Genomic DNA, 70350 nt, shown 5'->3' with positions numbered 1-70350 from the left:
CAAACACAAAACCACTCCATGCTACACGATGGCAAGTTGTAAAAGTGGAGTAATTCAGTCATATGTGTTCAAACCGGAAACCAGTTCTGAAAAAGAATAATGATACAGAACTCGTCACCCGACAAAATGACAGGACTGGTTTCTTCGGTTTGTTTTGTATGAAACCCCAGAAGTCTGCAGTTTCAAAGTGGAAACGATAATCCATGTGATCGACCGTTTATTTTGCATCTCCAAGCATATAAAAAACATCATATGGGCACATTGATAAGGTGAAGTCTTTAAGATTTCACAAACAAACTCCTGTGGCGTCAATAAAAATCAGGTTTACCGTCACCAGGGGCAACATAAAGTGATTCATACATTAACGGATCAATAATTATAATCCACCAACATAATGTACTTCCTTCTGAAACGGGCAATTCTGCAAAATAAATACTATTATTTACAGTTTTTTAGGTACATTTTAATGCTTAATAAAGAGCTTCTACATTCTGGTATTGTTGCTTTTACTGAAGTACAAGATCTGAGTACTTCCACTGGTCTGCTAACCCTTTTTAATGTTAAAATTCTATTTTAATATTGGCTATTTTTCCTTGCCAGGTCTTGTCTGAAATCAGCTTTGCACCTATTTGCCTCACTTGTCTTCTTACAAAAGCTCCTGAGATCCTCTGCCAAGGTTTAATTCTTTACCACTTGTCTTTCTGTCTTTATCACTTTTCTAGTACTCGGCAGAGCTTCTCACGCTTATCCTTCATCTGGATCTTTCACCACTGGCGCTGTCTTTCCATGGGTTCGTCATCTAATCTTTCCCACAACTTGGTCTGCAGCTGCTGGCTGTTGCACTCGTATAGATCCAAAACAGTGGTTGCGATGCTCTGACACACACTTGACACAAATGTCAAATCGCCCTCTTTGTGCCAAACAGCACTTGAGGTTTTCTAAAATGCTCTTTGGCTGCTTTCTTTTTCCAGTGATTCACTCTTGCTACTGAGTGGCAGGTGAGAACGAGATGGGTGTTCAGGGCGTCCTTTGAAAAGACAAACACTCCCAGACGAGACATAACAACTCATTCCACACGAGCTTGTGGCTCTATGTCGTATTATATCGCTACACACTCAAACAGGCTTTTGCTTTCGCGCTAATATCTCCCAAGAATTTAGTGCAGAAGCTCCATCTATGTTGGCATTCAGAAGAAAACTAAAGGAGAAGCTGATTTGACGATTTTGCTTCAGTACTTCTTTCGCATGAAGAAACAGCTGCGGATTTCATTGCGCTTTATTTTCCACATAAACAAATGATTTACCAAACCGATCGACCAGCCCACTGCAACCAAACATGTGGTCTGTCCAATTCCTCCAGTGACTCAGTGGTTGTGCATCACACTGTCTCGCCAGCAGCTCAGCACCAGCTGAGAGTGAAGCCCGTGACCACACTTTGGCATCCCAGACTCCCAGCTGACAATTTTGTGTTCCCATAACACCCTGCAACAGCTGGAAGAGATGATTTCCAAAAAGGAACATGCTAACTCGCTATGCGTTAATTCTTCTCTTCGATGCCATCCGTTGTTGCACAATGCACTTCATGCCCTGCTCCCACTTCGATGGAAAAAGTTTTTCAGTGCAACAGTTTGCAGTGACTCATGTTGGTCTTTCTGTAGTGAGCAATTTAAAAAAAAAAAAAAAAAGGACTGATGAGGCTCTATTCACGGAGCAGAGTGACACTGGAGGAGAATAACACGGTCAGCTTTAAAGTAGAGTGGGCAGTTTGGGTGGGTTGAGAGGTCAAGGCAGAATAGAGAACAAGTGCAGAGCGGTGCAAGAGCATGTTTATCTGGCCATGTTATCCCTCTGAAGTACTGAAGGGAGGAGAGCGAGGAGCCCCCTTTGTTCCTCAAGAGCCTGCAGATGGCTGTAATCCCTTCCAAAATGCACACTGAAAATCAATCAAGACAGGGTGGACATGGTGTATGAGTGTGGAGGCGGGCGACACTTTTCTCAGGGAGGGGGTCCCGCAAAGAAACACAAGTTGGGTCAGGCAAGCGTCTTTGGTGCTTTCCCGCCAAAAAAAAACGTATTGTAAGGAAAGATAGAGGGAATGAATTGCAACCCCCTCCAATAAAGGCCCGCTTGCTAACCCACTGTTTGAGCCGAACACAGCTGCCACCTCCTCGCCGTATCCGGGGCTGACATCGCCTGCGGGGGGCACAACCACAAAAACCTCCAAACACTGACATCATACTCTAATAATGCTACTTAAGAGACATTTACTGCTGCAGGATGAGGGGATGGATGGATGGATGGATGGATGGATGGATGGATGGATGGATGGATGGATGGATGGATGGATGGATGGAGAGTTTTGGAAGAATTTAGTCATAAGTATCATCACTTGGTGACGGCTCTATATGAGAAATGAGTGGACATGTGAACCCATATACTGTGTATAAAGCATTAAAGATGGACGTAGTAATTGTGATGTCAACCACTGGGGGTTTGTGTTTTGAAACCTTGAGTCTGGAATTTGGTCGTCGCTATCTTGGTCTGACGGAAAAAACTCAAGGTAACTAAGTTCAACAATAAGATACCTAAGTGCCAATCACAAGGTATCCCCATCATAAAACAAACCTTGGTTTGTTGTTTCATTTTCATCTAAATAGGACCATAGTTTACTCAATTGAATAGATTGTGTGTTCAAAAATTCTCCAAAGTAGTAAATAAGACCATAAGCTTATTAAAAAAAAAAAGTTTACTAAGATAACGGATCAAGGAAGAAGTAGGGTTAACTTCTCATAGACGTCTATACAAGTAAACTACGTTATGGAACCACAAGGAGTCGCCCCCTGCTGGACATTACAAACAATGTAGATTTAAGACACTCCTGCATTGGTTTCACCTTTCAGACCTGGAGGCTACCTCCATCTTCTATCTTTAATCTAAAGTTAAACCCTTTTTTATTAACTGTAGATGTCTCATCAGTTGCCTAAAGCTTTCCTTTTTTTTCTTGTGTCAAGATTTTTTTTACTACAGAGATGTTTCTGTTTTAGTCTCACAGCTGGATATTTGCAGTCGCACCCTATCATTACTGCGTACATCGATACATTCCTCCAACATGACCTCACTAATCACTAACTAGCAAAACCCTATAGTTCCATGAATCTGCATGCCATTTTGTTAATGTGGCAGCATGCAATTCAGATAAATGTTTTATGGTCTGATCTGGTAAAGTAGTGGTGTCAACTTTTCTGGAAAAGTAACTTGGGTTCTCATTTAGATTCAGATGCCATCAGATTAATGGAAAGGTGTTCGAATAGGAAGTTTAGGGAATTAGTTAGCCTGAGAGGAACATATCTTGTCAACTTTGAGGTGGTAAAAAAAGAAAAGAAAAGAAAAGAACACAGGGTCACTAATAATATTCCGATTTTTCCCATATTAGTTCGTACCAACATTTCTGCCAATTTAAACCTGTGAGTGGCAAAAAATAAAAAATCTCAGTTCAACAAAGTTAAAAGGATTCATTCACTCAGAGAGGTATAGATACCAATACAAAAAATGTATAGCAATCCATCCAATACCTGTCGAGATATTTAACTGATAGAGAACATTTTTGGCACAAGAGCAAACAGCAGCTAACCAGTAGGTTCCTCCTCTGGAGACTATGAATGTCCAGAATTCTCACCAGAATTCAAATCACAATCCATTAAATAGGTGTTGAGGTCCACACTGCTCTCTGTAGAGCAAAGCTGCCAGTGTGGTAAATGATCAAAATGTTCACCAAGGCCCATTTTAAAATATCAGCAGTCGTCATATGATAGCTCTTTCATCGTTACTTTCTCTTCCCCACAGCTTGCTTTTGCCCTGAAATCCTCACCTCTGAGCAGAATTCTTTGTTCTACAATGACACTTCAATTCTCTGTCTTGCTTCCTCAAAACAGCTGACGTCAGCCCTCTGGACACTAAACCCCAGACTGAGAGTCTCCTCACTGCAGGGAAACACACCTGTTTTCTTTGGGCTTTTTTTTTTTTTCTTCCTGGGCCTTCAGAATTAACCACATGGATTACAGTTTTCTGACAAAACCTTTCTGATTGTCAACACAAAAGGGAGAAACTTCCCTGGCAGATTAGCTCTCCCACTGCCCGCCACCCACTCTCTGTTTATCCCATTTAATCTCACAAACTTGCAGCGCTGCCTGCCTCAACTTTTGCACCCATTTTCTCGTCAGAGAAGTCGTCTTGGGTTACCTCCTCAGAGACGTGTCGGACTGCGCCTATTGTTCGGCTTGTTTATTGAGGAAAGAGGTAGGCAGGAGCGAAACTGCCTTTCACTGTGGTTTTGTCATGTTACTAGTATCTCCTTGCAATTTTCTCCAGCAAAACACAACTTCGGGGCAAGATTTGTCAACAGATACGCCCGGCGCACAGAGCTGAAAAATAAGGGAAAACAGGATATTTAATAACGCTCGCATTATGAAACATATGCTGCTTTCATTTGTTTCTATTACGGAAAAAACATATCACATGATAAAAACATTGCGTTAGATAACATCAGCTGGAAGCTTATGAAGGTTTGTTTAAGGTATTTGTTTCTCTTAAGCCTCTCTAACGTCTACATTATGATTTCCTGCGTTCTCCAAAATGAATCTGAACAATCAGCAAAGAACAGCTCTGACTTTATTACTTATTACCAAGCAAAGCTCTATATGTTAATCAGTGCTAATCATGTGTTGTAGCTTCATTTCAAGTCGGTCTATTTGTTCTGGGTGGAGACAAGGATCCCTCCATCTTTGGATTTTTCCATTGTTGTTGTTGAAATGTTTTTTTTCAAGAATAGAAACTTTTGTATTTGACTTAGAAGAGACCTGAGCCAAAACCTGATGCTCAGTTGTGGTTTAAGAAACAGTTTCCAATGTCCTTAAAACTGCTCTTTACAAGATGCCACATCCGCTCAAAGTAGAACCAGACATTCAGAACCAAATTCCATGGAGAGATTGCAGATTGTCCAGAGTAAAAGTCAGTTCATGCTCGAAAAGAACCAATCTGGACTTAGATAGCTGTTCATAGGCGTTGAGGGCAGCATCCCTTGAAGGCAGGGTGAAGCCAGCCATCACATGAGAGGGGGACGGCACAGAGAACATTTCAAAACAGGCGTGATGTGCACAATCTCAGGCAGCATCTAATGGAAAGTATTCATGTTTCAATGCCGCTTTTGTTTGTTCAAAGCTTTAGAGAGAAACGCTGCTTGTTTCCTCACCTCCTTCGTCGGCCGTGGTGTGAAGTGGGGTGTGAATGCCAGCTCGCCAGTTTTGAAAAGTTACAGAAACGAACAGATGAAGCTCCCCCCCCCGAATCCTTTTGTCAGAAAGGTGTGGGTGGAAAAACCAGGGAGACTGTTGGCCTGATGGAAATAATAAATCATAAACAGACAGGGGAACAAAGCCTCAAAGTGGGGTAATATCCACAGATCCTCCAAATGCTACATACATCTGAACCCTGAGAAAACTTTAAAAAACCAGGATGAGTGTGTGGGTGGACTTTGTATTCCGTCCATAGTGGATGATTGTAAAGCACATGTGAATTGGAAACGAGACGCCTCAGAAATTGTTGTTGCCATTAATAACACAAGGGGAGAAGAAGGTCCTGATGGGCTGCCAGAAGATATCTATAAGATATTCAAAGATAAACCGCTTGAACCTTTCTTAGCCGTGTACAAAGAGGCCTTTCAATGCGGTTGTCTGCCAGATTCCCTGAGGAGTGCGCTGATTGCACTTATTCTGAAACCCAATAAGTCTCCCGGTGATTGTGCATCACACAGTCCAACTTCACATCAATCCAAAAACTATCGCTACGATCATGGTTAGAAGATTGGAACCCTGATCAGAATGGTTTTGGTGAGAAAGGTGTGGGCGGACGGGTTCCAGATACTGTCTGACCATCCAACAAGCGCTTAGGTTGGGGTAAACTGGTTACTCGACTCAATGCCCCAAATGTGTTGCAGCTGTGTTGCATTCTGGTGTCTTGAGTCAGCAATTGTTAAAAAGTGGTTTCTCAGCATCTGGATTTCTCCTGGACTACTATTAAAGCAAAGAAAAAAGCTCTGACATTCTGATCTCGTCTAGATCTGGAGGTCTACCATGAAATGTAGTTTTAACTTTTGGCTTTAAAGGTCGCATTTAGTGAAAATCTACTCTGATTGTGTTTTGTGGTTGTTTTAAACTTGGAGGTGGAAAATAAAAGCTGTTCATAGATAACAAGAAGTTTTATTCGCTCATTACTCAAGCTCACGCATTTACAGTGAGCAGGTGCCTCACAGTCCACCAGGTCTGTTGACTTCTGGAGCTGCTTTTTATAACTAAAATGTCTCAGCCACGAGCAAAACAGGGCAAATGTTCTGCTGTTGGCTGCAAGAGTGAACACAAGAGTCTTCATGCACTCCCAGCATCTGATGAAATTAGGGTCCAGTGGATTACTTTTATTCTTTATTTCAATGTCAGAGGGGCACAATGTTGGATCTATAAATGATTCAAACAGTCGTACACTCAAACTGCATTGTAACATTATTAATATGAGGTCTTCGCTATGTTGAACCAGTTAGAAATAAGAAAACTGATGCCACTCCTAGAGCATAGTTTCTTCTCAGTAACATACTTTCTTTCCTGTCCCTGGTGGAGTGCACTGTGCAGATATTTTGGCTGAGCTTTAAAAAGTTCTGCTGCAACCCCAATACAAAGGAGAAAAGTGGAATTTAAGTGCTGTCTTGAGACTATTAGAAAAAATGTAATACCAAAAACATCCCACTCAATCTACAGACATATCAAAAGGTTTTAATAGCAACATGTATGGGTAAAATGCCATCATCAAGGCTTTTGGCGCCTTAAACTTAATTTAATTCACCAGTTTTCTTCTGGATATCACCAAACAGCATTAAATCCTGGCACACAGGCCTGAAAGTGCTCATGGCTGGCTAACACTAGAGCTAAGGGAATAACATTTCTTTCTAAAACTTGGGTAAATCAAACCTTGTGAAATTCTTGAGGGAACTATTTGTCCTTTTCATAAAAGGAAACTTTTAACTTACATACTTCTCACATGCTGGAATGCGGCTAAGCAATGCTAAGTGGCTGCTAAGAACACTTCTCCCGTTGGATCGAGTGAAAGGAAAAACGAAACAGAGTAACTCGCGAAGCCATTTATGCATCAGATGTGCTGACAGTCCGGCGGCGTGTTTATACTCCGACAAAGTGCACTGGCACATTGTGCATCAGGCCAGCCGCCCGGGCCTGTCTGATGTGCGAGGAGCTGCCGAGCTTTCCTCTCCCTTCGCTCTACACTCATTCCAGTGGAACATGTGCGCTGGAATTCTCCCCCAATTAAGACAGGGATTAGCCGGGTCCACTGTGGGAACCCGCCGAGTGTGGGAAAGCAGAGGGTCTGTCCCTCTGTGCTTCCCTCGCCGACACTCAGCCTCATTCTCACTCGCTCCTGTTCATCAAGCTGCCTCCCTCCCGTCTTTCTCACTGTAACTGTTCCTCCTCTCTTTTGTCTCTTTCTTCTCTTTCTTCCACACGCTGCATTTTCATCACATTTTACCACTTGGCTCTTTGCAGCTCATCCTGCTTAAGCTTTAAAAAAAAAAAATCATTTTTTATTGTTTTCCCTCTCATCCTTATAATTATGCACATATTTTTTTTCTTTCTCTCCTCTCTCCTAGCCACCCACAATCTCCATAGCTTTCAGTCCTAATTCTTCAAGGTTTTCTGAAGTGCACGGTTCTTCTGTGCTCCCCTTCCCCTCCTCCCTCTTAATGCCTCTCCAGCCTTCAGACTGAAAGCTTGTCTGGAGGGAAGCTGAGGACTGCTGCATGAATAGTCTCACACTGTCAGATTGAAAGAGGGGGTGAAAAGACAGCTCATCAGAAAAGGCAGGTGTCCCAGAAAAGTTTATTTTGCCATCAGTTGTACTGTATATAACTCATAATGCACGATAAAGCCAATAATATGTGAGCATGCACTGGCTGAACTTCCACGAGAGCATCCTGGTTTAACTCTAAGGCCATCTTTTCATTGTCTTTTTTTTTCCTCATGATCTTGCAATACTCTCACTATCACAGCAGATTCCTCTCCCACTGCCTCCACATTCCTCGCTCTCATTGTCACCTTCTCTTCCCACTCGGCCTCTCCTTTTCCTTGCGTTCCCATAAATCCCTTCCCCGTACACTCCTCCACACAAGGCTTGTCCGTTCCAATTATGGCCGGGCCGTCCAGCCCCCCGGCTCACACACTCTGCACACACAGCTCGCTCTCATTAAGCCTGTATCAATTAGGCATTAACCTCCTAAAACAAAGGGCCTCTTGACGAGCGGCCCATCGCGAGCCATGTGAGGTACTTCCTCTGCATCGCTACACCCCGCTTCCCATCCTCAGAACGACACATTCATCCAACCTTTTTTCCAACTTTCCCACCACCAAAACAAATCTGTGCGCGGAGCAACATCAACAAAACAGAAGAGAGTCGAGAACGAGCGTCGAATGTTTACGTGCGGTTGTGATGTTGATTAGGTCGGGGCCCTGCAGTGGAACGGCTTCACCTAAACAAGACTGTTATCTGTGTTCTTGGTCAAACTAGAGCTGAACAGTTGATTGGAATATTATCAAAATGGCAGTGCAATATCCAAATAGCAAGAGCTGCAATTCTTTTTTTTTGATCAAATTGTGGTTAAAATGTGTGGAAAACTATTTAAGATGAAGCGCTGTGGTGCTACAGATCTGCCTTGGCTGATAAATCAAGTTCTCCAGATGTAAGGGAACATGCATGTGTGCTACACAGTGCAGATAACATCACTTCATCATTTCTTTCAGTGGAAGATGAAGCAAAAATTATCATTCACACTAAAATGTTCACCCAAATTACGATAGGAAAACCTGTCAAAATGATGGCAAGAGCTTATTTTTTTGCGAACCGTTCAGCCCCACTTCAAACTTTTTTACAAATTCTATTCTTTTAACCTTCTGCCTGATGTTTTGCTGGATTCACACAATAGTATATTTTGAACGTTTTTTGAAAAATCATGCAGCATGTCTCATCATGTCTAAGCAGTCTGAGAGACTGACTGAAAACTGCTCAGAAATGTGGTGCTGGATTGTGTTTAAGACAAACACAACACTGTATTGTGTTACTAGTGGTTGTGTTACACCTGGATGAATTGCATAAAACACATTTAGATATTAGATTTTAATAACTAAATGTGTTTTATTGTGATAGTTTAAAAGGACAAAAAGAATCTCAAACATTTTTGCTGCAGTAAGAGCATGAACAACGAGCACAAAGTCTTTTTTCTTTTCTTTTTTTTTGCAATTATGAAAGAGTGCAGTGGATGACATGCATGAACTGTAATCATTTAAACAGGCCAAATATGACAGAACAGATTGCAATACACCTAAAACTAAAACCATTACATGGAAACTTAGAGTTTTATCCTCAATGCAACACAAACAAGTTCATTCAATTTGATTGTTCTTTTTGTGGTTAAAGCCTAAAATGTAGTCACTGCATTGAAGAACTTGTTAGAACTTGTCCTGCACTTTTTTGCATGAAGGGATCAGTGATAATATTTCAGAAAAATATTAGTTCAGTCTTTAAACTCAAACTGCATTGAGATTTGGAGGCCTTATTAACAATAGAGCTGAGTAAGAAACTAAAGACGTTGGCACACAAATGAGACAACTGGTCTAAGAATGACAAGAAGAAAAATAAAAGGCTAATTAGTGAAATCATAAAACCATTAAGAATGAATAAAGCATTTAAATATGAATTGGTTGGATTGAAAAGACGGACCACCAGTGGCTTGTTACACTAATTACATGAAGAGTTGTTGCATTTAACACTTAGTTCTGCTCCCAGTTAGCTGACATCCACCACATGGACATTTAATATCTCATCACTCAGTTATTGCTTCAGATCAACTGGTTTACTGCATGGAGTGTAGGGGATGAAATGGCATTTTAAGGATACAAGTATCTGGATCTCCCAACTAGTCAGTCAGAACTGATGAAGCGTCTTGGATGAGAAGTGAAACGTCTTCAAGGAACTCAAGCAAGTCCAGTTGCTACGATTAAACTACCAGAATAACCACGACCTGGATGACTGAGAATCTTCACACACACAGGAAGCACATTTTATGCCCATTTTGGTTGAGAAAAGTCAACTCCTTGCTATCATTAAGATTTCTAAATAACTCAGATTTTGTGATAAACCACCATCTTTAACTTCACTGCAGTCAGCCTGCTGGTTGCTCCATCGTAAAGTCACTGCAGATGTTATCGCCAGCTGCTGCTTTTTGTGGAACCTCTTTTTTTCAAACTATTTTAAACAATATCATGGTGGAAAACCATTATTTAACATCCAGCTGAGTCCAATCTAACACTTGTCATGCTCAGTATTTACAATATAATAGCATAGCGGCCACATAAACGCGAGACAAATAGCTGTTCACATACCAACAAGTCAACTTTTCCAAAAAAACTCGGGGAAGAAAAGTTGGCACTTTGCCTCGGGGGCACCAGCTGTGGTGCACCGCACTACTGCGCTTTTAGAACGTTCCAGTTTCCACTGCATTTTATTTACTTAATTTTATTCGCGCAGAGGCCTCCGCGAGACACGTCGCCGCTGTGTGTTTGGTGACCGAGCAGCGCACAACAACCTGGTTTTGGATTTTTCCCACAGATCCTCCGGTGAGAGGAGTGGTCCCCCTGCAGCAGCACCCAGCCTTTTTGGCACAGTGACTATGTTGGCACCGACCCAAGCCGAACACCCCCCCACCCACCTCCTACCCCTTTTCCCAGGGCCCTGGGAGTGTAATACATTACTAACAAAATCCCACTTCCCATTCCTCTCAAACTTTCACACCCCGACCTCCCCCCCTCCTCCCTCCCTCGGCTGGCATGCCCCATGAAAAGGGAATTGGGGTGACATGCGTATGACTCTTTCTATTTTTCCCATCATTCCCCAGAGCACCTCAGCTACAATATTTTCTCTTTTTCCAACATTATCTGACCACATTCCTGCTGAACCCTCTTTCTAATGTCAAAGTTCAGTCGGCTGCACACTATTGCACGAAGCCCAGCCACCACACACACAAGCAGAAGAAGGAAAAAAATGCAGACCCTTTCACTGTTAAAGGGATTTAAAGGGAATAGTTGCCTATTCATGCCATCACCGAGGTTATAAATATGAACCCTTCCATCCTGGAAAAAGCCCGGTTTGTTTGCCCTCGCCGTTCTCAGCGCTGCATTGAAGGGGGAAAGTATTCACGGGCGTGTACGTGTCTGGGTAACATGTAATGACATTATTCTCACCAGGGTGACCCCTCATTGTCACATCGCTTTCTTCTCCCGGGCTCGTGAAATTGACATAAGCTTTACAAACATTCCAGGCATTTTTTTCTCAAGGCCAGATTTCTTTGGGGGGCCTTTCATGGAGGAAACCATCAGCATGAGCAGCACCACCTACTGATGGTGGAACAGAAGTGGTCGCATGTGGGTTTAAATGCCTAAAATGGGGAGTTCAGCTGGATTTATGTGAAGAAAAAAAATTGCTCATCAGCTAAAGTATCATTTTTACGCTTTCTGTTTATTCCTAGTCCGCATATGTGTGGATTTTACAACTCCAAGCTGTGTGCATGAGCAGCTTTCTGATTTCTCTGCTAGTTTTCTCAATGGAGAGATGAATGGGCACTCCGGGAATGCCCAGCATCCTCCATCCCATGCAGTCTGCGGAGATGCGTGATCTCCTGTTTATACCTGCAGGAAGTAAGCAAAGCTCAATATACTTCTGAGGGTGAGCATCGTACGACTTCAAGCGTCCTCCTCACCTGACCAGGTGGTCGTCAACGTAATCCTGCAACTCCAGCACTTGCGCTTCGGCAACTGTTGCCCTGGTGACCAGAAGGGCACGTTCCTTCTCAAAGCCCACCTGTTGGAAGAAAAAAAAAAAACTGAAATCGCCTCAATCACAGAAAACTGGATTAATCTTCATTTTAATCAGACAATATAAAAGTTAAGCACAGAGGAGATTTGTTTACCAGCGTAGAGTCTGTGATCTGCCTCAGCTGTTTCTTTACGTCCAGCCAGGATTCCTCACATATCTGCCCCGGATGCCTGATAAAGTTACATTTTTCAGAAATTTCTTGGGCAACAATGCACAGCTGAGCACATTAATCATTCGGTCAAATAAAAAAAAAAAAATACTCACTCCTGATGGCTTAAACTTTTCGCAGGCATTTGGGAAACAGCCATCTGAAAACACAAAAAAGTCAAGATAGAGATCTAGAATTACTATATGTTGGACAGAAACGTATGTAAAATAATACGGCAATATAAATGGAGGTTTGGAGAGGGTGATATAAACACAATTTAATCTGTTCCTTAAAAGTGAGAAAAAAAAGTTGTTATATTTGAAGATCAATTTGATTTTATGAACTTTACTCACACAGTTAAGTCAGAAAATGTCAAAGGAGTCGTGTGACACTTTGGGAAATCAGTTTATTTACATTCTTACTGAGAGTTTGATAAAGAAGAAAATAAGGAAAAAGATCCTGTTATGGTCTTAAAGTAATATAATTCATTACCAGCAAATCTAAAGCTCAATAATTAACCATTTCTGTCTTGCTTGTTCTGTAAATGGAATGAAAACTAACTTTTTTCAGTGTCACTGCTCTACTTTGCATATTTCCCAAAAAGACAATTGATCTAAAAAAGTATCTAAAATAAATTTTAAAATGCTTTCACTGCTTCAACTGTCACCATGTCGGCAACCAGATAGATTCACAGCAGCAAATCGATCTACAGTCCACCTCTGCTGTTTTTTTGTAGCCGTAGGAGACAAACTTTTGAAGTCATTTTTCCATATCACCACTCACAGAACAAATATTCTTTGTCTTTGTACTGGAAACATGAACACAAAGCAGAATTCCCCGCAGACTAAATGCAAGCTTTCAGTAGACAAAACAAAAGCAGCTCAATCCACTTCAAAGCAGCCATCTTTCTTTTGTGCTACCTGCAGCTGACCCTCCAGCCTCGCCTTGTCCTGGCGAAGCCGCTGGAGCTCCTTCTCGGCTTCGTCTCTCAGCTCAGCGGGCTCCGGGCTGAAGTGGGCTTCTGGAGGCCCGGGGTCCACACCGCTCTCTGGGTTCGCCAAAATCTGGTCCCTCTGAACGCTAAAGACAATGATGATGTAGCAAGATAATCAGTATATAGTAGATCAGGGGTTTCCAACTCCGGTCCTCGTGAGCTACTGTCCTGCAGGTTTCCATACTGCAACACACCTGACTCAGATGAATGGATCTCTAACAGCTTGTTGTCAAGTTCTACACAAGTCTGTTGTTGATCCATTAATCTGAGTCAGGTGGGTTGCAGTGTCACCTCAGTTGTATTTCTCCAGTGGCCTCCGGTACTCCACAGTGACGGGTCACAGGTGCAAAAAGTTCTGAACAACTGGTGTCACAAGTTCCAGCATTGTGTTAGCAGAACATATACTAAACATCAGCACATAAACAAACAGCACAGCGTCACCTGTATGTAATAAGCAGAGCATGATGAGTTCTGGTGATCTTCTGCAGCCTCTTCTTATAGGATCGAGCAGCGGAGGCGAGCTGCTCCTCTCTGGCCCTGTAGGACGAACGGACATCCTGCAGCATGCTGTCCACAAATGTCCTCATCCTGCTCTGCTCTGAGGGACTTTGACTCTCTTTAACCCCATCGATGTAGCCCTGGAGGTACACAGAGATGGAATGATGTTGTGCATGTATTATCTAGATTATCATCTTACTTTAAAATATCAAGGTAAGGTATGTAGCACATTTGAAACAACAGACAATGAGCCACAGAAACAATGCATTTAATGAAGTGGTGGTAACAAACTTTCTAGAGTGCAAGAATAAATATTAGGGATTGGACTTTTTTCAAAATTCAGGATAATTCTCTCAAAACTCACATAGAAAATCCAACAAATCCGACGATTCCCTCTGAAATCTATTTGTCAAAGTGCTCTGTGTGCTCAGCTACTCACAGCTAAGTCCTGTAAATAACAAACCAGCCTCGCACGATATTCCTCATTCAGCTCTTTGACCTGCAGCTGCAGCTTCGAGTTCTCTTCTTCCACCTCCTTCATTTGGCTCTGAGAGCACATCAGGGCCTCAAAGGGGAAACAGCACAAACATTATTTCAGTTTAAACACACCATTTTTAACCATCTGACATTACTATAGAGCAATTCAGAGGCTGCAAACAAGTGTTAGCGCTCCAGTAATTTGAGGAATGTTGTGTAAATCAGTAACTGAGGACCGTTCGGGCTCACCGCACTCTGCTCCGACAGTTTCTGCTGACTAACATGCATGGCTCTGTTGTTCTGCTGCTGCTCTTTACCCATCGCCACCCTGATGACCAAACACAGGCCCGACCACAAGAGAGCGGTGACCAGAAATCCACAGCCGGCCACATCACAGGGAGGAAGCAAAGAGACCACATCACACGCACGGCAAATGAGGCCACAGCTTAGAACAGAAATCAAAAGACGCCACCACGAAGCAGATGCGTGTGGGACATGCATCCTGAGACGGCTTTTGGTTGTTTGATGACTGGAAATGGAAAGATAATCATGTTTTATCTTGATTAAGCTCGCACACGAGTAAATGACAAACATTCAACCGGCCCTCACACTTTCTCCTCCAGTTTCTTCTGCCGCTCCTCGTAGCTGTTCCTCATTTTTTCCAGCATCTCTTTGATCTCATGTTGGTTTCCAAGCAGCTATGTGAAAGCAAAGGAATAAAAAGCCATAAGAAGTGGGCAGCAACTTAAAATTGTAGCTCACCGATGCCTGTAAGACACATGTGTTGGCCACCGTCTCTAGTAATGAGATGTATGTTGCACAGAAATACTCACAGATTTTTCCATAGTTTTTTGCTCCTTGTCCAGTGCTGCTAGATCCTCAGGCTGTTAATACAATTACAGTATTTTTATTACATGTTAAATAACTAGTAAATTACAAACAGACATTTTTATTTCACTCAAAATGAAGACCTTTCTACAGCGTAATGAATGTTTTGTGGCATTAAATTTAGTGCGAAGGACGCTTTGTCTTTAGCAGGAAACCATTCACCCAAAGGTACATCATTTTGAGCTGGTTGCATAAACAGACATGTAAGCAACATGTTCTGCTTAAAGCTCTTGAGTCCCAGTGGTTTTCAAACAAAACCAAGCTGGGTGATTTCAGGAGAAATTGCAAGTGTGATTGCAGGGAGCTGCTTGTATGGTTCAACAGAAGGAAGCTGGTACCGAACTTGCAACCTGACATTTAGAAGAAACCCTTTCTAAAGCAGAGCTACAACCACGGGGAGCTCATCGTGTTTTATCACATGTTGCTTTCATGTTTTGTATTCTTCTGCTGCTGTGAAGGTGAAATACCAGTAGAGGGCCACAAACAAATGCCATGGCACTTTCATATCCCGTAACCTAGCCTGATCTGTCTTAATCATTTGAAACTGACTAATTGGAGGGATGGTTTGCAAAAATGTCACCAACCTGAATGATAGTGTGAGGACAACAACAGTGTGATTCTATTGTAATCACAACAACAATAATTCTCTTGAAGGCACCCTTTAACCAGGATCAACACGACCACCAGTCTCACCTTGACCCTGTTTTGTGACATTCGGCTGATTAAGGCCCGCACCCTGTCCAGCTCCCCGTGAAGGCCCTGGGTGGTGGTCTCCACACTCTGCTGCTGTTCCTCCAGCTGCCTGCGGAGGGCGTCCTGGGCCTGGGCCAACGCCAGCAGCTCTGCACTGAGCTCATCACTCTGAGCCAGCTCTTTATCATGGGCCTCAGTCAGAAGCAGGTAGCTGTTCTTCAGCGTGGCGTACTCTGAAGTCAGCTCCTGGCTGCTCTCCTCCTTCACTTTCAGACAAGCTTCAGCCGACTGGAGCTCCTGGAACAACTTGTCTCGCTGCATTTCGAGCTCGGTTATCACGCCGTCTTGGTTTAATATCTGACAAGAGGAGAAAAGTGCAGCACAGACTAGGGCTCGACTGATTTTTTATTTTTATTTTTTCAAAGCCGATGCCAATTATTGGCCATCAAAGGGCTGATAACCAACATGACAGTAAAAGTGATGGTGTGGAAATGTAGAATAACAAATTGCAACACAAAACTTAGTTGGATAATTAAAAAAGAACTTCTCAGCATTTATCTTTTAGTTCTGATAAATTTTTACTAGTGGGGTGTAACCAATCAGATGCTGGGAGCAGGAGACTGTTGAGACCACAGAGTGACTGCAGATAAAGAACAGTGGCTGCATCACAGTCAAAGTTGCACATCTTTAAATTCTTTTTTGTTTTATTGAGAATCAGGTATCAAACACAACATTATCAGTAATCGAGAAATATTGAATCCAAACACACAGGCATCCTCAGTGGTCCAGTATAAGACTGTGAGTAGGGATGTTGTGGAAGGGAACCAATGAGAAAGTCCCTTTAAATCACCTCTAGGACGATTTTATTTATGAAAACACATTTTTAAAGCGAGAACAGAAGATATTCATACTGGTGGACTGACATCTTCTTATTCAGCATAGCAGCTGATATTATTTCCAACTGGTTTAAGGAGGCCAAATATTACTCACATTTTATTTACCACTACATCACGTACTTCTGGAGAAGCCTCACCTTGTTTTTCAACTCAAATGTCTCTTCTTCATATCGCTCTCTCATCTTGTTCGTCTGAATTTTCTCCTCCACAAGCTCCTTAGATGTCTGAAAAATTAGACAAGTTATTTCTTTCCCACTGCTACTTGGCTACAGTTAGTTCAAAATGCTGCAGCAAAGTTATTCATGCTGCTCACATTTCCACACAGTTCTGAAATTAAAACTTCAGTTCAAGATTGTTGTGGGTGAAGAGTTGAATAATCTTGCTTCAGGAGAGCCCGCGGCATTATCAGAGATCCCTCACACCCCGGCCACCACCTCCTCAAACTTCTACCCTCAGGAAGGCGTTTTAGGGCAATAAAGACAAGGACAAAGGGACTAAAGAACAGTTTTTACCCAAGAGCTGTCGTTGCCCTGAACGCCACAAATTCCCATTAATCACTCTTCTTAAATGCAATATCCCAGGTGTTTTTATATTTCTTTATTTTATATTCAGATTTTTTATTCAATATTCTTTTATTTTCTTTCATTCTATATTCTTCCCACCCCCCATGTCTTGTGCACTTTTTGTTTCCTGATGTTTTGCACTGCCCACAAGAGCTGCTAACTCCAATTTCGTTGTGCTTTCTTGCACAATGACAATAAAGAGATTCTGATTCTTCTGACATCAGTGAACCACTAAAGCCTTATATATCCTGTTCTGGCCCTTTGAGCAAAGCCTGCAAGTGGTACTTACATACTACTCAATATAGATGAAAGTTATAAATGTTTGACACAGCTCTGGAGCTTCAGCTACCTTCAGTCTTTCCTCTTCGCTCTGGACCAGCCTGCAGGACAGGTCTGTGCTGGAGCTGGCCAGGTGGCCCAGTCTGCTCTCCAGGTAGCCCACTTTGGTGAAAAGACGCTTGTTTTTGTCAAACAAGTGCAACTAAGGTGGGGTGAAAAGAAACACAGAGGTAGATTAGGTGACACAGTTAGGAACGTTAACCTGCTTAAAGTCTACATGAGGAAGGGCTTTTATTTATATGTAGGCACAGATGATTTATGAATAGATCTAAATGTCCTTGTCTGTTTGTTTTCCAAAAGTAAGAATAATAAAAAATAACCCATCTATCATACCAATCATGCACCAAAGAGGTTGAAAATACTACATAGTAGATCAAAAACACTGGAGTATTATTTTACTGTATGTAAAGTCTGATCTGATGATGAAAGTCAAACTACTTTTCAGTCACATCAAGTGTAGTTTTAAGAGATTTTGTGGTTTGTTTCACAGTCTCACAGCAGCAGATCTAGAGAAGTGTGTTTGCTTAACGACAAACAGAATATGGCAGCAGGTCGGACACATGAGGAGCTTCTCTGATACACAGTAATCAGAGATGGACTCTGTTTAAGGGAGACAATGGTACCAGAAGTGCTACATGGCTTCTGAATCAGGTCTGGCCTGATGAAACAGGAGTAAAGTTAAGTATTGATTTTGTTAAATCTCTGCACTAAAGAACACAACTGAGCAAAATTCAGCTAATTCAGAGAACGGACTGACTTTAGGCTACTGATCAAATGATGCAGAGTGAAAATCCTGTCCTGCCTCCTATAAAAGCTTAATAGCTGCCAGTTCAGCTGTTAAAGCCACAAGAAAGACAACAGGTTTAATATGCCAGTGTTTTAAACTATTCATGCAATTAATTTGAATGAAACTGTTAAGAAAACATTGGAATAATTTTAAAACATAAGGAGAGCGTGAAACATTATCTGGGTTTTATATCAAGCGCTGAAGTGTTATCACTAAACAGCACCAGAGAAAGGCAGCATCACAGGGTGGCTCATTTATCTTTAGCATTAGAATATACAGCATTAACAGATTATATAGAGTCTCAAACACATTACTGACTGAATGTGTGTATTTGTGCACTTTTTCTCCCTCTAGGGCAGCTACAGATTTCTTCTTCAGAGTTAAGCTATCCACATCAATAACTCCCATGTCAGCAGTGAAAAGCGAGAGCACTACTTGTGGGTTCTAGAGTGTTATCAGGACTGTATATTTGACTCACATTTTCTTGTGTCAGAGCTTGAACTTGATCCTGAAGTTGATTTAAAGTTGGCTGCTGGTCCTGAGCGTCCATCTTGATTCACTGTCAACAGCTGCTTGTATCCACCAACACTGTGTTGCCATGACTCCACAACACAAAACTGTACACTTTCTTTTTGTTCACGTCTCATTTGATACTGAAGTATTTAATTAGTCATCCAAAGAAATGAACCAAAAACCACACTGTTAAACTGAGGAAGATTCCAGCCACCCAGTGGTGTTTTTAACTATCACCACTGTTAGTTTGCCGGCTTCATCCTGTTGAGCATAAATATACACAGTTTACAGTATTTGTGTCGTAAAATATAGACCGTATGGAAGACCTTTAGCAACTTTATGTATTATTTAGCTATTAATTTACATGTTTATTCCATCTTCTGTCTAGTAAAATTAGATTGGAGCCACTATCAGAGGAGAGATAGTTGAATTTCACTGACAACAGCGCCCCCTGGTGATCGCAGCTGTGAAGTGTATTCTACTATATTCCCGATTTCCATCAGTTTGTTTGATCGATTACGATTTATTACAGGCCTATGAGCGTCACTACTGATATAAAAACATTACAACCCGATTTAATTTTAAACCTGTTTTATTGTAAGAACTTTACATTGTATTGTAACATTAGAATTCACAGTCTAAGATACTCGTGGAAGTGCGGCCTCACAGGCTATCAAAAATAGTTGCAAAATATTATACAGAGATATAAACTTTGACACTGAGAGGATATTCTCATGTAATATATGTAAATATCCGATCATCTTTTCTTCAATCTGAACCATTCTGCAAAAACAAAAAAAAAACTGCAGTACAAACAGTTAAACCAAATATTAAATAGAACCAAACAGCCTCGATATAATCAGAATTTTAAGTACCTTATGCATGTGAAACACATTGAGGATTAATTATATTGAACATTTTAAAATGTTGCGACCCACCGTATGTTCATGAGCTCCATTAACATTATATTAGAATGTGTAGTGTTGATTTTCCAGGTCGTGTGTTTTGCAGGTCAAACCAGTTCTCTGAGGTAACAGACATCTTCTTAAGTCAGTTACCCTCATGAGTTTGGAAGTTGAAGGTACCATGATGTGGCCTTTGTATAGCGTCTTTCCCTTCAGTTTTTTTGTCAATGTTTCACAGTAGTCACATGGTGACAGTGAAGTTCCTATTATTGCAAAAATTGCTGTTCTTTTTTTCTTCCCTTTTCTTGTTTTTTTTTTTTTTTCCAAATGTCATAGTTAAGACACATTTAAGTCCTCCTCCACTTCATCCTCCTCCTTCACACTGTGCCTGCCGTCATCGTGACCCAGTGATAAACCCATCTTCTCTTGCAGGGCCTCTAGGCTGGCCTGGCTAATGTAGTACCTAACATTCTGTGATGGCACCATCTTCTGGAGCTCCTCCAGCTTACGGTAGGCCTGGAGAAGGATTAGAGGTGTTTATTCTTAGAAATCTGGCAAAATGTGAGATTATTCTGGAGTTAACATCATTTTCAGAAGTGTGCTTTTACATATTAAAAAGGCTAGAAAAAAAAAGATGACAGTCACCACTTGAAAGCTGCCTTGTTGACAATGGTGCTCGATGAGGAAACCAAACGCGTCTCCGATCCTGACAGCGGGGTCCAGCTCCGGCTCCTCCAGCAGGGCTTCACATAGCTGGGCCGCCTCACGAGGATCCTCAGCGTACAACCTGCAGACAGACGGGGAAAGCTTCAAGCATCATGTGAAGATCAGAGAAAAGAGAAAAAATCTGTTCTGCAAGGAAAAAGGAGGAATTTATTATGAAGAAGAAGAACTATGAGTTACACTTGCATGAAAAAGGACGTATGGAAATTGATGAGGTTTTATTTTTTTACATACTTTGACAAGCAAACACTTTCACTCTGTGAAGCAGCGTCTACAGATAAATACTGAATAATCAAACAAACAGCACATAAAATTGACATTTTGCTGTAATTTTCATGATTTAAATACATTAAAAAAAAAACAGATTAGTCACAGGAACCAAGCGGTACGCCCCTACATTCATCACACCTCCACAGGTGGAACCAGCCTCATTTAAACCTCTGACATCTAGAGTCTGGTGTTCTCTTTGCTGTTGATGTGTGTGGTGTCATCGTGCCAAGATTTAAAGAGCTTTTCTAATGACTTTACAGAAGAGGTTGTGGATGCCTGGAAGTCTGGGGAAGAATTCAAAAAGATCTCCAAACTATTTGAAATAAATCATTCTACTGTGATGAAAATCATCAACAAGTCGCACAGACGACCAGTTTGTCCAGAACAGACCCTTTCAGCAAATTCAGGCCAAGAGCAGAATGTTTGATGCAAAAAAAAACTTTCCAAGAGCCCCAAAATTTCATCACAGAATCAGCAGGTAACTATTTTAACAAAGCAACATTTTTTATGGAACATGTTAGCATAAGCTACTCTTTCACATGACTGCATATTCATACCTGCGTATGTGGACAAACTTCTTGATCAGTGTGATCCTGTGCTGCAGGTCAGCCAGTCTGGCTTCATGTTGTCCAGTTGAAGCCTCCTTTGATTTTGAGAGACACTTGGAAGCCTCCGTCAGTGCATCCAGAGCCTTTTCATAGTTCTGGTAATCATCAATCTCCACCTTAACCATGGAAAAAAGAAAAAAAAATTAGTATAACTTTCAGCTCAAAAACATTTTCTCAGATTTTTTATACTTTTTAAAAGTTAAATTACAAGCAAAAACTGTACATTTTGGCTGTACTAAAAGCTTTTTGTCTTTGTTTAACAATGACTGTAACAAAATAAAACCACAGCTAACACACGTATTTAGGAACCATACTTTAGTCTGAAGATTATTATTGCTATTTAGTCATTTAATAAAACAATAATAACGGGTAAGAGAGGCTCATTTAAGACCCCTGAAATGAAAAAACGTATATTTTAAAGTTTTCATTCTTAATTCATAATCAGTTCATGATAACTGTCAAGAACTTAACTGATATTTTGATAGTGAGTGTTTGTGAGTGTTGCCCCACCTGAGCACAAGCTTCATAGAAGCCAGCCAGCAGGTCTGGTGCTCTGCCTTTAGTGTAGAAACCGATGATTGTCTTTAAGATTTCGACATTTTTCCGCCAGTCCAGAGACTGAAGATAGTTGGCAGCCATGATGAAAAGCTCTTTCTGACGGCAAACGTTGGCAAAGAATATTATTTTCTCTGTGTCGCCTGACTTAAGGAGCGCCCTCATGGCCTGTCAAACAGAAAAACAACAAAACCTTTAAAGCTTTCAGGATCATATTTGTTAGTAGAACACCTGGCATCAGGCTGACAGACCAGAGAGTTTGTCCCTTGTCATATCACCCAAATACATACAGGATGTTCTGAGCTTTCAGAGACTCCATCAAGGGTTTACCACACGGCACATGTTTACCTTGAGTTTGCTGCCTGCCTGTGTGTATTTCTTGGTGGCCAGGTGGTAATTGCCCTGACGCATGCAGCAGTCAGCGATCTTCTCCAGCAGCTCCTTGCGAGCCTCTTCAGACAAGTCAGTTGCATCTGTGACAGTCATTCTCTCAGCCAGGTCCTCTGTGATAGTCAGGTTCTGGGCCAAACACAGCTCCAGGGCTTGATGGTACTGGGTATACATACACACAGAAGTGTCAAATACTAAATACTTAGAAGAAATTCAAAGATTTGTTGAATGGTGTGACGACAGGTACCCAGTGTTAAACACAAGCAAAACAAAAGAAACTGTGTTTGACCCCCGGGGGATTGGTGACCACAGGCCAGTGGTCATCCATGATCAAACTATTGCTCAGGTGAACACTTACACTTATCTAGGGCTGTCTATTGATAACACGTTACTGGAAGAAGGCTCAGAGCCCCACGCTGCCGATCGAACAGGTTTAAAAATTCATTTGTTCCAGCATCGATCAGGTTAATTAATAAGTAAAATAGTTGTAATTGTTTTTTGTCTTTTGTTTTTTCTTAAAAGTGCCATGTCTTTGGACTCACTAAATTAGACCAGGATATTCATTTTATTCTGTTTTTATTTGATTTATTTATTCTTTCTATTAACTGTATTTTCCCTGTTTGTGTATGCTTGTGTTGGCTGCAGCATGGGAGAAAAAGCCCAAGACAAATTTCCCACACCTGGGACAATAAAGTTAATCTTGAATCAAGACATACCAATATAAGTAAGCACATGCGAATAGATCCCTGGGAAAGCAGGTCATAATGTTTCATACCTTCTTGGCTGCTACCAGTAAATCCACAGACTTCTCAAACTGGGAATGTGTGATGAAGAAGTCAGAGCAGCGAGCGAGTAGGGCTGGGTCAGAGTTCTCGTTCAGATCCTCTGCAATCAGCTGAAGGGCAGAGAACTGTTGGGTGGCAAAGGCCAGCTCGAGAGCTTTGGAGACATAACCAGCCTACAAGAGAGAAATTATTGTAAACATAGTGCTGATTGGATAGGGTTTAGGTTTTTTTTTCCTTGTTGATAAGTTTTAATGCATGTTGCAATGCTGCCCCCTTGTGGAGAGATTCAGAATGCATCAACCCAAACACAGAGTGAAAATGGTGACCGACCTTGTGATAAAGCGCCACAGCTCGGTCCATATGAGTGCCTTTCTCCTCGTAGTAACAGGCGGCCTCCATCATGTCCTCTGGATTACTGAGCAGAGCCAAGTTCATCAGCTGGTCATCCAGGCCGTTCTCCTGCTTAGACACAGACAGCTCAGTACACCACTCAGACTACGAGTCAGCAATAAAAAGTCTTAATTCATAAATATCCGCATCTTGGATCTGCACAGAGATTTGTAACTGAGCTGCTGATGGGTAGAACGGTGCTGCTTTACCTTACAAAGCCGTATGGCGTTGTTGTAGGCCTGGGCTCGTGTGTAGAAGTGGACCGCTTGTTTGATATCATCGTGGCCCTCATAATGTCGGGCCAGGCGGTATGATGCTGCTCGGTCGCCTGTGTCATTGGCTATCTCAGATGCCTGATAAATAAACAAGCACATCATCACGTGTGAAGTCTTTAGTTAGGGATCATTGTTGCAGTAAAACCTGGGCATTGTTGCTGGGAATCGAACAAACAATACACATATGTATTTTTCCTATTTCTAAGAAAACTCATGTCTGAAGTGCAATACTTATTTTAAAATAAGTACAATGGTGTCCTCAAAATATCAACCTTTTCAATAAGACACTGTTACATGATTCGTGTAGTGCAAACTGAGTGACCTTCTGAATGTTCCCCATGTAGCAGTGGACTCGAACAAGAGAGAGGTAGTCCTGAGCGAGCTCATAGAAACGTAGCGCTGCATCCATGTCCGACTGGCTCTCCAGGTACTGGGCCCACCACTTATAGATGTTTCTGGGTTGATATGACGATAGGAGCCATGTTTAAATGTAACACAGTATATGCACACAGTGTCAGGTGATATTCTCTGCAGACGACAAGCTTCAGTCTGGACTTACTTGTCTTTCATTTTGTGGACATAAATCTCTAGAGATGAGATGTCATCCTGGAGCATTCTGGGCACCTCAACCCTGTGTGTGTCCGATTTCTCATAACTGTAACAAAAAGGATAATAATCATACTTTGCTTCCAGTGGTAAATGTGCACAGAAAGTCACAAATGCTGGTTCCAAACTACAGACATAAAACCACGGGTTCTGTCTTACTAAGCAATGGCCAGCGGCTTGTCGCCCATGGACTCCAGGTATTTGGCATAACTGTAGTAGGTGGTGCGCAGATGGATGCGGTCGTGAGTTTCAGCTGTGTCCAAAGCCTGTTGCCACTGGCCAGAAGCCTGGTAGAAATTGTTCAGCAGGTCATAGCGTTGACAGCTCTTGTACAGTTTCTCTGCATCTTCCTGTTGGAAGACAGGAAAAGATGATGGAAAGATAATTGAGTTTTGGTCTGGAAAGTCCCCTGGTCTGTGTGCGGTGAAATGCTGGGACCTAAAAAGAGAATGTGTTATTTGTAGCCAAAGGATGTGACATTACTGTACGCAGCAGTGGAAAGTAACTCCATTTACTCAGGGATTGTACTTAAGTACAATTTGAGATGCTTGAATTTTATTTGAGTATTTCCATTTTATGCTACTTTATTCTTCTACTCTGATACATTTAAGAGAGAAATACTGCACGTTCTACTCTAGGACAATTAGACGAAAGTTTAAAATGAAGATTTTACACAATAGATAATATAACAAGCTTTTAAAATACAACGCAGTTTTAAAGATTAAACCAGTGGTTTTCAAACTTTTTGGCCTCAGGCTTCGTACAAAAAGCAGTGTGTTATCAAGGTCCCATTTCAGATGTCTATGAGTTGTTATCAGCTCCACCAAATAGAGATTTTTTCCCCACTAAACTTCTCACTTGGTTTCATTTCAGTGATCGTTCAGATGGTCCTGTATCAACCAAAAATCCAAAATTAGAGAAAAAGTCCAAAAACTGAAAACAAACTTATGTGTCAGACCTTTGGTTTTTCTCTCCCACTATTCACCTCATGACTCCTGAGATGTATCTGCTGTTTCTGTATATAAAGCTGAATAACAGCAAATACAACTGTAACATGCTGATGACACACTGATGCTTCAGGATTAACATTCTAACAATCCAACAAATACAATAAAATATCACTCAAAGTGACCAGACCAGTACTTTTACTTTATTACTTTAGCTGTATTTTGCTGTTAATATTTAAGTACTTTGCTAAAGTAGGATTTCACAAACAGGAGTTGTACACTGGTGTATTGATACACAGTTAAGTAAAGATCTGAATACTTCTTCCACACCTGACTCTATGTCAAACAACAGGTTATTTATGAAAAATTTTTTATAAAAATAAAAAATCCTCTAAATTGATTTTAACTGGAGCCAGCGTATTTCTTGCTATCTTATCTTTTTTCAACAAAAGTCAGTCTAATGTCCTTTCTCTGCTTTTGAATGTATGATGCTTTTACACATCCCATCTCCGTCGTTTGTTCCAAATTTAAAAGATATCATGTGATAGGAAAGGTTAACTTGAACCCTAAATAAAACTTTTATGCTTTTTCTCTGAAGTAATTAATTAACAATAGTGGAGACACAAACTTGACTGAGTCAGGCATGTCTTATTAGTCATTCACACTCTACCAGTCAGCTATCTTACCAGCATGCCGAGCTGAATGGCCAACATGGCCACTTGGGCCTCTGGTTCAGGCTCAGCCTCCGCCTCCTTCAGCGCTTTTGCTGCCCTGGCATTTCCCATATTCCCAAGGCACACGCGTGCCACATCCAGCCGGCGGGTTTTCACACACATCCGGGCCATGTTTTCCCATACCGCTTTACTACAGAGAAAAGAGAAATGGCTTGTTTGCAAAGGTGATGTGTGGTTCACTGCACTGGTATTTTATTATTCAAAAACAAAAACAGTTGCACACATGCATGTACATCTGATAAGAGATTTCCTGTTGGAGAAAATACAATGTTGGTGCACGGTGGAATTACTTTCCAGTTATTTTAGGGTCAGTTTAAGTTTATATTTTAGACCCAGAGATGGATGTTAATGGGGAAATGATGACAAACCTGTAGACTTAAATAGGCACATAACCGAACAAATGAGTAAATTATAAGACTGAGTGTAGGACTTTAAACTCAAAGCAAGAGGCGTGCTTTTCATTATGTCTTCCTTTTTTTTCCTTTTGTCTTGCTGACGCAAATCGGCCCGTCATCCCCTTTGCTTCAGCTTCCATTCCAAATTTAAGATTCCACAGCCATCTGGTCTGTATTCGCATCCCCTCCCTCCTCCTCGCTTTAGCTGATACAGATGTGGGCTGTTTATTAAAGTTAGGCAACAGGAAATACCCCAAATCTTTAGGGGCCCTGCTATAAGTGGGACGCCAAGTGAAATAAAAAGAAAGTCGGGGTAGTAAGTGTGGTCAAAATCATACTTTATATGGACACAGAAAACCAAGCCTCAAGTCAAAAAGTGAGATATTTAAAACTGCCGTGAACAGTCGAGCTCACTGCACACGGAGCGGCAAGATCTAGAGATCCAGAAAAGGAAAGACAAGAGAAGAAACGGGTCTACATTTGGCCCCTCTTCCCATCCCCTTTTCCTCTCAGGAAACACATCCTGTTGCTGGCTGACTGTGGCGGCCAATGTGTTTGTTGCACACGAGAGAGAGGACTTTAGCGAACGCCCCCTGCTCTCCAGACAAAAGAATACACCAAACAGTGACGTCTAAGAGGGGGCCTTTTGGACATTCTCTCACACAAACACACCGACACACACACATATTTAAAGTGAACATGAAGGAGGGAGCTGTCTGTTTAAAGCTCGCTGCAGTTGCGAACTGATGTCTCGGACTATGATGAACAGTAACTCCCCCACGTTTAAACTCTGACCTCCAGCATTTGCAGAGAAGAGAGAGAGAGAGAGGGAAAGACAGAAAGAAGCAGAGGGAGGTGGGCTTGAGGACTTCTTGTTCCAGTCAAACAGCGGGGGGCTCTTCAAGTCGAGAGACAGTCCTGGGAAGTCTGAGCAGAGTCACCAACGAGTCAGCTCCTAGCAACACTGTATGAAGAATCTATGCTGTTTTTTTTCATCTGTACTCCTCTGAGAGAAATGTGGCATTGCTGAAAAGGGGAAAAAAAGAAGAAAAACAATCTTCTGCCTACACAGAGAAACCAGCTGCACACACAGGAGTCAGAAGAGTGCAAAGAGCAAAAGCACAGAAGAAAGGAAAAGGAGAAGAGACTAAATCAAGCAAGAATCCAAGAGTCAAGCTGCAGCCAGCCGAAGCCAGTGGAATGGACCAAGGTGCCAGTTGGATTAATCCCCACGTGCCCACATTGCTGTCTGAGGAGGAGGGCTGAGGATCTGCTGCAACGTCAACCAACTCCTGAATGAGGATGAATGGAGATGTTCTTTAGCTAAGCTTTAAAACATCACTCTTGACAATTTCACCTCTGTGCGAGCTGGAACAACACTAGCGAACAGCTGGAAGAAGTGGAGGAGGTGGAGAGGAGTCAGGGGGCCCAGAGCACTGCTGGTGCTACTGGCCCGGAGGAGAGGCCGGGGAGCGGGCAGCACGCTGAGGAGGAGCAGGAGCCTGAGGAGGGACGCGACGGAGGGGGAGAGGTGGCGGGCGTCGGGCGTCGCATGGCCGTGCAGAGGCTGGTGGCGGCAGCGGTGGTGGTGGCCCTGCTGTCCCTGGTCCTAAACAACGTTGCAGCCTTCACACCCAGCTGGGTCCTGCAGGCTCTGGAGGATGGACGTAAGAGGAGCGTGGGACTATGGAGGATGTGCCCCACAGGTGGTGAAAAGGGCCGCGATGACCTCCAGGCTGGGAGAAGGGCGCAAGGGACACAGAGACAGTGCGAAGGCCTCGGATGGGGCTCTGAGTATGCAGGCTACCAAGAATCCCGCAGCACTGTCAAATGTAAGTTTTTACTTTGAAATGTACGTTTAAGTCTAGTTTCAAAAAAGCAAAAAAAAAAGGAAATATTACCAAAAACATCTCTTTCTCATTAAACATGTCAACTGATTGATTGGTGCTAGTAGTTCTCAACAGAGACAAAGCAGTGGTATGTCTCTGCATGGGGTCATGTGGTTGTCCTTTTTTTTTGTTGTTGTTCTCTTTTATTTGAAAAAAACGCTGCAAAAGAATTTCATTGTCACTGGCACCAACTTGATTTGCACACTCATAAAATAAATCTAAGGAAACATTAGCCCAGGGCAGCCAGCCAAGAATTTAGGGTATGTACTACTAATTCTTTATGTTGCTGCCAACTGGGTTTGAGTAGCTGGATAAACATTCAGGCAAAGTCAGCACTGTGATGGATTTATATGCTTCTTGCTAAATTAAGCTCCATTGAGAAATTGCCATTCAAAAACAAGACTGGCAACTGCTGAACTTCCATTGGTCAGCTTTACTGGGCACAATGGGCAGCGCTGCCTACTAATGTTAGACAAAGAAGCGGGGCACCATTCATGAAATAATCCTGCCACCGTGCTACGAATGCAAACGTTTTACATGGCTTCAGTACCTCTAAGTTAGGCTTTTCTAGCTTGACATCTGTATACAACTATTACATTCACTGTGCAAGAAAACTGACACAACTTTTCTTCTGGTCCCTCAAGTGCAGTTTAACATGATGCGAGCGTGTAACCTGATGGCGACAGTGGCCCTGACAGCCGGTCAGCTTATCTTCCTTCTAGGCCTGATGGAGCTGCCCTTCATCACACAGGAATCCCAGTGGTGGGAGGAGGCCATCGCTGCACTCTTCCAGCTAGCCAGTGAGTACCAGCGTTCCTACAGTTTGTTTGTTTAAAGCGCCTTGCATCTGAAAGGGTCTATCCGACAACCTACGCACATTTTATTTTGGCACAGAAACATAGAAATCCAGATGCTGCAGAGCAAAGTTCACATGTTTCTGGCTGAGTGCCATAAAATAGGGCTAAAATCACAGGGAGGGGGGGAGGGAGGTAGATTGGCTGACTTTTAAATACTAAAGATCAGCTTCAAATGCTGCAGGAAGTCACTGTGAAAACTTCCAGACACGAGTAAAAGGCAGGACACCTCTTGCCTTGTGTTCAGCCAGTAGGAGTTCAACCTTGCCTTGCCTCTGAACATGCCTGGTAGACAATAGTTTTACAAAATGCAAATTTACACCTATGATAAATGTAGAGAATGTAAAAAAAACAAAAAGTGATAAACGGTGACAAAATAGTGGAGACAAAACAAAGGATTTAACTTCTACGTTTCTTAAACATGGTTTGCTGAAAGAACGGTGTTTTGGATTTTAGTGCAAAGAGAGACAAAGGTAACAAACTAAAAGGAATATAGGAGAAACAGAACAATCTTTAGGGTTAATTAGAAGCAGACAGTGCAATCACTGAAACAAAACCTCCCCTTAACAACTAGCACCCATCCCTCTATCAGTCAATCTGCTGTGCGACACTCAGAGTTGGCTGCCACGGCCTGTCCCAGTGTCCCTGCTGAGGAAGTGTGTTGTGCGCAGTGGTCGCTCAGCTGCTTGGTATCAGAGCAGCATGAAGGGGGTCTGCTCTGAGTCTAAATTTAGTCCTAGTCCAGAATCCATGGGCCAGAGCTGCAGCGAGCCAGGGAGCGACTGTCGGGCGCCAGGATATCCCTGCTCAGGACGAGGAAATGTCTGTGACTACCTGTTATGCAAACCCCTGAGCTGAAGAAGGAAAAAGAGGGGAGGGGGAATGGACGGGAAAGACAGCGTTCGACAGGGACTGTATGTTTGTGTGTGCACTGGCAGGAGGGATTATGCGCATACGTGTTTGTGTACGCTGCTGTGTGCATTGTGTTTATAACATGCTTGGGTAGAGACATGTCCCGTGGTACACATGACAGCAGGGTGGGAATGGCCTCCGTCTAGATAAGCTCGCCTGGCTTTTATGTCTGTGTTTACAAAATGTCCAAGAGCAGCAGCAAATAAAGAATCTCCTCTTTATCATGACTGCCTTCAGCACATTGCAGCAGGGATGACAGCTTTTATCTACAGACTTTGGCAAGAGGATTGAGACCCACCCAGTGCTACTGTACTTTTCCAGTATGAGACAATACCAGCAGCCAAACCTCAGTGACCAAGAACTCGTTTCATCAAAACATGTTTAAGAAAGACAATCGTAAAATAGACGTGTTTCCTGGTGTAAAAAGAAATAAATAGCTACTTCCCTGACATCTAAAAATAATAAAGCTCCCTGGAAAAATGTCATCTTTCAGCTTGACTCTCTAACCATATATAGTCAACAAAGCTGCCGAGTATCAAGATGACATTTTCAGCGGATGGGATGTTCCCCAACCGAGCTGTAAAACGACTATGATTTACATTAAGCCTTACACAGGCAATCTGAGATACGCAGGGGAAAACGTGTCTGTTACTCTACAAATGTTGTTGATTTCTAGATCTTAAAATAGCTCATCTGTTGTGTATTTTAAAAAAAATATAGAATTAAATAGGAACAATCAAAGCTACTAGTTATTTACAGAACTGTAAGTCTATTGCACGTCACACACCAGTTACTGGAGTTTGCTCAGTTGTCTTGGAGACAGTTAAGTATCAGAGTTTATTCTTGGCCACATACTGTATATAAAAGATGGGTGTAGCGACTGTGATGGCGCTCATTGGTTTGTGGACTACTGCTTTGATGGCTCGGGTTTGGTGTTTGGCCATCGGCATCTTGGTCTTTTGAAACCAGACGTGACGAGCGTGCGGTAGATCTGACTGAGAACTTGAGGATGCTAACCCACAGGGTAGCAACCTATCAAACTCGCATTGAGTAGCACTGAAGCATACTCAGCTTTATTGTCAATGTTCTTCTAATAGAAAAACAGTTTACAAAATGAACACCATGCTGTATTCAGAAAGTCTTGTAACCTGGGATTCAGACCTAACACTTGATAGAAAAATGTTTATTTAGTGAGAAGTAGGGTCATTTTCTAAAAGACTATTAGACAATCAGACTTAGTTTTGCAACAAGAGAAGTTGCCTCCTGCAGATCATTAAAAAATGCAGGTTTAAGGTACTATAATGTTGACGTCCCGTTGTAGACTACATGTATAGTATTTACTGTCTATGTTCTTGACCTTAGAATTAGTAGCATATCAGTTTATAAAAGTCTAGTAATACTGATGCTTGATCCTTTGGCCAGCACATAACCATATAGATACACAGATAAAGCTAATTCCAACTGTTTCTCATATTAAGGACCTCTTAGGCACAGTGGGCTTTGGAGTTAATTTCTAATGTCAGCACACAAACACACACACAATAATGTTACCATGATCATCCACTGTATTTAACATCTTAGCTTAGCATCACAACATGCAAAAATTTGCTAAGTAGCACCAAACAAAACACAGCTGAGGATATGTAGCCAGAGGAATTGATATATTTTGAGTTGTTAAGCTTCTTCTCTTGAGATACTTTGTAGATAAATGAAAGCTTTGATTTCCTGGTTGTGGTTGATATAAAATCAGGATTCACTCTTAGGATTGGTATCTGTTCCAAATTTTACAGGAATCTATCCAATACTTGTTGGGATATATCCATCTAGGGCAATGTGAATCAACACTGCCATCCCTAGAGTCACATCACTAACATGGAAGATAAAAGCGCCTTTTTTCTAAGGTTTTGTATTGTTAGTTGGACAAAACATGCAACAAAACATTTTCATCCAAACCCTAAAAAATGATGTGGACATTAACTATGATTTAAACAAGTCACTTATTAATTGAATAATCACCACAATCATCAACAATGTAAATAATAGAGGACTGTAGCCCTAATTCCTCATCAAAAGGATGCAAAATACACAAGTGGTGGCCTCGTTTTAGCAAATTAAAAGGGTCTAATCTTCTTAATACAGATAGCTGTTTAGGCCTCTACCATTCAGCAGTTCAGTCCCCATTCCTGCTTTAGCCCTCCCCCACTGAGTCAGTGAATAGGCTTCAGTTATGAATGAATGGAGATATTTTTACCCATCGCTCTCTTTCTCTGGAATGTTTTCATTTTCAGACGTGCCAAAATGCTCCACAATTGCAAGGAGAGTGTGAGAGTGTGGAATAACAATATTAAACTCCATAGACTGATATCTCAGCAGCGTTAGCGGGTCCACACTACAAGCACAATACCCGGCCGTTTCACCCCTGGAGACGTCTCTGGAATGTGTTTTCTGAATGGGCCGGGCTCCAAAGTGTCAGCTGTCAGCACGTCAGATCGTACACCTCTAAGATGAAGCTCATTGTTGGTTTTAGTTCCGAGGAACTTCAGAGGAATTCATATGAATCCGTGCTCAATCATTTTTCCCTAGAAGTCTATGTGCTCAATAGATCCCAGACTAAAGTTTGACTAAGACATCAAGCATGCGAGTAATTCTGTTCCTGTTAAGAATAAACCAAAACGGCAACTGGAAGGAAATTTCCAAGAACTACCCTTAACAAAGGTTTACTTTGATTTTCTCCATGACAGATAATGTCAAATGTCCAGCGACTGTAATATATTACCCTTGAAGCTCAGGGTGTGGTGAGGAGGGAAGGAAGGAAGGATGGAAAGAGGAAGAAGGGGAAGGAAGCTTAAGAGATAAGTCTGTGCCAAAAAAGAAGGTTCACACAGCCCACCCTGGCTGGAACCTGAACAGGATCTTATTCATTTTCTTGGATAAGGAGCCAGACAGGTTAAACATGAACAGAATGAGCAAACTGTTGCATTCTTAAGTGTACACACGGTGGCTGACACGCAATGATACACAGACACAATTATCCACATCCTCACTTAAAACAATGACAGCCATCTTATTGCAGTGGTACAGAAATCTATGAACTCCCCCCATTGGTGCCGCTGACTGCTTCAGGAAACTGACTGATTCATATCCTAAAGCACTAACATCCCTATTTCCACTGATTATTTTTGGTTCCTATATTTATACCACTGTGGATGGGGCAGGTTTTTCGGACACGTATTACTGTTGAACTATTGAATGGCTCCGGACCACTCTTGAATGCACTGAACGTGATCGCGCCTGGGGATACTTCAGAAGCATTGCTTTCATATATGGTTCTAAAGGTAAAGAATGAGGAAAGGTGTGGGCTATGGAGACATTAAATAATGCTGATAATGTTCGATAAAACAAAGCAAGGATCAAAGAAACAGCATGGAACCGAAGGCTGTGGCTTTCTACCTTCACATCCAAACAGGAGTTCCTCATTTAAACTGCAGCGAATCAAAGAAATCAGGAGATAAAACATCTCAAAGGCGTTTCCGACCTTATATTCAGGCTCTGATATTTTTGCACTATTGAGAACTTTAATCTGGAGATCTCAGCCATTCTTCCTAAGAGGAAACAGATTTCCCAAAATCAAAGACCTCACACAGAGATCCAGCTGAACAGTGAGATACAGGGCTGCAGGGATGGATGTCTTATTGTCAGCATGAGGGATTTCAAGACACATTCGGCAATGCAGCCTTCTACATTACCTGAGCTTTAGACTTCAGTTTTCTGAACTAGAAAAACACATGCATACATGGTGATAGGATAGAGAAGGAAGCATTTTTCAGATTGCTTTGCTCAGAGAAAACTGGGGGAGAAAAAACTTTTTTTTTCTTTTCTGTAACCAGTTTTTAGTACAGTACTGGATTTTTGCTGATGCCTGATATGCACATATTTTCCAACTCAATTAGGCCAATTGCTGATATTGTTTTATGCACATATCTATTTCGTCTTGTAGTAGAGAAAATCCCATCTCTCGTGTAGTGGAATTAACATATTACTGTATTGACTCTTATCTTAGCTATTTTATTTTAGTTACCATTTTCAAACAAAACTTTGAATTTTTACACTGACAGAAACAATCTTCCTAAAGTGGTTAATTTTGGGGCCAATGCAGACATCATAGTGCAGACCTAGTATGTAGTCGTGTTAGTGGTGTCGCTCCATGGATCACTCTCAGCCCAACCAGTCAAGGCAGACGGCCGCCTTCTCTGAGCCTGGTTCTGTCACAGGTTTTTTTTTTTCTCTCCATTAAAGGGGTGGGTTTTTTTTTTGCTTTTTTTGGTTTCATCCCACTTCCCAAATCATAAGGTCTTGTTGTGAATTGGCGTGATATAAATGAAATTTAATGGAACTGAAGTGAATAGATGACAATGTGGATCTGTCGGTCTCTTTGGCATAATATTGCCCTGGAAATATCACAAAACACAACTATGGATTACTATGAAATGTGCACAGGTATTCCTGATCTACAGAGAATGAATTCTATTGGTTTTGGTCATCCTTGAAATTCTCAACTTCCACTACAAGGTAGTTTTTTCTGACATTTGAATGAAATGTCTTGGATCTTCACGTCACCCTCCAGGATGAACTGTAATGACTTAGACTTTGATTGTTTTACTAGTGCCACAATTAGGTTAAAATTTTAATTAGTCAAATATTTCAATTTATTACCAGATATAAAGGTAATTGGTTTATATTTGTTTTTTTAAACAGCACAGAATCCATAAAAATTCTTAGTTTGCCGAGGCCTGAAAAGTACATATTTTAACTGAGATGTTGGTAAATGTATTTCCACTGATGAGATCTTTTCTCTCTGTGCAGGTTTTGTGCTGGTGATTGGACTGGTGACCTTCTACAGGATCGGACCCTACACACACCTGTCCTACTCCTGCTACTTGGACATAGCTGCTTGCTTGCTGGCCACATTGGCTGCAGCCATGCTCATCTGGAACATTTTACACCGCCGCGATGACTGCCTCGCACCTCCGGTCATAATCATCAGTCGCTCACTGGCATCACCTTTCCACCCACGTCTAGACAACGACTACGTCGAGTCGCCTTGTTGAGACACAGCACTTCACAAACCAAGCCGATAAGGACTAACGGACGACAGTGACAAGACTGTGCTCTCAGCTACTCCTGTTTTATTCCAGCAGGGTGTCTGCGATGTGACTCTCTAGAGAAGAAGACACTCCTGTGGTGCTACAGCAGCTGGACTAACATGTACATGCATTTGTATTCAATTTCTCCCACTTCTTCCACTATAAATAAAAATATCTGAATTATTTTTGCTGCTTAGTGCACAGAAGTCACATATTTAACTACAGTTAATGTATAAAGCAGCTCTGAAGTTCCAGACATATTCAAACATTGTATGATGTTCCATGTATTCATGCTTGGGTGAGCTAATGATGGAATTTGGACGAGGACTGTCTTCTATAAAACATCCTGATGAAAAGATCAAGCTGGAACTTGACCTATTTTGTTAAATGCACACTTATTAAATTGTCTCCTGCATAATTATAAATTGGAAATAATGAAAGATGTTAAAATGATAATACCAGAATACCTCATATTTGTCTCCGTCCGTACAAAGCTCATTACAACTTTATTACATATTGATATTAACGGTATACTTCGCAAGTACGTAGGTAACTAACAAGGTAAAAGCAGAAGAGTCAGTCAGCAAACTTTTTAGTTGTGCTTTTCCAAATCAGTGAGGATATTGAATTTTAAAACAGCCACTGCACGGTGACAGTTTGATCAAAGAAGATATGAGGGTATTTTGTCACTTATGAGGTTTTGCCACATTTTTTCTCTTGAAACAGAAAATAAAAAAGACAAATGACCTGCCAATTATTACATGTGAATTTATTTGGGGTTGTTTTTTTAAAAGCATTTTTTGTTAAACTGATGATACCAACTATTTTGCCTGCTATTGGAAATGACATTTCATTACTAAAGTTTATTGTTTATGATGCTTTCCATATGAATCTCTGCTCGCTTGTGGTACATATTGTATACTTAAATTAATATAATATTAAAGGATAGAATAGTGTTATCATTAGTAGTAGTATTGTCGTGACCATATCATATTTCAGCAAAGAACTCGGGGCTACGTGTGGGTATTTCACATTGCCGAGCATAGGGGCACAGTCAAATAATAATATACCATGTAAATTCAATAAATTTATTGGTAAATATTCAAACACACTGGTGGCTGTTGTTACTACTGCTTGGTGTCCAACACCACACCTGACATATTGAACATCTTTAAAAATGTCAGATAAGAAATAGGACAGAAAGCTATTTAAAACATTGAGGAACAAGTTTAAACTTTAGCAACTGACTCAAGACTAATTCTCTGATATTCTACATTCAAAGGACATTTACTAACTTTTTCAGAAGCTTTTAACCATAAATCACAGCACACAGTCAACCTAAGTTTCTTCAGGTGTCATTACGTGACCTCTGAGAACAGAAAATCACAATATTTTATCACAGATTCCAAAGAATGACCCTCATTGTCCAACTTTAAAAACTGTTATGAGTTTGATATTTGTTAAGAGTTAGTTAAGATTCATTTCAAATAAATTATGCAAGCGGAGCTTGTGGATGCACTATTCTGTTGTAGCTAAAGAATGAAAAGCAGATTAACCGTAAGGATTAAAAATGGAAGGTTTTTCAGCCCTAGTATCTATAAAATGACAGTGGGCCTTCACCGTAGCTAATTATTTTTTTAGGAAAGATGCTGAATATAAATGACTACAGCCAGCTAAGCAAAAACTAAATAAAAAAATAAAATAGCCTGTTTGTTCACTCAAGAAATTAAAAACCCAACAAAAAAAAAATCAGGCGTACAGAAAGAGAGACACAGCATTCAGCAGTGAGAGGGAAGTGAAGCTGAATTTACACTTCTTCCTCTGCTGCCTGTTAGTCTTTTTCTTGTAAATTTGGTGTTTTTTGTGTGTAACACCTAATAAACCATCATCCAATGACGGTAAAGTGATTGAAATTAACTCTCTGCGCTTAGCTTCTCATTCTAACGACAGCCAGGATGGACTCTATTTCCTCATTGATAACATGTTGAATAAAACACCACAAAGTAAGTGTAAACTGTAAACGTTAAGCCCTGTAAAATCTTTTTTTTCATTTTGGTTGGGCAGTAGCTGAGCTTGTTGCAGATCTGAATATTCAAAACTATATGGACAGTGTTGTTTAGTCCGCTGTGACATTATTTCACACACGTTTCAGATTTCATGAGAGAAAATGTAGGGATGTGATCACTTCAAGTAGTTTAAAGTTATACCGTATTGTATGAAAATGTGAGTGTGTAAGTAAAAGTGTTAATATAGATTTAGAATGTGTGCTACAGCAATTGAACTCAAAGACACAAAAGCATTCATCCATCCATCCATTATCTATACACCTCTTAATCCTCACTAGGGTCGTGGGGGGCTGGAGTCTATCCCAGCTGACTTAGGATGAAGGCAGGGGACACCCTGGACAGGTCGCCAGTCTATCACAGGGCCACACTTAGAGACAGACAACCAAGCACACTCACATTCACACCTATGGATAATTTAGAATCACCAATTAACCTCAACATGTTTTTGGACTGTGTGAGAAAGCTGGAGAACCCGGAGAGAACCCACGCTGCACGGGGAGAACATGCAAACTCCACGTAGAAAGATCCCAGGCATCCTAACCTGGATGCAAACCGGGGATCTTCTAGCTGCGAGGTGACAGTGCTAACCACCGAGCCACCATGCAGCCCCTGTTCCTTTAAAATGCAACTAAAAAATGCTGTAATTCAGATTAAGTAGCAGTGAACAGAATCATTTTAAATTCCAGCTATGCTATCATTATACAAAAGATGATTCACACCTGCCAGGTGGAAAATGATACCAACAGTCCCACTATCTTCTGTGAAGATATCTATATTAAATGCAATTCAGATTCTGCTGGATGCCTCAGGAAACGATGGTATTAGTGTCTTTAAAGAATAACAGAATAACAGTAGAGAAGAACATTTCATGAACATGAGCATAACCTGAGAGCATGAGGGTTGAAAGTACCGCAGCCAACTATGACTACAACATCATATCAGTCCCAGCCTGAACACTTCCTCGGGTGTTTTAGTTCCTGATGGAAAGGGGACTTTACCTTTTAAATAGCAAATGCAATGCAAAAGATAGTGCGACAAGGCTCGCATTGATATGGGAAGATAACCCTGTAACATGTCACCTTAAAGTCAAGGACAAAGTGAATGCAAGGAAGTAGCACAGTCTGGACTGAAAGAGACATTCCAACCTGTATCTGACACACTGCTTTAGGCAGCAGAGGGACTTTCATACTGAGACTATCTGCTTTATGTCTTAACGTCATTGTCTCAGCTTGAGTCAGAACATCCAGGGGCGAGGCTGAGAAAAGCTCCATTAATACACGCACAAACACCGGACACAAAAGCTTCTTCTGATGATGCAAGGCAGCGGATTTTGTACTTCACACATACAGGTAGCTGACACCTGTGACATGTGTGAACTGACCCTTTACTGGACATGTGTGAGACAGGTGTATCATCTGTAGTGTTGCCAGCACGTTTCTTCATATCACCTCAAATACACGGGCTAGATGAAACAAACCTGACTTCTAGTTCCTGAGTCAAATTCAGACTATACATGAGAACCTTTGTTGATTCAAAGATCTCCATCACAGACACAAGTCCCAGAAGATACAGGTTACTGCTGCAGGAAATGCATATTCCTGTGGGTGGAGATATGCGGGAATCGAACACAATACCAATCTTTTTAAAAAAAAGCGAAGCAGCAGTAAAAATAGCCATCAATGTGGAACTTCGTAAAGCTGTCATCAGGCCTATTAAACTCCTTGGAATATCCGGCCAGTGTAATATGCTGTTTTCCCATTTGTTTGTTTTTACGCTATTTTCCCATTTGCGTAATGTTTGTACGTGCGAAAGCTACAGCAGCAGCGGAATTCAGGACGAGTGCCCCGAATCACGTATTCGTCCACAGATAACATCACATCATTGCTGAAATCCCATATACAGCCTCCTAACACACACACACACACACACACACACACACACACACCTACAGGAACGGACACACACATCCTTTTAGCGACCTGATTTAATGTTTGCAAGAATGGAAGGGGCACTCCTTTTGGACCAAACTGGCAGGGGGACCTCATGTGTGACTCAGAATGTGTTTAGAAAAGTACATCCCCTCAGAACACACCCGCACACTAACAGAAACAGTCACATATATACACATTGAAGAGTTCCTTCCCTCAGCACAGACCCACAAAAAACTCCTTAATCATGTCCTGTGTTGTAAAATCTATTTAATGTAGTTACATAAACAAATAAAAATGTAGCTTTGGTGGATGTTATTTTGGTGCTGCATGATGGTGTGATTTAAAACTACATATTATTTAACAACACATGTATATGGTTTTAAATGGAATCGCATTTTCAAAAACCCTTGGTGTGTTTTTGTCCCAACCTATAAAATATTCTGATTGTTTACAGGCAATTCTTTAAAGAAAATACCAAAATAGACAGGGCTGAGTGCCTTGATAAGACTTCAAGAGAGCACATCAGGGGTTAGGTTACAGAACTATTGTGGCAGTCTGACCTTAACCGTCAAAGGTGCTGAGTGAAAAGAGGAGCGAAGAAAGGCAAACAGCAACAATGCCGCATTTTCTACATAAGTCAAAACCAATTTGCTACAGCTCTCCCACTGCAAACCATTGTGGAGCGTTCTGAGAAGAGTCAAGGCTGTGGTAACAATGCTACCCCCGTGTGTTTTGCTCAGCCTTTGAACTAAAGCCCCTGTGGAAAAGACTAGTGGGAGTGTGATGACAGTGATCAAACATGGGGGTGTGTCCCCAGTGAGTGTATGACGCTGTATGTCTTCAGTGAGCTGACACATGACGATGTACTGACGTCTTACCTCTTGATGAGTTTGATGGACTTGAAGGCTTCGTCCATGTCACCAATAGTCAAGTAGAAGCTAAAGTTGAGCATGGCATCACGGGTGGCCTTCTCACAGTTTTCCAGGCCCACAAAGTCTCTGAGAGGTCGCCTGGACACCATATGGGGGAACTGGGCAATCGCTCCTTTGGAAGTCTGGTTCTGGTGTGAAGGTGGTGGTGAAAGCTCTGCTAACCCTGGATCCCTCTCACCTGGCTGAAGAGTGCAAGACCAGGTAGGAAGGCGTGGTGTTAGACTATCGGATTCACAAATCGTAATAAATGAGGCATTTTGTGAAGGAATCAAAAAAATAAAACGATGAAGGGAACACAGATATTGGGGAACAGGTAGGAGGCAGAGCAAACGTAACCACAAAGCATCACAGAACAAATCTATTCATCAAAACGACTGCGGTAGGAATTGGACACACATTAGTGAGCTTGAAATATTGCAAGGACGCATTTGTGCTGCTGGTGCTGGGGAGTCGATATTTTCAATTTTGCTTAAACGCAGCACTTGGCCGTCAAAGGCTGTCACAATCACAATCACTGGAAAGTGGGAGTCGAGAACACTGAAGGTTTCGGAACAAACTGCAGGGGACAGACACTTACTTCTGGCTGAAAGACACCACCCCTCCGAAATAATAGCTGGGGTGTGTTAGACCAAGCAGAGTTTCAGAGTAATGATAGGTGTGAACAAAAAAAACACAACAAATATGTGGATACAAAAAAAATAGCAAGATTTTAAAACAACCAACTCAAAACTTTCAAGAGAGAAACATTATACATTTGTGTAGGAGCGCCCCACTCCCACGCCTTAAAAGACAACACACAAGCAGAACAGAGTGTTCTGTCTTCTCACCTTGCAGCTAAAACAATAGTAGGGCACATCCAGAGCGAGGAGGGCTTGTAGGCCTGAAGGTTTGGGGTAACAGTCCTGTAGGAGGAGCCCATGCTCCTGCGTACAGAAGAGTGTCACGACTGACACATCCACCTAAAGAGACGGAAGGCAGCGCACAGTCAAACTACTTTTTAGCCATTTAATTACATATATTAACATAATTTATATATGTCTTTAAGCAGGTTATTTTACAACAGGCCTTTACCCGATCCATGTAGCTACTTGATGAGGATTCAGAGCTGATTGGCACCGTCTCACAAACAAAAAGACGAGGTTCACTCTCATCCCAGAAGTGAGATACAGGACAGCGACCGAGGAGCTCTGTCCCCTGAAACTGCTGCCTGACAAACAGAACAGACGTGACGTGCAGCATGTGAGTAAAAAAAATGACAAGAAGATACTTTTAATGGATGCAGTTAAGACAGATAAAAGCAGCTTCACTTACTTTTCACTTTCTTCTTGCTGTGAGATACCACTGGATGGTCTGCCCGTAAAGAAGTCAAAGTGGGTCACAGTGTCCATCTCAACATCATAAAAGTACACTTTGTGATCAGGTCGCCCATTAACCTGAGAGGAAAGAGTTGCATTCAGTTCAACTGGGGAATATATCATCACTTGCAGTTAGATTTCAAAAAGGAAAATGAGCCTGAAAGCTGCCTATTCACCTGAGAGATTAAGATGCTGACTTGGCTGCCGTTGGCGTTACATTTAACAGACCTCAGGGCTCCCAGATTGGCAATCTGGTAAGCCAGGTTCTTAGCACTGCAGTGAGCTTTGGCATCTCTATAAAGACATGTACGAGATGTAAGATGTGGCAGCCTGGCAAGGTGCCTGGAGAGGTGATAATACCATATAAATGTCATACCTTCTGGAGAGGTCAAACACTCTGATGTGTCCTGTGTCTGTTCCTACCACCAGGTAAGACTGGCACACACTGAGCAGCACAGGGTTTCCCTCTGCTTTGGAGAAGGTTAAAAGCTGCTTTACTGTGCCCTGTATGAGGAGGGAGAGAAATAAATGGTTCAAATACTACTTCGATGTGTGTTTATACATTCAAAATAAAATCTGAATCAACTTTTAACTTTTGAAAGAACACACCTAAACATTTGCCACATTTCTGTGAATATATTTAATAATGGTAAAACAGACCTGTGGCGTGCGGATTTGAACCCTGTTTGGTTCCACAGTGTAGAGGTTCTCTCCATGTACGGCTACCACATGGGAATCACATGGAAATGATCCTGGGAAATCAGAAGATAGAGGAAGCGAGTGCGGAGAAATCGAGAATAAAGATTGTAAGTAAGTGCACAAATGCAGAACAGTACCACATCTGTCATACGCTGTTTGGACTGTTCAGATAGTTTTTGGTGAGTGTTGTACCTGTATTGCGTAGAGTTGTCCCTGAAATCTCGAACACAGTGACCTGCTTGCCATTCCAGACTGTAACTGAATCCTGTTAGCAGGACAAAATATGTCACATTACCATGATGTCAGTTTAAATTTCTCTTTGTCTACGTGGGCATTATTCTGTAGAGGCTTTCACTGTAACTCTTACCTTGGTAACACACACTCCTTTGATGTGTATGTCGGAGTGCAGAGCAAGGTGCGCTCCTGTGCTGAACTGAGTGATGCTGAGCTGTACTGGGGTAAGCTGCACTGCTGCCACCTGCTGGCTGAAGTGAGCTGACATCACATGCTCACACAGGACCAGCACTGTGTTGGAATTGTTTGCTGCCAGCAGATTCAGACTTGAGCCCCACTGAAAGTAAAAATGTCGTGTAACAGAATACGATACATTTCTTGTCAGGAATATCGCTGATATATATATACATGGTATGTTACTGAGATTCATATATAACGGCAGTGGTCAAGACATTACCTGCAGCTGAGTGACGTTTCCCTCTATTTCAGTGGGTGTCTGCAGCTTCCACTGGACCTTGGTGTCGCCTCTACTGTTGCCTGGATGCACCACCATCCTCCACATTGCTATGCGCCCATGGGTGGTACCAGCTGCTAGGATTTCTGGGGATAACATATAAATGCAATGAGGTTTGTTTTGAAGTCTGCACACCATCAGTAACACCATACCGTGTGACAAAAACACTTCAGTTACCTTTTCCTGGACAGTATGAAACACAGTTGATCATCTCTCCCCTCTCAAAGCCCAGAGTCTCATCAAGACACAAAACATAGTTGTCATCTCCCTCCAGGTCCCACAGCCTAAAAAATTCACGAGGCAGATTATTACTTGAGTTTCAAAAGGGCTATTATGCATACACAAACAGTGCGATTATAGACACCTGACGATGGGTTCCCCTGTCGCTGTGATGAGGAGGCTGTTTTCTGTCCAGACAACGTCCATGTTCTGCCCAGACCTGCTGCTCAATTTGACCTGTCAGTGAAAACATGTTCACAAACTAAGTTGTGCATTAATTTAGGCTAGTCTTTAGACATGACACTGAATAAAACAGACAAAAATATGAATGTATAGTATAAATGTGTTTATGGCTTCAAGAATTGCATTAATGTTGATTTTACTAGTCAATTCTTGTAGAATTTCAGTAAAACACAATTACATTAATTAATACAACTTTTGTTAGCCTACAACACTGATGCACTTTGTCAAACAAGACTATCTGAATTAGCAAATACAACTATCTGATTAGAAAGACACCATTTTTTGAGAATTTTATATACCTTCATAAACATCGTGGCTGCACCGTCAGGTCCCAGAGTGTATTGTGACAGCATGAGGGTCTCTGTGATGACTGCGAGGGCCTCCCTCTTCTCAATATAGAAGAGTTTCTTGATGGAGCCCTCTACACTGAGAAGTGTACTTGTCTTACACTGTTCATCCACGTAATGAACTTTACCTACATACAAGGAACACAGGGTTAACCGTTTATAGGGCGCTCCTTGAAATATTTGGAAAATGACAATTTCAACCCTAGGGTGTTATTGAAGGACATTTCAAGATATATTTTTAGTTTTGTGACATAAAAAAAAAATGTTGCAAATCAAGATTAATAAATTTACCATATATGGTCACTTATATATGTATATGGCAAGAAAGGGAGTCTATAATAAATAAAAGGTAAAGTAACAAACTGCAAAAAACATTGATTTAGAAAAGGGTCAAAGATTAAATAAGTGGAATATCTTTTGCCTTAGAGCACAGAATGTTCATATTTTGTAGAGATGTGATTGGATTTTACATCAATAGCAATGCCTCGCCCAGTGAAAACGCTTTTCTTTTCACAACTCTTCTTTCAAGAGACTCCTGCAGGCTTGCTGCTTCACAGGAGCAAAAAAAACCCCACTATATGCTGAGTTCTGACATTGTGGAAAACTGACAGCCACAGACAAAGACTAAAAAAAAGGCAAAGAAATGAACTACTTCAACAAACTCTTACCATCTGCAGTACTGACGTAGAATGCAAGTCCTTCCTGCGGACCCATCTTTAGAGGTGCTCCCTTCCAACTGAACATGTCCAGAGCACTCTCATCTCCACTCACTGATGCCCGAGCGAGCATTGCTACGTCACTGTGAGAAGAGTTGGGCCTACAATCAGCAACACTTCACCCAGTTCAAGAGGACACAGTGAAGTCACAGTGGTTTCAATCTAATCCCACTTCTAGGTCTACTAGGAGGAACATCCAACTACTTACTCTCCAGGTGAAGCAGGTTTGAAGATGCAGCAAGTTAGAGGCTTGCTGTAGTCATGCTTTACTAGATGGTTTCCTTGAAGTCTCCCCCTAGCATCTACCTTCCATACTGCCAGAGATCCAGTCTGTCAGTAAACAATTAGAGTATATTTATGCAGCACAAGAAGAAGAAATTGGAAGTAATTCTCAGATTGCATTTGCGTACACAAGTGATGCGATTCATGCTTAGATTACCCCACTAAGGCTTGTGCCTAAACTGCAATGTTGGTAATCCAGCCTTCGACATATATTCCCAGACAAAAAAGCAGGTTTATTACGTATGAAAACCTGGCGCACCTGCATATCCACCAACTATGAGTGCATCAGTATGTAGATGACATGTAAATGCAGTATGTACCAATGAGTCCGTGTGAATAGTTCTTGCAACGCACTCACCTGATCACCAGTTACCAAGCGGCTACCCGAGCTGCTCCACTCCAACAGTGTCATGCAGGCTGTATGTGTGCTGGGCAAGACCGTCTGATCTCCAGAGGGGTGTGTTAGCAGCACTACCTCCCCATTCTCCCAGCCTGTTGCTAATACTGGCTTTGTGGGATGCCAGCGCAGCACTATGGGCAGGAAAGGACGCTCTATTTGACAGCTCTCCACATGCTCTCCCTGTACATGGACAGAAGTAGTTTTAAGTATGCATCATTTGATAAGTGAAGTGTCATTTATGATATTCACATGCAGTAAATATTGGAAAATAGAACAGTTGCAGTTCCAGTGTTTACCTGCTGCAGGTAGAGGTCTACATTGCCTCCAGTGGCAGGACTGCTTGAGGCCACAGCCAGAACAGGAAGAGCCGAGTGCCAGGTCAAAAGACAGGGCACATCACTTCTTTCAGGGGCTTCAATACGGTGGTCAAAATACACCGCCATGTCCCCAGTATTTCTCCCTAGATTAGAAACAACAATCATGAGATGGGAGCTACCTAGAATCTCTCGTGATAGTTGATCGGTGCATTCTTTGACTTCACGTGTTCTGTTTGTTGTACAGCTTCATTTCCCAGTGGTAGTTGCTTAGCTGTTTGGCTAGTTCACGTTTGACAGACGGCTAATCACAGTTAACTCTAAAGTGCAACCTCGAAGAGCATCCAGTGATTTAAGTATTTAATTTCACTTTGCATGTAGTTCACTTAGTTCGTTAGTTTACTATTGTATACAGTTAAATAATGCTGACTTAAACGAAGCCATGACTTCTCCATAATACTTCGCAATTAGCTAGCATTCACCTTAGTAGCATTATGTGACAAACGACTAACCTAAGTTAGCTTTAACTAGCGGCTAACATTAGCTAAGCTAAATGAGCTAGCCAAAGTTAGCATTTGTGGCTGGCCCCCGCTAACGTAAAACGAAGTCTGCCAGTATGTTTAAGTTATCTCAGGGTCGCTTTCTTCAAGTTAACGTCAACTCACTTGTTACGACGAGAAAGAGCAACAGACATCGACCATTTCTTCCACTGTTGTCTTGTTACTGCCGTTTGTGCACAGAGCGTCTCTCACAGTTGCCCCTGACAACCTCGCAGGCTGAACAGGAGGTGGAGCTACGGAAAAGCCCGAAGAATCCCGACTTGCTGTCGAAGGTGGTCAATTTATTTGAAACGCTGTTTCCACAGCTTTTCTTAATTTTCTTTTTTCTTTTTTTTTCACACATGCAAGCCTATACATAGAATATACGATTTTGGTGTAAAATTATTTTTAAAAAAATGTTGGCATTTTTAATACACAGTCCTCAAAGCACATTTCACACTTAGAAAAAAGAAGTGCCTTCAGCTGTGACATTTTTATGTTTAGGTGTGATAAAAAAGGAATTTATCATGCAAAAGTGTGTTCAGATAAGACTTTGACTACACATAAATTTAATATGCATAAACTATTTTTTAATGTAAGATATGCAGTACACACTATTGTATCTGATGCAACTGCGTTCCATGTTTAGTAAGGACAGAGGACATATTTCATAAATAACTATTTCTATTGTCATTTTCCAACCATTAATCTAAATATAGCTAGCTCCTAACACTACTTTCACTACTGCTGGTCAAACAAAACATGACATTTTAAATAAATTTAATTAAATGTAATCTTTGAGATGGACGTTTGTGGATTTAATATTTTCTGGACTCACTTTTAGATTATTTTGCAGCATTTTTTCTTAGTACTGTTGTTCTTCTTTGTCCTAAATAAAGACAGTAATAATGACTAGACTTATTTACTCTTTTTTTTATATGCCTAACCCAGTGAAGAAATTTGTATTTATCAGAAAACTGACATGATCTTGTATTCCATTGTGAGTTTTGACCAATAGTTTAACTGTTAATTTTTGTGTATTTGAACACAATTTTAGTCTTACACCCATTTTTCTAAATGTTTATTGTCTTCTCTATATGTAACTCCAGCTACTTTCAGCCTCATTCTCTCAGAATAATATTCATTTAGAAGTGTCAGTAACAATTTGCCCAAGAAGTCATCGAAAAAAGTGAACGATAAATTGTCTAGTTAACATGTAAAACCTTATATTTATTGAACCAAACTCATCAAAGCCGCTTGTACCAAACCACCATTTATTTCATAGTTTCATAGTTTCAGAACATACAGACGAACATGTTCCACTGACAGCAGGAAGCAGCAGTAGTAGTATTTCCATTATGTGTGAGAATGCACGTGAATATTCACAGGATGTCCTTTACAAACAAACAAGCAGAGTACAGAGACAAGTTCCCGCACAGGAAAGATGGTGAAAAGGATATCCTGAGAACATACCTTTTTATTTTTATTTTTTTCAAAATTCCAATTTAAGACAAAAATGGCAGCCTGTTCTTCAGTTTATTAATCTTATTTGGTCCATAAATTATACACCAGATCTTCACATGAACAAAGCAGTGCATTATAATGTGCAATATGCACAAAGTCTTTCACAAACGTGCAAGAAGACATGTGCCCGTCTTTTCCTCTGGTTGGCTGTATGTTCCAGGAAATGAAATAAAATGTGCAGCACCTGCAATAAGTAGCTCCGGAGCTCGAAGGACATCCGTCACTGGATCATCGGGATCATCCATTTCCACCAGGCCGAGCCCCCGGTGCCAGCAAATATCCGGAACATCATTTCCACCAACCCCAGTCTCTATGAGGACCAGGGGGCCGGTGGAAGTGCAATAATCTCTGTTAATATGTGTTTATTCTCACGTACAGACTTTCATTGTTCACTGCTGATGCTGGGATCACGACTCCAGACTTAACGTTTGTGGATCTTGTAGCTGCTTCTTCAAACTCTTATCCAGCAGCACCAGACTCTGCACAGCCAGATTCCGGCAGTCTGCATCAGGGTCTCCTTCTGCCACATCTGAGGATAGAAACAACACAAAAATGATTATTAGCAGCTTTCAGCATTGGTGAAGATAAGACCACTGATCTTACATGTAACTACAGGAAAAAAAACAGCATTTTAATCCTTATGCTGGAATTCTCTCTGCACAATTTAGTCTGTAAAAAGGAAAATACATCTGTTGCACTGTGTCACTCATCTCCTTGTCACTCCAATGTGAAACTAATTTTATCCTCATCGGTATGAAAAAAAAATAAATGCAGCTGTTCATCAGCAAATTACGTCACAGAAATGTGGTACAGGACATCCTGGTTCCTCATCTACTTCCCAGAAATGATCACTCTGGCTGTGCACGTGTGGGCTGTGTGTTTGTGCATGCATACATGTGTGTTAGTGAAGGGATGTTGCTAATAGAATTGCATGATGCAGGTGCAGTTTTAGACCAAAGTGCATGTGTTTTAGGCTCTACCTATTTTTTTATCTGTCAACAGATGGAGAGATTTTAATTGCATTCATCTACATTATTTGAAACTTTCTATGTTTACATCCACTGAGGAGGAACCACAGCCACTTCAGCACCAGCAGCGTTTCTATTTATCACCTGCCAGCCAAGCTCTGGTCTCAAACAGCTGATCACTGAGGTCCACCAGCAGGTTTTGACTGGGCATGCTCAGAAACACAGAGCAGACGGCGAAGAGGACGCCTCGTCTCACCATCCTTAAAGAAACAGAATTCAAATTAGAGCTCAGGCTAAAACAAAATCAGAATACATCACTGCCAGACCTTATAGTTTGTTAAGGTTTCCTGACATTTCTTTTCCCCAAAACTCTACAGTTTTGAAAAAAGTGACAAAACATGTTGCAAAGAAAGGGTCCTTGTCAAATAGCTACTCAGTTATTGTTGATGATAAAAAGCCTGGTTAGCAGCAGGAATTCTGCGTCACAATATTGTTAACAGCGACAAATATTTTCCTCAGATTCACAGTCATTTCTTCAGTTCCAAGTGAGACAAATGTGCAGCATACATACTGGTCAACATGGTATCGAACCGCCCACACAAAGTCTAGCAAAGCTCGACCCATCTGTGCAGCTATCTGAAAACAAACATGTAGAGTCAGGTTAGCATCATGTCTGCATGTGCGTATACATAAAAGCTCCAGTATCTAAATGACAATGGTTCCAGATTAGTAAAATAAACAGTGAGTCTCCTAACTACCTGGCCATCGATGTGCTTTTTTTCTTTTATATATATATAAAAATGCTACTTTTAGTCTCCATGTTGAGATTAGACCACACTAGAATAAACAGACAGATGAAACTACCGGTGCATTGACTGCCAGGTGCACAAAGAGGCCCAAAGTGTGGATGAGCCGGCCCAGTACCAAGTGGTCGCTGCCCAACAGGTCGAAGGTCACCTGAGGCCTTGCAGAAAGACATCACGGTGTGAAAATGTTCTGCTGTACATTTAAACAAACAAATTATGACTGCTGAGTTTTAAAACTTGCATAAAATAACATACTTGTCATAGTTCCTGAGCAAAGGAAAAAAGAAGTGTCCGGCAACAGGGGCGTAACGGTTTGGGGTCGCCATAGCTACAGGCTTCGTGGCACCCTGTATAGACGAGACAGCAAATTACTGAAGATCTCAGGAGTTCAGGTTTCACTCAAATTTGCTTTCACGTACCTTACTGAGGCGTTTTGTCTTGCTTTGGATTCGCTTTTCTACCACTTGTTGCCAGTGAACAGGGTTGTCACCCGGGTATGGGGTCAACTCAGAGGTAGTAGCAGGGCCAATGGATGGAGTTGTCTTTTCAGTGATTGGCTTGGAGAGCTCCTGAGCTGCTACGACAAGGACCTACAATGCCAGAGCAAGACCAGTCTCTTAATTACATGGTGTGTGTGGCAACAATTAAAGAGGATCTCTTAAATGAAGCTGGTGTTTTCACCTCCAAGATATCGAGCCGCTGGCGAAGACTGTAGTTCAAGGAGTAAAACTCTGTGGTCAAATACTGAGTCACCTATCAAAGAATATATAGAGGTACAGTGTGATTTAGGGAAAAAAAAGCTAAAATACAGTGATGAAGCTATTTTTGTGAGAGAAGAAAAACAGCGTGAAAGTGAAGGGAACCTACAGGAATACAGTCTGTGACAGTGAGAGCCACCATGGTCGCCTGTCGGAGACTCAGGAAGCCGATGATGTTGTATTTATCCTCCATGTGAAGAAGCACTTTGGACATCTGGACACTGATCTGAAAATGGCAATAAGAACAAACATGAACTGTAATGTTGAGGATGATCTGTAAATTAGTTCTAATTAAAATTCAAGAACAATTACCACCCAGAAAAAAAAAAAACAAACTCAAATCACTGTCCTGTAGGTCGTGCTGTAGTTTTGTGATTCCCATCATACCTCTCTGGCTGTGAAGGCGTTTCTCCGCACCAAACTCTCTGCAGCTCTCAAACTGAGCTCCACGCGCACTGAGTCCTCGGAGGACTTTAAAACTGTGATGATCGACACATAAGAAAATGGGACACGATTTTAAAACAACTACATTATAGGATCGTTTAAGACAAAGACATTAGATCTGTGGAGTCGTACTTTCCAGACAGTCTCGTAGGTAGCGAGGTGGGGAAGCCTGACTGGTCTCCTGATCTCCAGACATGTCGTATGGAGTGAGCTCATCATCACTGGACGGACAACAGCCGTGTGGTTAACAATGCATGTACAACAAAACGCACATGACTGACGAATGCTTGAAAGGACGTTAGCTTTACTGACTGCATAACAGAGACACTCACCTATCAAGGTCTGAGTCTGGATCGGCTTTTGATGGTTGAGGTGCTGGTTTACTTTGCGACGATGCATTCTGAGTAGATGGAATTGTTTCACTGGTCTCTTGAAGAGAGTCGACTCTGCAGATGACAGATTAAATTAAATACAATACAAATACAGGGATAGTAATGCATAAAAATGAATAAGAGTCTCTTAAAACTTCCACATTTGTTGCACATCATTTACAATCCATAAGACTTAGTTGTATAGATTCTCACTAAGTAAAATTGTAGACAATGCTTTAAGAATCCAAAATGAAAGCTCATAGCATTAGAGTGCATCATCTGATAGGAACCAATAATGAGTGTGGACCTTGTGTTCTCATTACTGAACAAGCTAATTGATTAGTGAGTTGTACGTACCCATTTACAGGCTCAGGCTCAGGCTCTGGCTCATCACAAGTAACAGGAGTCATGAGAGAAAGCAGCTCACGGGTTTCTTCATCCTGCTCATACTGCAAAACAGAAAAATACAAAATGTCTCACAATTACATTTCAGTCAAGTCATGATTCATATTTTGATTTGCTCATTCTACTCCCTCAGTTATACACTGACTGTACCTCAAACTTGAGTTTGGTTCCATTGATATCCATGCGGGAGCTCAGACACTCTCCCACCACCATGCCCATATGCCTGATACGCACCACACTGCTGTCGAGGTGGCTCTGCATGCCACCCAGCATACACTGAAGTAACTCTAAGAAGGACACACAACACAGAGAGGAGCTTAAAGCAATCATCTACTGCATATTAATTTATTTGAACAATGTGATACTTCTGTTGCTGCTCCTACTACATAAAAACATCTGAAGTCAGGTCTAAGTGTTAGCTTGTTATTATAAGTTTTATATTAGCAGCATCTTTTTCTTTGAGTGAAAAACATCTTTTGTCGTGTTTTATTTGTACTTGTGCTCAAAAATGATAGAATTTTTAACATCTACAAATCTGTGACAAATGTCAAAATTCCATTATTTAATAAAGATGCCAGAATATAATTTGTAAACAAAGCTTTTAAAGGCCAAAACAGGTTTCGGAAGAATTAGAGTCAATAGTTTACACTATGGCCAATGATTTATTGGGTGAGATGCTGCAGAAAACTTGATTGTACCTGAGCGTAGCTCCTGTAGCTCCGAGTCTTTCAGCAGACTCACACTCAGCAGTAAGGCCTTGCTGACATACAACTGCTGCTCCAGAGGTGTGTGTTTCACTGCACTGGGGTTAGCCCAGGCCTGGCATACAGACCGTAATACCTGAAATCACACACACACAAACAATCCTGTCAAGTATAGGTAACATCATTTTATAATATACACATTATATAAGGCAGCTGAACTTCTCACCTGGATGAGAAGCGGTCTACGATCTCTGTCTGCAGCGAGGTAACCCAGAACAACTCTCAAGACTTGACTCTAGGAAAAATACAATGAGTTAAAATACATGCTTCAGATAATGTTTACAAAACATCAGATTTGGTGGTTAGTTAATGTATTACCTCATACTTGTATTGTAGTAACAGCAGCTTATGAGTGATGACAAACTGAACATTTTTATTTGTTAACACCAGATTCCCAATGATCCTCCCCAAGGCATCAGGCCTGAAAAAAACAGGCGAGAGACTGGCATCATTAAATGCAGACAGAAAACAGAGAGCTGTTTAAAAGCATGTGACTATCCAAGCTTGACTGAGGCTGCAGGCATCTTACCCCCTGACAGCCTGCACCAGCCCAGTGAGCACGCTCTCCATCCATCGCTGAGGAACGTTCTCCATCAGCTTCCAGCAGACCCTCTGCCAGACCATGTCTGAGCGTGTGCAGACGGAGAGTCGAGGAGCCATCACAGCCAGGACCAATCCTGTAGACAGACAAGAACACCACAGGAGGATGAAGGGGATTCTGTGTCAAATAAGTTGCCAGAAGTTCATTTCTTTCCTGCAATTGCTGAACAGAGAAACAGCAGTCAAGTAGCTGTAGCTGATTTAATGAGTCATTCGAAGTTTTACTGTACCGGCAGTGTGTACTCAGTTTTACAAGGCTTAATCTTTGAGACAAGCACATGCTACAGGCAGGATTAACATGAAAAGTTTGGTGTGGCCAAACATTTCTACATTTAAAACTAGAGGTCAACTAATATGTGTAAGTCAGGGTTGATACAGTCAATGATTCCTGGTAATCAGGAGACCGATAACTGGTATTTGGAACCGATATATATATATTTACAGTAAAAATAAAACTCTAGGTCTCAAAATCTTTAATTTGGACAAAAACTTCAACACAAAACTTGGGCAAAATGCCTCTTTTTAAAATGTTTTTCAATGTATATTATGTATGTTTTCCATCATTGTTACTATGCTATTACTCAAGACATGTAACCCGCCCCAGGTAAGCTAAGATAGGCTCCTGCGACCCCAGTGAGGATTAAGCGGTGTGTAGATAATGGAAGGATATTGGGAATCAGAAAAACAAAATAGTAAGAAAAGGATACAGATATTTGGAAAAATGTTGGATATCAGATACAGTAATCAGTCTACCCATACTTACAGCCGTCAACAGCCACCCAAAATTAATTGCTTCCTTATTATGAGCTTTAACTATGCTAATTAGTTCAAAAATCAAAGTGTTCCCATAGCCTTTAAAGCACAAACACCAGGCAATATAGAAACCACATAACTGCAACTGTCCAAAAATGCAATTAAACTCACCACTGTGTCCCTGGATGCACACTTTCCCAATCACCTGAGCCACAAAAGTCAAAGAACAGTCTGTGCCATCTGTGAATGACAAGTTACACACAAACAGACAGAATGAGAAATGAAATACAACAGCAACATTTAACTGCTATCACTGTAAATCGCTTCATAGATGTTCAATAACCTCTGAGCGCCTGGCAGGTGCGCTCCAGGGCCGTGAGCATTTCTGTGGCCAGCAACGGGTAGTACTGCTGAGGGAGAAAAACAGGTCTGTTGTTGAGACGCAGCTTGTTGGCGGTGAGGTCCGGCAGCGCGCTGATGCGTCCCAGCAGAGTCTCTCTGAGCTGTGGAGAGTCAGAGGGAGCTGCCTGCAGACAGTAGGACCACAGCAGCTCGGCCAGACGATGACTCTGGAGGAACTTCTCAGTGATGCTGACCATGTGGTCCAGATTACTGCTGGGTCTGCAGTAAAGAGAAAACACCAGCGTGATTAGTGAATGGACAAAACAGTAAACATGTCTCTCATCCTCGATCCAAACACCCACCTCAGCTCCCCTATGGCCTCCAGCAGCACCAGCAGCGCTTGATCCGGAGGGCCTTTGAGGAACAGACCGTCCCAGAGCTGTGTGCGCTCTGCTGCTGTGAAGCTGTGCAGCCAGTCTGCCTGGATGTTGCTCACAAGCAGCTGCAGAGTGCGACTGTAGTGAGCTCTCCTGAACTCTGCCTGCTGGGCTGCGGTGGTTGTGCTCTCTGGTCCTCCATCCAGGTAGGAGTGGAGTGTTTGAAGTGTCCTGACAATGTCTTTACTGTCCGGGGATGAGGTGAGTGTCCGGAAACACTGGCTCACAGTGAGGCGAACCTCAGCGTTGGTCGAAGGATGCTCCATTTGTGAACAGCAGCTAGCATCACCTCCTGAACAGAAGCATTAAAGGGACGGTTTGGCTCAAAATTGTAGTGTTTTAAACGAGTTTTAACTGACAAGAAGAAACATACTATTCAAAACACGGTATGCGGGTTATATGAATAATAATAATAATAATAAAAAATAGCGAGCAATTGTGCTACAAAGAACTAAGTTTATAGTTTCAGCAAATTAGCTTCAACTGTTAGCTTGTAAAATGTGATACGCACCTTTTCTTTTTATTAAACAAAACGACAGAAATTAATGTAGCGGCTCCTGAAATGTTTTGATACCAACGGTGATATTAAAATATTTCTTTTCGAGGTGAAACTTGCAGCTCCGAGGAAAATTTCGCGTTTTGACAACAGCGTCATGCCGAAGAGCCGCTCGTTTCTTCGGTGCTCCACCAAAATACGGTCGTGCGGAGCAACACGGACAACATTGGTTCCGCGCAGAGTCTGTCCGGTGTGGCATTCAAGAAACCTACGATTTTTTTGGTAACGCTTAAGAATAATCAGTATATCACTTCAGATGTTGATGAACAAATCAAACAAAAGGCAAATTAATAAATTAGAATGTGTAAGTGGAATAAAAACAGTGACTTAATATGGTAATGTTGGCATACATTCAAATAATTAAGTAATTGGTTACTACATCATTGAAGATGATACATGGCAGCCCTGATTTCAGAAAATTAAGGCTTTCACTCATGTTATAGCTCCACACATAACCAGTGGCAGAGCTAAATAGTATTTTTTATTTATTTTTTGTACAAGTGGAGGTCTGGCTGAGACTTATATTATGACGGCACAATGCCTTGTTGATGTTATTTTTTTTCCAACAAATTGTTTGTGTTGGAGGATACATTTATTATGTGAATTTATTAAGCATCTAGTGTGAAAATATAAACTGTTTCACACCTGCACATCTCTCCATATGAACAATCTTGGGCTCTTTCCTGGTTAGAGTTCAGGGTGACAACTGTTTGTGCAGGGGGAGAAAAAATAAAGTGATGTGCTGTGGACATCTCTGACCTTTGCAAATGATTGATAAGTTACCAGAAAGAAATGACTGAGTTGTATTGTTTGTTCACAGATTTCCACCACAGTATTTGTTTCTGTTGCTCACACGCACTCCAGTCATTTGCTTGTATCATAAGCTCACCTGATTAAAAAGGCTGGAAATGTTGCTGAAGTTCTCCTTTTTAATAGTAAAGTTCATAAGATAATTTCAATTTAAAATTATATTAGATAAGTACATGTAAGACACTTATGTCAAAAGTGTGTTTGTTGTGCTCAGGATGCAGACCCACTGTAGTGAAGATGTCACATTTAGTCCATCCAGGCTTCAAGTTCTATCTTTTATCTGCAGGTTCTGGGTCAGTTACTTTATTATGAGTTGAAATTGTGCTTCGTCTCCTCCGTTAAGGTCGAGAAATTCTGGGTAATTATATTGTTGCTGATGGGCTGCAAGGTGGCGCAGTTGGTAGCACTGTTGCCTCGCAGCTAGAAGGTCGCCGGTTCTCGTCCCACTGAGGACACCCGGGATCTTTCTGTGTGGAGTTTGCATGTTCTCTCCCGGTTCTCCAGCTTCCTCCCACACAGTCCAAAAACATGTTGAGGTTAATTGGTGATTCTAAATTGTCCATAGGTGTGAATGTGAGTGTGCTTGGTTGTCTGTCTCTAAGTGTAGCCCTGTGATAGACTGGTGACCTGTTCAGGGTGTCCCCTGCCTTTGCCCTAAGTCAGCTGGGACCCCCACGACCCTAGTGAGGATTAAGTGGTGTATCGATAATGGATGGATGGATGTTAGTACTTCTACTGAACTAAAGAATCTGAGTGCTTCTTCCACCACTTGACGGCTCATGCAGAGCATCTTCACAACCAGCAGGTGGCGCTGAGAAGTCAGTGACACTGTATTCTGTAACTGGTGATGGACAAGTGAGCTACAAACCAGAGAAACACCTCCAGGGTCTGTATGTAGTTAAATAATTCTGCGATCAACACGATGATACAGCTGGTGTCTACATGAGAAGAAGTTTTGCTCAACTAGTGCAACATGTGATCTGAAGTGACTTATCCTCTTGCTTGTCGTAATGAATGACATGTTTTTGTCTGTCAAATTAATTCTGTTGATGGTTTTCTGTTATACGCTCTGGTCCCAGATACACAACATGCAATCACACAGCACAACACGAAATCTTGCAAACAAAGAAATGAGGCAACCAAACACAGGTCCTTTTATTCCATTTATTTTTCTAATCTTACTTTCACTGCTTACCTTTAAATTTTCTCTTTTTACAATGACTGAAATTATGTTTCCCCAGCAACAATTAGGATTAGATCATTTCGGGGATCTTCAAAAATAATATACAGCTGTAACCAATACTGTTATAATTTATACATTTATCTTTGAAAATAGGAATAAATTTAAGTTTTACAGTTTCTCTTTTCTACAATATTCTCTTTTTAAATCTTCCCATGTCACGTGACGGCAAGCCATGCACTACTCCAGTAGTGATGTTTGTGCCTTGAGCAAACTTTCTTTGGACACTGGAAGTGAGCGTGAGAGGAAAAAAGAAAAGAAAAAAATAGTCCACAAAAAAAAAAAAAAAAAAAAGACAATTCATATTTACAGTTTAGGTTTCATCAATATAATTTAACAAACTGACAGTCACGTGGTCAGTGCTTTCCCCAGGGCTCATTATCAGGTTTAGTTTAGAGGCAAAGTTTGAGACACAGAGGCACAGTGTTTAGACTAGCAGGCCAGTTCTTACTCTGTCTTCCAGGACAAGCTGTTGATTTGTGATTTATAAGAAGAGGCAAGTGTTCCCAAAAAAGTGTGATCACGGACCCTGATAGATAAAGCGATCGGTTCAAACATCTATCTTTGGTCATTTTTAAAAACAGGTGTTAAAATGGAGAAATTAGATCCGGTTAAAGTGCAAATGTTTCTTTTTTGTAATCAGCTCTGTGGTCTCGCTGTCTAATCATACTGTTGCCGATCCTCAAACTATCTGTCAGAAGCAGACGATAAAAATATGAATCGAGGAGAGAATTAAGGGTCGTGTTCAGGTGTCACCCTGTCGTAAGTGATTGGTCGTTATAGAGAAATAAATCTGTACGGGGGAGGGGGGGAAACCTCCAGTCACGCTAAAAGGCAGAAAAGCTGAACTCAGCAAGCCCGGATATGAGGTTTAAGGTGTCATCACGAGGTCTCACAACCTACAACTCCACTGACGGATGTTATAGCGTATGATTTGTCCGTCAAATAAGTGAATCAGAAATATACAAGAAGAAATCTGTGTTTCCATGCAGTACCTGACTCCATCTGGGAAGACAACAGCAGAAACTGCCGCCTCTGCCGTCTCGAAATCACAACCCCGTAGAGGTCAAAGCAACATCAGCGTTATTGGAAGAGTGCACAGACCTCCACAAACGACCAGGTCACATTCAAGTTTTTTTTTTTTTTCTTTTTCTTTTTGCACACGACGGCGACTCGCACCCCCCAAAAAAACGACAATATAGCTTTTCCTTTTAAAACTTTTCCCTTAAATCAATAAATTCTCCCACAGATTCATCTCCCCTCGCGAAAATGTACAAACATATCTTCAGCAGAACAGATCACAGAGTTGTGAGTTGAATAAATATCTGCGCGTGATTTTAAACGAGAGGAAAACAGAAAAAGAAAAAAAAAGAAAAAATCCCAACAGATACTGTACACGCTACATGCTAGAGAAGAATACAGGCAGCTGTCTCTCAGCATAAGACGAGAAAAAGAAATGCTCTTTTCTTTTCTGACTATAAAAATACCTAGAATCTAGAGTGAGTGTAGAAAAAACTTTACATGTACAAGTCATTTACATCCAAGGCCATTTTTTTTTTTCCTGTGGAGTGGCAGGTGAAGGAGAGCAGTGAGATTTGTTTTAGAGGTGAACGGGGTGAAAAATATCTTCTGGTGCAGAACGCCATGCTGTTTGGACAAAAATAACCTCCCCCCCCACACACACACACACAACTTCGGTTATAGAAATCCGTGTGTGAATCCAAATGTCTGTTATCCAGGTCGGAAAAGAAACGTCCAGAGAGATGGCTGCACAGTACCGATTAAGCACACAATCAGTCCATACGTCTGCTTGCTGTACTTCTGATTCGCAGCCAAACAGCAGAAATTGCTTCAGTAGAGGAGATACGGAGCAGTTCTTTAAAAAAAAAAATCTGCCCTCCACCAATGTCCACTTTCTTGCCAAGCATTATTGCTACCAAGGTCTGCCACGTCTCCTCAATGATATATGCAGATCAGGTCAAGAGAAAGCCGGCTCACAGCCAGCGAGGAGCTCATCTGAACTCTTGATGACTGAAAAAATACAGTATGTAAATGAGAATTCAACTAATCTTCAGATACGGCTGCAGTATGTTCTGTTGGATTCTTCAATTAAATTCTATTATGTGATGCTTATTTCTTTTTGAAACATCTGTAGTCATCTTCATACAGGCTTCAAAATGATCTTAATTTATGATTTGATCCCTTCACAATAAACATTTTCTTCTTCTATCAACAAAAACAATAATGAAATCAAAATGTAGTGCAAAAATACAACCATTTGATTCTTCACGTACGAGCTGTTGAACGTCAGCGTTTCAGTCTCAATAACAGACAACAAATCACTTGTGTAGAAAAAAAAAGAAAGAAGCTTCCCTACAACTTTCACTCAGCAAGAGAACGCTGGAGTCAGGCGGGCTGTACTGTAAAAAAATAAAACTACAATTTCCGATATCACTCATCTGTTTCCCTTCAAGCTTAATTCAAGTGTTTGGAGTTTACTGTCAGTATTAGCAAGTTCTGTATGTTGTCATTATCCAGCCTGTATTTTCAGTTGGAGTTATGTAATGCTTGTGCCAGGGAGTGATGGGAAATGTAGTGTCTTTTCCACTTGAGGTTTCCAGCCCATCTGAGCTCCAGGACCCTGTTTCATTGTAAAAATAAACGACGAAGCAAATTATAAACCGCCCAGTTCCTTCATTTGGGACATCGAAGCTCACAGGAATGACTGTGATGCTCCTCCGCCTTCTTTAAAACTTTAAGCGCAAAAAAAAAACAGAAGGAATGTCGAACACCTCACACAAAACGGCAAAACGAAACCCTCCAGGCATTTCTCATCGGCCACCCAGTAGAAATGTCCCCTCACTTGGGTTCACTGGAAAGACAGCTGAACTTGGTTAAAGGACAGAACACACACAGGGCTTGGTAGGCAGCACCGCAAGCTCTTAAAATGTTAAAAGACTCCCTCCTGACCGGCGCTTCATACGGCGAATCAGCGCGGTGCGGGAGATCTCAGCTCACATACCGCCACCATCCTGAACTGAGGCATGTATGGTGTAGCTAATGAATACTTTGATCACCTTTCATTTAAGGCCTTTAGGTATAAATTGTCTGATCGTTTCTTTTTTTTTTTTTTTTAGCTCAATCAAACGTTGACACTTTTTTTTTGTTTTTGGAAAGGGACAGGAAGGTTTTCTACTCTTTATGATACTGACCACACATTTACACATTCATTCACTCAACAGGGGGAGACTCAGGTCCCTCTAGCCAAATACATGGAAGTCACCAGAACCCAAGTGTTTTCAGGAGGGCGAACACATACGCTCACAAAAAGAACAAAAAAAAAAAAAAAGCACAGACTCGAGGGATATCCAAATGAAAAACAGCTTATTTTTCACTGACAGCCATGGACTTCTTAGAAATCTTCAATTTTTCCTTTTCTGGGGAGGAGGTGAGTGCGTCATTGTTGTTTTTTTTCTCCTACCAAAAATGAATATTTTTACATCCTCTCTTGGTAGTTGTCTTTCAGCCATGTCTTCGATATATTGTACAGCCCGTGGAGTGACTGCGGGTGGCCCTCTGGCTTTGTGGCGTCTATTTGACCTCCAGGATGGAGGGGTTGGACTCCATGATGGCCACGATGATTTTGTCGATGTAATCCTGGAGCCTGTAGTTGATCTCCTCCTGTTTGTGAATAGCCTCCATCAGCTAGAAGTGGAAAAAAAAAACACAAGTCAGTGGATGCAGCTGATAACAAAGGTGGTCCGACAATGAAGGCTTCTTGTTTTCTAAACTCACCTCTGCACGAGACACAGAGTTGATCTCAGCTGCCAGGGAGTCAGAGAAGGAGGCAGACATTAGATTCTTGGCTCCCTGGATGCTGAGGTTGATAATCTGGCCGTTCAATTCGTCGTTCTGCTCCTTCAGAGTACGGTTGTCCTGAAGAGGTAAAGCCAAATGTCATGTAAGGACAAAGTCTGGATGCTAAATCATTCAGTCTCCTCACAGCAGCCAAAACACTACAAAAAATGTCCAAACAGGTAGAAAATTAAGGAGCCCTCAGAATGAGCTTGCTACCTGTTTGAGTCGCTTGATCTCCTGCTCCAACTCGGCTTCCCGTGTGCGGGTCTGATACTCCTGTAACCCGGCGCCGGGCGTTCGTCCTCTCTTTGCTTCAGCCTCCAACTTGTACAGCTGCAGGTGCTCGAGTTGTTTGCGCAGATCTTCAATCAGCTGGAATAGAAACAGACCAAGTGGCATCAGAAAGACATCAGTCAGAACATGAAAGGTGCAGAGCGAAAAGGTTTCATTCTTTCAAGTTCTCTATAATTTAGCCTGGGATGCTTGAAAAAACACTGATGTTGTCTAACTGAGTGCTGTATTGTAATATTTTGTAGACAGAGTGTTTGTGTTTTGTACGTGGACAAACTAGTCCCACCTCCTGAGTGCACTCCTTCTCCTTCTGGCTCTGGTGGCGCTCGTGGCTCAGCTTGTCGGCCATCTTCCTGCGAGATTCGGTCTCATCCTGAAGCCTGTCGGTCATTCCTTCTGTGTCATCCTGCAGCTTCCTCTTTTCCTAAGGAAAAAAAAAAACGGATAAAAATGAAGAGAAGTGTTAGACACAGGAGAAAATAAACACTAAAAGGAAAAAAGGAGAAAAACATGAACAGATGAAACATATAACTAGAGATAAAACTGTGTTAGGAGCCCACATGGGGGAAAGATACAGACGTGACAACATTGCTCTCACCTCTTCTAGCCTCTCGATGTTTGCTCGCAGACAAGGAACGCAAGACCTCAGCTCACTGTTCTCCTCGTCCAGCTGCTGCAGCCTGAGGAACAAACATAAGCAAATATATATATATTTATATCTGCACTGTTTAATGATAGCAATGCTACAACACAGACAAACAGCACACATCCAGTGGAAGATCAGTGCCAGACGGTGGCAGTGTAGAGCCATGAGTCTTCCAACAAACAACATGGCAATTACTGGCATCACAGGAAGCAATTTGTTTTTGCAACACCATTAAATCAACAGATACAACAAACACGATAACAGGTACAACCAAAGTATAATTAGAGAACCACACACTGAGTGGTTTTGTGGTTAATATGCAGTTAAATCATCACAAATAAGTCGTGGAGGAAGTGTTTACAATGTTTACTTAAGGGAAAGTAGCAATAAAACATTGTAGAAGTACAAATTCTGCATGACAAATCCTACTGATGGAGCAGTACAGAAGTATTAGCAGCAAATGTAGCTAAAGTATTCAAGTTAAAGTATGGATTTGGTCACTCTAATATATTTTTTTAATATGACATCATTGGATTATAATCAGTAAAGCTTCAGTGTGTCAGCAGCATGTTGTGGCTGCTGCAGGTGGAGCTGGTTTGAACTACTTTATATACAGTTTTATATACAGCAGACACCAGATAAATCTGAGGGATCATGAAATGATTAATAGGAAAGAAAAGAAGAAAGAGGTTGTGATGCAAAAATCTGTTTTCAGTCCCTCCTCTGATCTTTGAAACAACTCAGACATCTGAAGTGCAACCCAAACTATACACAGCTTTTTGTAAAACATCAGAAGGAAAAAATGTTGGAAAATACTGGTTTAATCTTGAACAATGTGTAATTTAAAAACCTATTATGTTATCTATTGTTCAACATCTTCATCTGAAAAGTAATGAATGAATGTAGTACAAAACACAATATTTATTTATAAAGTGGAAGTTTAAAGTAGTGTGTGACAGTGGTAGAAAGTTACTACTTGGGTAGAAGTACTTAGTTACTTTCCATCACTATCACAAAGTATCAGAAACATCCAGACAGCTGTTCATAAATACATGTTATGATTCTCTTTGCTTTTAATACATCTAAATGATAAACCCAAGGATCAAATTGACAATATAAAATCAATGTTTGGGACAGTAAAATAGTCTATTTTGACCTTTCTTGCAGTCGTGATGCTCCTAACATACCCACTTCTTCCTGATCTCCTCACCTGGCCTGCATGTTTTCCAGCTCCAGCCCCCTCTCTCTCTCCAACTTGGACATGGCCTCCTTGTGACGGCGAGTCTCTTGCTGTAGCTGTTCGTCGGCGTAGAGCTCCTGCTCCTTCAGCTGCTCCTCCAAAGCATTGGCCCGATGCACCAGCTGAAGGTTCTCCTGGCGCAGTCGTGCGTGCTGCTCCCCCGATGCTTCAGACTCCTTCTCAAGCTCCGCCACTCGACGCTCGAGGAGGAGCACCTGGAGAGCGAGAGCGTGTTTTGTTAGAATGAATCGTCTGTGATGTATTCGCGGTATCGTTGACGTATCTGTCAATAAGAAACGTTCCTTCCTCTTTTAACAATTGCTACAGATGAAAATTGTGGCAGCTCACAGGGTCAAACGGATGTGAAGGAAAGCGCTTCTGAAAAAAGATTATCAGTTAACTTTTTCACCTTGTCTGTGATGTCGTTGTCGGCGAGCTCCAGGATGTCCCGCGTTAAGTCACTCATGGTGTCCAGAGTCATCGAGCTGTTCTGGAGGAGGTGTCTGCACGCCAAGAGGAAAAAAAAAAAAACATAACTCCCTGGAAACCGTTTACATTTGACAAACTGCTGTTTCCAAACAGCAACGCTCATATGTCTAACGCTGGAAACATGAGCCCTCGTTTACGGAAATCAGAGCAGCTGTTTAGCTTACCTTGCGACTTTCTTGCTGGACAGCCTCTTGCCAGCGCTGGATGGGGGAGACACAACAACAGGAAAAATGTTCAGGAAGAGAAAAAAGATAGGGGAAAGAGAAAGTATCTCCCAGTTTCCCTCCTGTCCCTCCCCCCTCCCCCTCATCCCTATCTCTACTAGTAGAGGAGCCCCACAGATGTTGAGGTGGACACTAAAGCTACCAAGTGTTCACACACCACAGCAATCTAACACACACTGCTGAACTAGGATCAGTTTTACCTGACAGATAAATACAGGCCTTGGACAGTATTACAGAAACTTTAAAAGAAAATCTAAATATATTCTACAGATTTTAAATTTGGTGAAAAGAATGACTAAGGCCTAAAAAAAAGAAAAATCAAGTTTACACAACTGGTGAAATAAGCTTTCAGAGTTATTAAGTTTCTGTAATACGGCTACTGGTCTCTAATCCTGGATCAGCAAGTCTGCTTCAATAAAAAGCAGGTTGTTTGAATGTTGTACTCGACTAGCAGGAGGCATTCTGCAATAACTCATAAGAAGCATGAAGACAATGTTATGAAGAATGAAAAAAAAACAACCCACTGAAATAGACACCACTCACCTGTGATACCCAGGATTATTTCTACAGCATCTTTCAAATGTACAAATTATGACGCTTGTTTTCTGATGAGCAAATCGTTTATTAATGAGTGAGAAAGTTTATGTAGATGGCAACAATGAGATGGGATTGGTTGCCACCATCTACAAAGTGCAATGTAGCCACTGAAATCAATAAATGCTAAAACTCTAACACTGCAACTAAACTCACAAAAAAAAAGAGGGTGCAGATGAAGAAAGACTGGGAACAGAGTGAAGTAAAAAATGGGCTTAAAACAGACCCACACAATATACCATAATGTGTGTGCATGTACCTTCCAACAAAAACACCATGTGGCTGCTAGTCCAACACAGCATGCACACATTATGAGAACATGCGTGATCCTGCGTCTAATTAGCACTGCAAGCACACTCACACAGCTCACAAATCAGAGGAGGTCGTGAATCATGTGTTACCTAGTCATCTCTAGGAAATTGAGGCGAGTGGAGAGGTCCTCGAGACGACTTATTTGTTTGTGACACTGGCTACAGAAAAAGTCCAGCGCCTCCTCCCTGAGGAAGCTCTGAAAGCAGTCAGGGAGAGAAGCGGGTGCACTGGAAAGAGGAAAAGAGGGAGGAAGAGGAGGAGGAGGAGGTGGTGAGTGACGGACAAGAAGGGGGGTGCATTCAGGTGGGACAGGACACCTCTGGGGGGTGAAGGAGGTAACAGTGAAATCCACAGGAGAGTTTGAAAGTGTCAGTGCTACGGTGGGAAGGAGACGTGAAACAGACTGGCAGTGTGGCTGTGATCTGTACTCTGGGTGGTGGAAGGAGACAAAACATTTGTCGGATAAAGAATGTGTTAATCTCTCCTTAGTCCTGATAAGAGTTTCTTCCTGCTGCCAAACACTCCCGTTCTATTCAACCATGGCACCTTTGCAGAGAGCTCAGAAGATCACCGCGTTAACCCATTAAACACACAGTTGTTTATGTTCATTGTTGGGAGCCTGTACGCTCCGTTCATCTCACCTCTACCAGCTGACTCTCCGTTCAGGGAGGTCAGAGTTATGCAACAAACTGGCACATGTTCCTGCTTATGTAGGCAGCTGCACGACAGGCCGAGAGTCGCTTGACGACCGAACGGACCGTCACCACTGATGGTCGCTCTCGGCGTGAGCGTGAGGGAACACTTTGTTAGACGATGCCTACGGGGACGTGTGTTTGTGTAGAACAGAAGAAACTCAGCAGTGTGCGCACATGTACTCAAAGTGTTGTTATATGTAGATAGATAAATGTGGGGGTGTGCGTAGGCAGCACTGCTACATGCGCCAACAATGTGCATGACTGGCTCAAAACACAGTGACGCATTCACACTGAGTGGGTGAACTTTGTGGGATGCAGTTATTTTTTGTGTGTGTATAATTTTTCTGCCTAACCACCGAGCAGATTTCTGCCCAACTTGTATGGGAACAAAATAATTCACATACGGATTCTTTTACTTTAAAAATATTATACAATGGCTTTAAAATAATTACTGACTTAAGTAATTTTTTAAAATGTTTATCAGCTCTCGTATTTATTCTTGCCATTTTTTTCCTAACACATCCTGGTACTGCTACTTTCATAACACAGCTCACATATGCAAAGCATCCAGGTTAGAATCAAATAACGGAAATAGTTCTAACGATGTTAGCCTGGTGACTTTTAATGATATCAATGACTTCTACAAAGCAGTAAGAATTAACCAAGAGATTGTGCTTTAAGTCTCTAATAGTGATGACTGAAACAATATTATTAGTGCCAATCCAGTTACACCAGCTTACTTCCACATTGTCAGTGGGCTACAGAAACTCAGTGGTTAGCTGTTAAGAGCTTCCTGGCAAAGGCAAATCACGGAAATATCACCCAAGTGGGAATTACGCATTATCCGGCTTAGAGTCTCTGACGAAAAAAAAAAAAAAAGGAAGAACAGGAGGGGGGAGGAAAAAAATGAGTAGGAAAAGGCTACAATAGGAACTCAACTCTCAACATGAATGGTGCCATGAATTGGAGAGTACGAAGGTGTGTTTTTGTTTTGAATGGACATTTCAAACAGCTAGACTCAACCTCTATCTGTGCTTCAGCAGCCCAGAGGCAAAGCCTTGTTAAGATGTCTGAACGCAGCGCAACAAAACATCCACTTCTGTCCGTCTCAGCACACTTGGCACAGACGCCACTTCCAAGACAGGCTGACTGACAAACATTTACTCAGACTAATTAGGATCATCCAACACACACTAATGAAAAGCAGCATAGCATTTAGCCACACTGCCACATTTTCTATGTCTTTGCAACAGTGAAAGGAAGCCTGAAGGGTTGAAATTTGTATTCACTCCATCTTATCTTGCCCTTGGCCACAAAAGGAGGCAGACAAGGGTGGGAAGGACGTCTCCAGATTGAGGCTTAACCTCAGTGTCTTTGTTGAAAGAGAAACATTTTCTCTGAAGAATGCAGAGAGATGCATCTAAGCCTGGGCAGTGTTACTGAGAATGCAGCAGTCACACATCTTATCAGAAAAGCTGATAGAAACAAAGTTGTGACCTCACAGCCTGGTGAAATATTAATATACACATCAGCTCAATAACCTTTTTGCTGCCTCTATTAAAAAAATGTTAGAATCCTTCGGAAGTTTTCATATTTTTTTCGTCCAAATTAGTTCAAATTTGGCGCTAAGGTTCAGGCAGTCTGGGTTTAGATGTGTAGGGAGGACGAGCTCATACCTGGGAGAGAGCAGTGCCGACCCATTGACCTGCTCGGGGGGCTGTGTGAGAGGTGAGTCGCCCTCCCCCTCAGGTCCGTCCACGCTGGTCTCCAGCAGCAGCTCTGAGGTATTACTCTCCCCAAAGTCCTCAAAGTGCTCCTCCTCTCCACCGATGACCGTCACCAGGGAGTGGTTATGGAGCTCGGAGTTCAGAGAAAACCTGAGGGACACATAAGAATGAACATCTGTGTTACTGAGCGTGCCCATACAACAAGAGCACAGTTGTAGCTAAGTCCAAGTCCAGAATAGAGGAAAACATTAAAAACAAATATCCAGCTTTGCATAAACAGCCACATTAACATAAATTTAGGACGCGATAATCTCAGCAAAAACCAACAAGGCCCTGAACATTGGAGCTGACTTCGTCTTACTGTAAATCCCAAAAGAGTACAATTAATCTTTTCCCTGAAAGAGCGGCAATCTGGACAAGTTTGATCGCTTGCCTTAAAAGGTAATCTGTTAATTCACATTAATCCCAAAGGCGACTTGGGTGAAACAACATGTCTTGTGCCTTGTTGCTAATGCAAAAACCACGATGGCAACACCGAAAACACGTGAGAGGAGCTTTTGTGGGGTTCGATGTAGGCCTAACTCGTAGAGCGGCCTGTGACTCTGGCTCTCAGACTGGCTGGTTATCGCAAAAACAGGAGGGTGTGAAAGTCTTTCCTGTAAATTTGACAGTTGGAAGACTTTCAGTAAAGAAACTCCTTGATCTTCTTTTGACAGGAAAGCTGGAAAGGTAGCCTTTCCTTTGTCCAACAGGATGCGTTAGATATCTTGAGCGCACACAGGACGAGGATGTCTAAATCAGCAGAAAAGTTTGCTTTCTCAGCGTATGATGGCATAGCTCATTTTGCTCATTCACAAGACTGTCATCAAGTTCTGAGTCAAAGCTACTGCATCACCTTAATAAAAGATATGAAACTTAAAATAATCCAGTGTTTGTAAACACCTTAAACAAGGCAACAATTCAGTTTCAGCAATACTTAAAAAAAACATGACGCTGATCTGGTTAAATGCGGACACAACCAATTTTACAGTCACTTACCCTTTATTCAGGCTCTTACTACTCGGCCCCATATTGAGGTCCCTCACGCAGAGGGACGGTGAAGAGAGAGAACGCATCTTTGAACGCCCTCCGCTGCCCTGGCGCGAAAGCCTCGGTGCAACTGGAGTTAAAACCCCTGACAACCAGAGTGGAATTCTGAATTTCAAGGTTACACCAATTTAAAACAAAACCACAACTCTCCAGTTTGGAGAAAACAAAAGGGCCCGTCTGTGGTCCTAAAGAGCTGCCAATCTCTGCTGCCACATAACGGCCGTTGCATCGTCTGTGCCACCACAAAGACTTGAAGCTGTACCCGTAAGGAATGACTGTGAGTGGCCTAATCAGATTTGAGGCTAAGCAACGGCCAACAGACAGTCCTGCTGACTGTCCAAGGGCCAAATGTGTGTTGGGACACAGGGGTAGGACATAGAGGGGAGGGGGGAGGCTAATCCTGTTAAGATTCCTAATCCCCAGTTCAGTGCATATACCCCTATCCCTAATACCGCTTTGGCTGCAGCCTATAGCTAGAGTTACCTCAGCTAACCAGGCTGCAAGGCTGTAGTTTACATACTGTTCATTTAGTTTCATTTTATCAGTCCTAACTGTAAGCAGATAATATATTTGGACTTGGAAACTCCATTAAAAGATTTGGAAAAAACCTTGTATACACATCTGCTTTAGGAATGAAAAAGTTGCTCATATTTTTTGTAGGAACTAATTTCAATTTGAGGTGATTCAGGCACATACCACATGAGCACAGATCCCTGGTTTCATTTCCAGCTGGCTGAACTATTTGCTACATGTTGCTCTCTAATATCTTTCCACTTATTTCCTGTTTCTCTCCACTGTTGTGTTGTAGTGGTCTCGTTTTGGAATTTTTACATAGTCTTGTTTCGGTCTCAGACAAAAAAGTACGAGATTATATTTCGGTAAGTCTGATCAAGGCCACAACTGTGCTGATATCAATAAATTGCCTGTGGATTGTCTAATTTATTCTTGAACATAAACATGAGGTGTGTCAGAAAAGTTCCAGGACTGGTGTCACAAAAGATATATTTCAAATCCAAACTACAAGTAATCCTCCTGGAGTCTAACACACTTTCCCAGCCTTCTCTGCCACACCGCCATGCACTCCTGGAATGATTCTTCCAGGATCCTCTGCAGCTCCGTCGTCACAACCATCTTGATGTCGTCCACGTCTTCACAACGGGTCCCCTTGATGACCCCCTTGAGCTTGGGGAATAGGAAAAAATCCCACAGAACCAGGTGGGGTGAGTCAGGAGGTTGCTCCAGCACGGCGATGTTCTTCTCAACCAGGAACTGTGGGATGCTCAGGGCGTTGTGAGCAGGCGCGTTGTCATGGTGAAGCAGCCACGACTTGTCCTGCCACAACTCTCGCTGGTATCCCGATACCAACACAGCGAACGAATAGTTGGCTTGTCGGCTATTCGGCGCCTACTTTCCACTGTATTTGAACTCCTTTGATGCTAAGAATGTACAAAATAAAGCACTTCCGAAGTCCTGTAGCCTCTACTGCTTGTACACAAAAAGCATAAATTGACCTTAAGAAAGAGAATGCAGGAGACAAGAGGAGAGGCTTTGGTTGTCTGAGAGGAGATGTCAGCAAAATCCTCAAAACCACAGTTAGAATGACAATTCTAAGCAACAAAGAGTACATCTGTAAAACACCATTCAAAAGAAAAGACACAGTAAGATGTACATTTTTACAATGCAACGCTTAGGTAAGCTAAGAGTAAGTGCCGCTAGCAACGCTAGATAGTAAACATTTTAAAATTCACCTCAGTAGCAAAGCTCTTCAGAGATCTCTTCCCCCTTCTCCCAAGGAGATTTAGCAAATATTAGCTTTACGTGTTTGCTACTTATGTATATACTGCATGCTTCAGTGGACTTGTTTCAGTGATACAGTGCTATAGTTTTTATGTCCCATATTTTATCATTAACTATATTAGACAGTGTGAGACTCGCACTGGTCTGGTTTGGTTTTGACTTGGTGTCAACCCCTCAAAGTCTTGTTTTTGTTTTTCCAGTATACTGTGGTTGTGGTCATGACTTGGTCTCACTTTAGCTTGATGGTCTTGACTATCCAAAGGAACTTGTCTCCATTCATAGACGTCCATTGATGAAACCACAAATCTATCAAAAAGAAGCTTTTTCCCCCCTTTCTGGTAAGCTGGCAAACGCTGAGTTTCCAGTTTCCAGTAAACACACTCATGAAACATGAGATTACAAAGGTTACAGAGTAATACAGTCTGAGAGTTAGGTTCCGTTCATTAGTAGATTTAGCATTGCAGTGGTATGAGTGAGTGGTGGGGGGAGAATTAGATTAGCTCTTGCCAATGAAAGGAAAAAAAAGGGAAAACAACAAAAAAAAAAAAGAACAGCTAACTCAACACTTCCTGGAATTCAAGGCTCACTCATGGAATGGGAAGTCCAAACACATCCATGTCAGGCAGACCACTCCAATCCGTCATCAAGCCGGACAGACAGGTC

At 41.7% G+C, this 70350-nt stretch overlaps 5 protein-coding genes across 5 annotated transcripts in view; 1 reads left to right on the top strand and 4 right to left on the bottom strand.

Moving 5' to 3' along the window:
• Positions 1–11602: 11602 nt before the first annotated feature.
• ccdc78 (coiled-coil domain containing 78) lies at positions 11603–18811 on the bottom strand. The gene is made up of 14 exons (XM_008296656.1): positions 18740–18811; positions 17485–17616; positions 16710–16796; positions 15677–16033; positions 14929–14979; positions 14705–14793; positions 14345–14423; positions 14058–14183; positions 13562–13758; positions 13047–13206; positions 12243–12286; positions 12073–12148; positions 11863–11963; positions 11603–11791 (listed from the first exon to the last, which is right to left on the bottom strand). Exons 1-14 carry the CDS (start codon positions 18809–18811, stop codon positions 11704–11706), a joined length of 1659 nt encoding a protein of 552 aa, XP_008294878.1. The 3' UTR covers positions 11603–11703.
• A 537-nt stretch (positions 18812–19348) lies between these two features.
• On the bottom strand, positions 19349–45537 carry ift140 (intraflagellar transport 140 homolog (Chlamydomonas)). Its single transcript, XM_008296653.1, has 29 exons — positions 45391–45537; positions 45053–45274; positions 44621–44742; positions 44365–44495; positions 43649–43824; positions 43252–43343; positions 43065–43171; positions 42831–42973; positions 42507–42710; positions 42332–42404; positions 42101–42192; positions 41817–41944; positions 41617–41734; positions 41397–41518; positions 41157–41292; positions 40913–41044; positions 40032–40267; positions 25915–26092; positions 24441–24631; positions 24235–24330; positions 23998–24130; positions 23610–23753; positions 23341–23469; positions 23001–23183; positions 22184–22387; positions 21791–22003; positions 21230–21396; positions 20325–20466; positions 19349–20195 (listed from the first exon to the last, which is right to left on the bottom strand). Exons 1-29 carry the CDS (start codon positions 45535–45537, stop codon positions 20016–20018), a joined length of 4341 nt encoding a protein of 1446 aa, XP_008294875.1. The 3' UTR covers positions 19349–20015.
• Positions 27065–36263, top strand: tmem204 (transmembrane protein 204). The gene is made up of 3 exons (XM_008296652.1): positions 27065–28189; positions 28891–29046; positions 34876–36263. Exons 1-3 carry the CDS (start codon positions 27910–27912, stop codon positions 35118–35120), a joined length of 681 nt encoding a protein of 226 aa, XP_008294874.1. The 5' UTR covers positions 27065–27909; the 3' UTR covers positions 35121–36263.
• Positions 45538–47159: 1622 nt separating the features above from the next.
• telo2 (TEL2, telomere maintenance 2, homolog (S. cerevisiae)) lies at positions 47160–54804 on the bottom strand. The gene is made up of 21 exons (XM_008296650.1): positions 54631–54804; positions 54045–54411; positions 53684–53961; positions 53512–53580; positions 52517–52664; positions 52306–52408; positions 52154–52222; positions 51922–52063; positions 51374–51510; positions 51176–51267; positions 50780–50893; positions 50580–50668; positions 50391–50482; positions 50113–50229; positions 49927–49998; positions 49665–49835; positions 49501–49592; positions 49304–49403; positions 49011–49075; positions 48584–48699; positions 47160–48000 (listed from the first exon to the last, which is right to left on the bottom strand). Exons 2-21 carry the CDS (start codon positions 54383–54385, stop codon positions 47879–47881), a joined length of 2529 nt encoding a protein of 842 aa, XP_008294872.1. The 5' UTR covers positions 54386–54411; positions 54631–54804; the 3' UTR covers positions 47160–47878.
• Positions 54805–56635: 1831 nt separating this feature from the next.
• Positions 56636–70350, bottom strand: part of rab11fip3 (RAB11 family interacting protein 3 (class II)) — a 30266-nt gene continuing 16551 nt past the window's right edge. The window contains exons 5-13 of the mRNA XM_008296649.1: positions 66751–66951; positions 63414–63449; positions 63170–63263; positions 62731–62975; positions 61473–61554; positions 61161–61298; positions 60800–60955; positions 60521–60661; positions 56636–60430 (exon numbers count right to left, since the gene is read on the bottom strand). Coding sequence (XP_008294871.1) covers positions 60317–60430; positions 60521–60661; positions 60800–60955; positions 61161–61298; positions 61473–61554; positions 62731–62975; positions 63170–63263; positions 63414–63449; positions 66751–66951 — 1207 coding nt within the window. The 3' untranslated portion in view covers positions 56636–60316. The remainder of the gene's footprint in view (positions 60431–60520; positions 60662–60799; positions 60956–61160; positions 61299–61472; positions 61555–62730; positions 62976–63169; positions 63264–63413; positions 63450–66750; positions 66952–70350) is intronic.

This window comes from Stegastes partitus, unplaced genomic scaffold (assembly GCF_000690725.1).
Source record: "Stegastes partitus isolate 25-593 unplaced genomic scaffold, Stegastes_partitus-1.0.2 Scaffold1144, whole genome shotgun sequence".
NCBI lineage: Eukaryota > Metazoa > Chordata > Actinopteri > Pomacentridae > Stegastes > Stegastes partitus.
This window is presented reverse-complemented; position numbering and strand designations above follow the sequence as displayed.

What these genes read in the sequence shown, in the direction of transcription:
- tmem204 (XM_008296652.1), top strand. Translation starts at nt 27,910, where the DNA reads ATGGCCGTGCAGAGGCTGGTGGCGGCAGCGGTGGTGGTGGCCCTGCTG. An exon ending in ATCCCGCAGCACTGTCAAAT is followed by an intron (nt 28,190 to 28,890) that starts GTAAGTTTTTAC and finishes TGGTCCCTCAAG; the next exon opens with TGCAGTTTAACATGATGCGA. An exon ending in TGCACTCTTCCAGCTAGCCA is followed by an intron (nt 29,047 to 34,875) that starts GTGAGTACCAGC and finishes CTCTCTGTGCAG; the next exon opens with GTTTTGTGCTGGTGATTGGA.
- ift140 (XM_008296653.1), bottom strand. Translation starts at nt 45,537, where the DNA reads ATGGCGGTGTATTTTGACCACCGTATTGAAGCCCCTGAAAGAAGTGAT. An exon ending in GAAACGTCACTCAGCTGCAG is followed by an intron (nt 42,711 to 42,830) that starts GTAATGTCTTGA and finishes TTTTACTTTCAG; the next exon opens with TGGGGCTCAAGTCTGAATCT. An exon ending in TCAGCATCTTAATCTCTCAG is followed by an intron (nt 41,519 to 41,616) that starts GTGAATAGGCAG and finishes CTTTCCTCTCAG; the next exon opens with GTTAATGGGCGACCTGATCA.
- ccdc78 (XM_008296656.1), bottom strand. Translation starts at nt 18,811, where the DNA reads ATGGACGCTCAGGACCAGCAGCCAACTTTAAATCAACTTCAGGATCAA. An exon ending in TGTCACAAAACAGGGTCAAG is followed by an intron (nt 14,980 to 15,676) that starts GTGAGACTGGTG and finishes TTGTATTAACAG; the next exon opens with CCTGAGGATCTAGCAGCACT. An exon ending in GTTGACGACCACCTGGTCAG is followed by an intron (nt 11,792 to 11,862) that starts GTGAGGAGGACG and finishes TACTTCCTGCAG; the next exon opens with GTATAAACAGGAGATCACGC.
- telo2 (XM_008296650.1), bottom strand. Translation starts at nt 54,385, where the DNA reads ATGGAGCATCCTTCGACCAACGCTGAGGTTCGCCTCACTGTGAGCCAG. An exon ending in GAGGCCATAGGGGAGCTGAG is followed by an intron (nt 53,962 to 54,044) that starts GTGGGTGTTTGG and finishes TCTTTACTGCAG; the next exon opens with ACCCAGCAGTAATCTGGACC. An exon ending in AGACAAAACGCCTCAGTAAG is followed by an intron (nt 49,593 to 49,664) that starts GTACGTGAAAGC and finishes TCGTCTATACAG; the next exon opens with GGTGCCACGAAGCCTGTAGC.